Source organism: Amblyomma mixtum, chromosome 2 (assembly GCF_055824585.1).
Source record: "Amblyomma mixtum isolate Tamu chromosome 2, ASM5582458v1, whole genome shotgun sequence".
In the NCBI taxonomy this organism is placed as follows: Eukaryota; Metazoa; Arthropoda; class Arachnida; order Ixodida; family Ixodidae; genus Amblyomma; species Amblyomma mixtum.
Genome location: NC_143013.1, coordinates 211,908,095 through 211,980,183, shown reverse-complemented (window position 1 = coordinate 211,980,183; position 72,089 = coordinate 211,908,095). Strand labels below are relative to the sequence as shown.

At 46.3% G+C, this 72,089-nt stretch overlaps 1 protein-coding gene and 1 long non-coding RNA gene across 2 annotated transcripts in view; one reads left to right on the top strand and one right to left on the bottom strand.

Annotated features, from left to right (window-relative positions):
- The window catches only part of LOC149362476 (uncharacterized), a 25,615-nt gene extending 10,246 nt beyond the window's left edge, over positions 1-15,369 (top strand). Inside the window, exons 4-5 of the mRNA XM_089568310.1 lie at positions 13,898-13,948; positions 15,283-15,369. Coding sequence (XP_089424436.1) covers positions 13,898-13,948; positions 15,283-15,369 — 138 coding nt within the window. The remainder of the gene's footprint in view (positions 1-13,897; positions 13,949-15,282) is intronic.
- Positions 15,370-57,810: 42,441 nt separating this feature from the next.
- Positions 57,811-67,538, bottom strand: LOC149362475 (uncharacterized). Its single transcript, XR_016288505.1, has 4 exons — positions 67,029-67,538; positions 62,071-62,135; positions 60,546-60,574; positions 57,811-58,023 (listed from the first exon to the last, which is right to left on the bottom strand). It is a non-coding gene; the product is annotated as an uncharacterized LOC149362475 (long non-coding RNA).
- Between the last annotated feature and the right edge of the window lie 4,551 nt (positions 67,539-72,089).

Below are 72,089 nucleotides of genomic sequence, written 5' to 3'. Positions count from 1 at the left end.
GGGAAAGCGAACACTCAGCCCGAACCGCGCGCACTCCGCCGGTCGCACTCTCCCCCTTCGCCGCTCGTCTTTGGGGCATCCCGTCTGTCACGCGTTGTACCGTCGAAACCAATAAATTTACACCCGACCCCCACTAGAAGCCCCAGGGGCCCGCGCATCGGCCGCGTCTTGTGGTCAGAACGCGGCCTTGCAAGGCCGGGCCTCCTCCTTGCGGTTAACCGTCGTTGCCGCCATCTGCCGCGTTTGCCTCAAAACAAACCCATTTCGGCGGCGCTGGGATGGCGGCTCCTCAAGGAGCCCCGACAAAAAGCCAACACACACAAAACCAAGAGGGCCAGGCTACCGGCTTCGGGGTGCGTGCGCGATGGCTCCCTGAGCCGCAACCCGGCAACTCAACTCATGGGAATACAACGAAGAACATGGCGGAAATTGCACACGAGGAGCCACGATGGCGCTAGGCAGTGTGGTGGCAATGGGTGGTCGGGGCGGCAGCAGGAAGGGTAATCGGAGGTCGCTGCGAGAAGTGTTTCTTGTGCGGAAAAATAAAACTGGCCGGAGAAGGTAAAAGAGACCCGACTCGTATGTAGACCCGCAAGCTGCATGAAAAATGCTGCAATATTGGGCCTTTAACCATTGCATGTGTTTCGAGCTGCGGCTAACTGGCCTGTATTTGTAGCTGCTGATTATCGTGCACATAACATTGTTCAGGGGGAGCGAGCCATATAACCATACAATCCTACCTCAAAGCCATTAGAACTGTACGGCTTACTTCTGTTCGCCCTTTTCTCATATTCACCATACCACAGGGTTCGGGCACTTTCAATGAGGAACTGATGGAGTGCTACGAGAAGTGTATACGTACGTGGCTGTCCCTGTATCCAGTAAGTGTGTGCGGGCAGAGCTTTGCTTTTTGAGAAATAATATAGCGCGCATAAGGCAGCCTAACTATTCCACATTGTACTTACTGTGAGCTTAAAATTGTTTTCTGTTGCTTGCTTTTACCTGTGAAGAATTTATTGCTTGTAAAATTGCCCGAGGTTTGTACAGTCGGCAGCAAATGTTCACGGGACGTATGTTCTCGGGAAAAAACTTTGGAGCGTTGCCTTGCTATCACTCGGGTGGCATTTAATAATAGTGGATCAGGCAGGCGAGTCTCGTCGCACCTGCAGGCATTTTGCATTTGGCTTGCGCCATGTCGGCATGGAAACAATTTTTATCTTTCATCAGCACCCCGAAAAACTTTTCTGGCGATTGTGCGAGTTTAACAGTACATTGTTCTGGGCTCTTTGTTGGAGTATTGTCTAACGAAACGTAAAAACAGGCTCATTTTGCACAAACCACACAAAGAGACGGACAGAGCGGGCCAATGTTCTATGTACTCAGATACCACAACTCATAACGAAGGTGTCTTTTTGAAACGGCTTCCCGGAGTGTCGAGCATTAAGCCCTTTCTAGGTTCTCGCATTTACGCCCTCTCGGGTGTACTGCACACGATGTCCAGTTGCTAAGTCTCTGAATGCCTATTTACGCGGTGGCACTGTTTCTGAGGTTGCGAGCTGGACACCGCGCATGCCCGTTACATCAGAGCTTTCTTGGTAAATACACAACAGAGTTCCCGCCAAAGTAAGGATCGCCAGGCACACTAACCGCATATTTACAGCTTAAACATCAATGGTGTCTGGTGTAGTGAAATAGGCAGTTCTTTTGAAATGGGTAATACATTTTGTCTTGATCACCTCTGTCACGCCGAAATGTATTGCAAATGGATATCGGAAGCAGAAACAGATTCCTGCCCAACTGTAAAAAAGCCTGCTTGTACGCTGGACATGTGAAAACAGCACCACACTGTGCAGATTGCAGTCACAGGCATTAGCAAGGCTTTCTAAAATTCAGAAGCAAAAACGTTTCCTTTTTCCTTCCAAAAACCGAAAGAATAATTGTATTATTTCCGGAAAGAATGTTTCCATAACTTCGCTAATATGTTCTGGTTTTTAGACAGCACGTGTTATGTAGCTTCTTGCTACTCCTGGTGCCCGAGTGGTTGATGGCGCGTGCAAAATGCGTCAACAATTTACAATATCTTGTATACATAGGAGTACGAACTGAACATTCTAGTGGAGGTGGTCTGTGGTGTTTTCGATGTACACCATTCCGATTAAGCGCGCTTCAACGTCCCAGGAGAGGCTGATGTTATGTTCCTTCGCGCCATAGATGCCACGGCAAAAGCGTATGCGAAAGCCTATCGTATTGTTCAAGGCGAAAGATAAGGGCACGTTGGTTGTCTTGCCCTGGAATCCCGTGGAGTGCTCGTGCCACAGAGGACTCCATTATAAACAAACACCGGGCTAAAATTGAACAACACTTGCTGTTGGGCTAGCTGGCCTTCCATGATCTTTGATTAGCCGGATCAAAAAGAAAATGGATAGATTCGAAGGAGGACAACACGGACGGGATCACTCAATTGTCAACTTTTATCTCAGAAGAAACGGGGACAGCATATTTATAGTTTCCCGTCAGGACTAGAGACGTATAATGCTTGGAAAGAACCATGTTCGTACGAAAGCGTATCAGAAGATACAAAAAAAAACATAAAAACCGCGTGGCATGTAGAAAAAAACTTTTTTCAGCCGATGAAAGGGAGGCACTAGCCAGCAGATTATGCATAGCTGTTTTTTGACATACCAAGGCAAAGAAAATGCGATTAAGAATAGCAAACAAGAGACACGGCAAAAACTCACAGTGATAAAAATCAAGGAACTACTCATAAAAGCTAAAAACGTCAGAAGATATAAAACGTGAAAGGTCAACAAATGATAGAACATAAAGCAAAAAAAGTAAAAGATACTATGAAGTTAGCAGCCGAGTGTAGTGTGGTGACCAACTGATGAGTGGCATTAATAGTGAAGAAAATAAGGCAAACAATATTAAATGCAATAAAAATTCGAAAACCAAAACGCATGGTGAAAGCAAGGTTCCAGGACTAAAATCTGGAATTGTGTGACATATAGGAAAGTTAGTTCGTTTCCTGATAATAAAACTGAAAATTTGCTTACGCTCTGGTCATTCAACACTAGTTGAACATGCAAACCTTCAGTTTTATTATCAAAAAAGTACTTGCCGATCTCCCCATTATCTTAGTGCTTCTCCAACCCGGCACATTTCTATTTTGCTTTTGACATGAGGCATGCATTACGTTCGAGGCTTGGAATCCATGCGCCTCTCTTTCTATGTATTGCGCTACAAAGCACAAGATTTAGTGAACGCTTACCTCGCAAAGTCATGGGTCGCTCGTGGGAGCAGATCTGTCCCTTTTATATTATGCAGTCAAATTTCTCATTTTTGCTGTAACTCTTCCGCTTGGAATGGCAAAAAGACTTTCCTGCATTCCTAGCGGTTGCGCCCCACAGAGACGAAGCTTTTTTCAAAACGCTTAGCGCGGCAGGACACACTCTGCAACACGCGGCGCATGCAGTCTTCCAGCTTCAGCACCGACGACCGGGTAACCGCGCGAATAATTATAACGACGCTTGGCCACGGGACAGCGGCAAGCGAATCAGAGACGCGGCGGCGCAGAGAAAAAATGAGTGCGGTATTCTCAGTACCAGTGACCTTATTCCTACCTTGCAGGAGCCCGATGCGCCATAGAGTAAAATTCACCCCCTACTGAACAAATCAAATGTTCTTAAAGTTGCATTGAAATAAATGCGCGCCAATCTTTTGCCACCACTTTGAACTACATTGAACAAAACAAGCGCATTTCGCATGCTCGTTTAAGAGGTCTGCAATAATAACTCGGTAAAATGAAGGTTCTCTCTAGTGCACTGTGCGAAGTCAGTGCACGTTAAAGAACCCCAGGTGGTCGAAATTTTCGGAGCCCTTCAATACGGCGTCCCTCATAGCCTGAGTTGCTTTGGGACGTTAAACCCCAATAAAGCAGTAAAGCGATGTTCTCTTTAGTGCTAGAGCCTAGCCTCTCTTCCCATACTTACTACGTGCATTGCGACTCGCACAAAACCAATGTTAGGGAGGCTCTTTCGGCGCCTACGAGAGCGCTGGGCGAAAGAAGCTGAGGGACTAAAAGGTTGCTGATTACAATATTACAGTAGCCTGCCGCGCTAACTTGAGCTACCATTTAGAAGTTTTTGTTTATTATTCCACAATGATGTTAAAGGTTGCCCTTTAGAGTTTGTTGTGATCACATATTGAGAATCGGATACAAAGCGTTCAGAGCAGGGAAGGAATCAGATGCTACCATTGTTGCTTCAAATATCTGTCACGCTAGCAGCAGCAATGGTTCTTATTTTTTACTTTAACAGCATCTCACTACCTTCTGGAATAGTGTATGGATGGTGGAAATCGTTGTAGATTTTCATTCAGCGTGTTCGCCACAACATTGGCTTCGAAGCATTACTCGCGGGCGCTTTTGTCGCTGTCTGCTATATCGGAAACGCAAGGCAGGCATCACGCGCAGTTGAGGATAACAAAAGGGACCTGTCGGATCTTCTTCCAAGCGCAGAGTCGGAAGACGGCAATGCAATATAAAAAAGGCGATATGCTTGTAATGAGGCCGCGTGGAAGCCGGGCATTGGAACAGAAGTCCGTGTTAAGCGTATCGCCCTTAATCCTAATAGGTCGGTCCTCGTAGCTGCGACGCGGGACGCAAGACTATCGAACAGTTTAAATTATTTCCGGTTGTTGTTGCAATAGAAATAATAAGGATTCCTAAATCATATGCGCAGCGATGGTGAAGCCAGGAAGGCCAATCGGAACCTGTTTCCAGTAGGCGCCACTCGCTTCCGTTTGGCATTTACAGACTGTGCACGGGGCGTATAGCTATGCCTGATGCTGGTGGCAGAAAACAAGTGGGGTTTCCGTCATTGGCAAAACAAAGTCGAAATTATCAGCGACGTATACTAGTTGTAGCCCGCGAGAACCGCGGTTCCTGTTACCCCAGAATGTGGGCTAGTTCTTAGGGCATAATTTGAGGAGCTAGGCACAAAGTGGTTGTAGAAACCCGTCCCACACCACCTTCTTCCGCCTAGAGACGTCCATGGATGCAACACGAAAACTTTGAGAGCCTAGAAATTTCCGCACATCTACTACTTCAGTGACATCTGAGCAATAATCGGTGGCATAATCGGTATATGTTGAAGGACTTGCCTTCCACGGAACGAGGTCCGCGAGCCGTGGTCTCGCCTGACGACTGGCCCACCCACAGTCGGCATAAAAGATACCACGTTATCAGGACCAAACGAACGCTTCCAAAGGGGCAAATCACAGAACATAGTGGCAGAGCAAGATATACAATCGAGGCTCTCGACGGCGCAATGCTAAGGATACAAGAAAACGGGAGCTAACACCTGAGGGCGGCATAACAAATGTACACTGAGACGCGAATGGGGCAAAGCGGCAACGATAAGGCTCGAAGCAGCACATAAAACCTGGCTGCTCGCGCAATAGCTACTCACGCCAGACAGATATTCAGTCTTTGCCACTTCCATGTTCTCTCTTCATCATTGTACGGTGCCGGCCAGACACTAAATTGGACAAACTCCCCATGGCCCACCTGGTTCTTCGTTACCTTACACCATTATCTTATATGGGCCCCTGCTCATCAGGGATGGGCAGGAAACGAGGCAGCAGACACAGCGCTCTCTCAGCTGGCTGTTTTCTCCACCGTGCCCGATCAGCAACCCGATTTTAATCCTGTCTATACCTTCAAAGATATTAGAACCTACTCTCAAGATAGATATCGCCTTTACCCTCGCCCGTCTAAATGTCTTAAGAAGGCGGATTAGCGGCTCCTTCTCCGCCTTCTCACGAACGCATTCGTGTGCCCGGCAGCACTAAAACATTTTGACCCTTCCTTTAATGACAGTTATCACCTGCCAAGACTTACAGGCCCAACAAAAAGTGAATAAGTGCTTGAAGAATTGATTTGAAGAAGTGTTGCTTCGCTGCCTGGCGGCTTACATTCTTTGGCCACGTCGTCTCCGAAGAAGGCGTCCTTCCCTCCACCCACTTCACTGAAAGTGCTGCGTAGCTTCATCGGGCTGTGCTCTTATTTTCGCCGCTTCGTGCGCAATTTCGCTTCCATCCTGTCTCCTCTGACTAACCTACTTGCCGGCGACCCCGACCTCTCGTCTCGTACACCAGACTGAAATTCGGCGTTCTCCACGCTTCGGCGCCTGCTTGTGGCCCCTATGATCCTCCGCCATTAACCGCAGAAAACTCAGAAATTCACACTGATGCCAGTGGCCTGGGCCTCTGCGCCATTATGACACAATGGAAACCCGGCTTCGCTGAACATGTTGCATATTGCAACCGCACTGTGACATAGGCCGAGCGAAATTATTCCGTAACGGAGAAGGTATGCTTGCCAATCAATTGGGCTATTGGAAAGTTCCGACCTTACATATATGGTCCCCCATTCTCTGTCGTTATCGATCACCATGCCCTCTGCTGGTTGTCGTCGCTCAAAGCCCCCCTGGCCGTCTTGCTCGTTGGGTGTTGCGCTTACAAGAATACGACATTGAAGTAGCCTGTCGACCTGGTCGTAAGCATTCTGATGCCGACGCACTATCCAGGTCACCTCTCCCACTTGACTTCGACTCCACATCTCTCGTACCCACTGTTTCCTCTTCCTTTGATATTGCCGACATGCCTTCTGAACAACACAACACGAGGGCCCCTGGATCGCTTCCTTCCTCGCTCTCCTGTCTATACAATCTACGCGTCCTGCGTCCCGGACTGTCCTTTGTCAAGCCCAGCACTTTGCAATACAGGACGGCGTACTTTACCGCCGCAACTACCTTCAGGACAGGCGCAAATTGCTCCTCGCCATTCCTCGGCGCCTACGTTCCGACATATGCGCCTCTTTCCAGGCCGACCCCCAGTGTGCTCACGCTTGTGTGGTGAAGACTTACAAGCGCCATCAACTCTGCTTTCACTGGCGGGGAATGTACCGCTTTATCCTAGAGTACGTTCTCTCCTGCCTGGAATGCCAACTCCACAGAACCCCTCCTCGCCGTTCCATTGCTCCAATGCAGCCCTTGCCTTGACCCACGCGCCCATTCATCGCGCTTTTGAATCGATCTCTACGGGCCCCTTCCCATCACTGCTGCTCGACACCGCTGGGTCATAGTGGCAGTCGATCACCTCCCCAGCTACGTCGAAACCTCATCCTTGCCATCAGCGTCTGCACAAGACGTTGCGTGTTTCATCCTGCATCACCTCGTTCTGCGCCATGGTTCCCCTAAGGCAATTCTGAGCGACCGCGGCCGTGTCTTCCTCTCAGACACCGTCGAAGCCCTACTTCGCCAATGCCGCATTGTTCACCGCTCTACAACGGCCTACCACCCTCAAACTGATGGCATGACTGAACTTTTCAATCGCACATTGAGCGACATGGTGGCCACTTAAATTGGGACCCCATTCTCCCAATTGTAAAGTATGCTTATAACATTGCCACGCAGATGCACAACTGGCTTATCTGCCTTCTTTTTTCTTTACGGCCGCGAGCCTACCTGTATCATGGATCCCATGCTTCCGCATCGCCCTGATGTGTCCGAGTGTCTGACCCTCGAACACATCAAAAAAATGCCGCCAGCTTACCCGCTCTCCTACAACGCAGGACCAGTATCGCCAGAAGCATCTTCGCGCCCCTACCAGACCTCTTCCGTCGTATACCTCAGACTCGCTCGTGTGGCTTTGGGTTCCCTCAACCGGTTTCGGCCTCTCCACGAAACTCATTTTCATGTACCAAGACCCGTACCGTACTATCTGCCAGAACTCTCCCGTGAACTACATTACTGAACCGCTTTCGCTGCCCCAAGATGCGGGCCGTCGCGACCTGAAATCAGTGCACGTCGACCGCCTCAAGCCTTACTACGATCCGCCTATCGCGCGTGCTTCCTAAGTCGACAGGATGCCTCCTTTTTCACCCGGAGGTAATTGTAGTGTAGCAGCCGCGCTCGTTCACTGTTGTGAAATGTGTAGGTGACAGACGACGACGATCCAGAAGTGTTAAACTCGCTCGCAGCCCGAACGCTTCGTCTGAACCTTTGCTGGACGTTGCAGAGTGATCTAGGTTTTTCTGAGCCACAACCTCCGTTTACATACGAAATAGATTTTCTCCTAGGACCACGTATTCGTCCAATTCATTCGCCCAGCTGGAAGGGAATGAAGGAGCACCAGTAAAAAGTACTCACGAAACCATCACGTACGCGCCTCATCTCTGGGTCGAGGGTTTTAGGATGAGAAAGATGCAGCGGCACCATACGAAACAATGTATCTGCTTTATGAGGGCAACATTAAGACAGTTGTGTTTGCAGCGTCTGGACTGGCTGTTATCTGCGTTTCCCTCAGTTTCACTTTTCGTGAATTAAAATCGCCAGATTTTCCTTTTTAAGGACCTCCTTTCAAATGCTGAACTTGGCTCTGGTACTACGAAGCCTCCCCAACCACGCCAGTAGATTCCAGCCATGGTCCCACTTCTCAAACGCCGCCGGTACCCTGGGCCCGAGCGTTGCGCCAACGGGAACCCATTCTTTTTAATGGTGGGTGATACCACAGTGTTGAGGACTGGTCGGGTTCATATAACAAGGGTGAGCATCGAAAAAATGGCATGGCGGTGCCTAATTAAACAAAGTCATCTGTTATATAACGGCCGTTACGAGCTTCTCTTCGGAACGCACGACGCCGACATCACCACGTGGTCGGCTTTCAAGACGAGTCTGGCCGATATTTTCAGTTGCATTGCAATACACGAAGCAACGGCTACGGAGCCAGGACGCACGCTTCGGTGTATAGTTATATATATATATATCCCCGCCGCTTAGCGTTTTTCCGCGCTCATCAGATTTATCAACTCTATGCAAGTTCAAAAATTAATATAGGTTTAAAGCTATGCATGCAGGTAGAAAGAAGTAACAGGGAAATCGCTGTTTCGCACACTGTCCTCTCCGAGCAAGGTGTTAATGGTAGGCACATATTGATAGTAAGATCGCTTTGCTAAAATTGTTTTCGTCCAAATCTATTCGCTTCTGCCCATTCCATACCCTGTAAAAAGAATCATCAGAATGAAATAAAATTCAACGTAAAATATTATATCGCCGGAATCCCCCTCTTTTCGCACTACAAAACTCCATATCAACACACACGCCGTCGTAAAGCATGAAATTCAAGGGACAGCCAGGCAGAAAATCCTTCGTATGTTAAATGAGCCAATGTGTGACGAGTGCTCAACGATATTTCTTCACAAACGTCTCGTGTTTACGTAGGACTTTTTAGTCCAGGCGAATCATGTTTTTAGAAACGCATGCTTGGTGCCCGATAAAAGCTCCGCGGCTGTTGTAAGCAAGCGTTGTAATACAGCATAGAACCATTGCGTTCCCATTCTCTCTTTGTGTGTTAGCGCCAGGTAATTCACGCAGTCACACATAGCGGCTCTTCTGTTTCATCAGCGTGAAAACAGCCATTTAACTGCTCTAAGGCATATTTTTACAGCAATACTCTGAAAACAACGTCCGAATGTGCCGCGAATCTCTTAGGAAGCTGAGCAAAAGACGCGGTCTGTCACACGCCAGTCCTTCATGTACTAGACCGCAGCGCCGCCGCATCTTGGTGCCAGTTTGCTGAAAATATTCAGTACCCGCAAGGGAGCCATATTCAGTTCAAGATGAGGTTTAAGAAGAAAGCTAGAGAAACGGCACCATAAGCCGTGGTACGCGGATCCTGTAGAGAACTTCGTACTAGCAACTTTTCCTGATGAGCAGTTAGGCAGCAACCTTATCCAAAGAAAGGTCAGGGTTCGGGCTAGTGGGTAGTCAACATGAGGATTCGTAGCCCACAGTATTCAAGGCACACAACACGAGCGCTCAGTAGAAGTTTAGGCTCAGTGGAAGTTTAGCGCTCGTGTTGTGTCCCTTGAATATTGTGCTCTATCGATCCTCATCTCATCCAAAGTGCGGTGAGATACACTGGCTGAGGGATTCTGCTACTGAGCATGATGTAGCACGAAAAAAATCCTAGGCTCTACTTATGCATTTCAAATGGGACGAAATACCGCGACCGGCGGCCATCCTTTTCTTTCTCCGAAGTATCGCGAAAGCTCGTCTGGCGAGGAAATAACAATATTATAAAAACCACACACTCGCTAGAAGGAAGGAAAATGGAGTAAAACAAATGACGTTCCGGGACGCCTACGTGTCCCTTGTTCGCATACGGAAACAAACAGCCGAACGGCCGTGTTTATACGCGTGAAGGTGGTTGTAATGAGCATGCGTATGCTGCAGGCATGGGCCCGCTTGTCCAATTAAGTGCGTCCGGAGTTGATTGATTTTGAAATGACACAGGAATAGAAGGGAAGATAATGACTTCTCGGTAGCAATGACGCTAGCTGAAGCCCAGGCGATAGTGTGATCGGTGTGCTTTCGGTGATGTATCTAGGAGTTTGATACGGCGTGTCCCTTGGCAACGTCGTGTTTGTGGTCTCTTAATCCGCCTCCTGTTATCGCCTTATTCACCGATATGGGCTGCGTCGCAATCCTGACAAGAAATTTTGTAAATGACCCCGGAGTATCTAGCACGTTCTAGCGTGTTTTTTACTCTCAGAAGTTGCTGTCTGAGCTTGCTTGTAGGCACGTGCACATTTGACATCGTAGTCACTGAAGATCCTTCACATGGTTAAACTGGGATTGCGGTTCGCTTCCGTTCTTTCTTTGGGCCTGTGGGGAAAAGGGGGGGGGGGGGCGGTTCGAGGATCTCCATTGCTGAGTGTTTAAAACGTGATTTGTTTCACTCTATTTTTCTTCCTTTTAGAGAGCATGTCATTTTTATAATGCTATCTTTTCCTTCCGTGCTGTTTTTCTTCCCCCTCAGTAAATAACCACGGCACAAAATGTGTGCCCTACCCCACCGCCGTGAGTTGATGCCAGCAGGAAAATTCCCGGGGCAAAAGTAATGATGTGTTCCACTCGGCGTCCTGTAGCTGTTCTACAAATCCGCGAAGGAGCAAGACGTGCACGTAGCCTAGAGAACACGCCGTGGCTGGCCAATCACAACTCGGGATTTTAGTCCAAGCAGTTCATTGAAACGTGCCGTCCGGTTTCGGAGAACAAAAAGACTTGCTCTGAATAGACGATATGCGAAATTGCTTGGCGGTCTGGCAACACCGGGCCCACAACTTCCGGTTTCCATCTTGGTTCGGTCGAGCTCGTCGAGCTGGTGCATCGTTTGCCATGCGTACTTTCTTCTTGCGAGTAGAATTTCAACAGGCAAGCTTCAGCTGCTGCGTTGTTTTCACAGCTGATCTTTGACCAAATGCAGGTGCTTTCAATAAGCGCCAGCTTACTCCTACCGCGTCCTCAGCTTCGCTTGAAGTCTGGCGCTGATGATCGCAATAATCGGCACTCGAAAGTGGGTTGGAAAGTCGAACCGTGACCGTGTGCTGTTGTCGTTTTAATGCTCGCACTAAAGCACCAGTTCAGGCATCAAGCATTATCATGGCTATTTTATTCCCAGGTGGACGCGAATTCATCTGGTAGGGTAGCGAGCGGTTATTTTGCGCTGAGTGCGCACGTGTGTTGAGAAACTTCTGTGACAGCGCGAACTTTCGTTCGCGCCGACGCCAGGAGCTTCGTGCATTGCAGTATAATCACACAAGACCCTCAACCAGCTGCGTAATTCGATTCCTTTACTGTAATGTGCAATGCGCATCCGCGGTTTTCAACGTCACCGTTTCAGAGCCCGGCGTCGGTTGATTTTCGCCACAATTCGTTGAAACCGCGTCCTGCTTAAGACGCAGTCAGTCAGTCGACATTAACAAGAGGAAAGTAGGCATGCACATATAATTTAAAATATTGTAAGCAAAGAAGCAGCTTTTTTTTCAGATAAGCACTGAGCCACCGCGGCGGCTTGATTAGAGAAAGATGCTACAGCTGTAGGTGCATGCACGGACTCGATGCGCTAGTCAAGCTGTGTGTGCAGGGGCGAAATTACCATGTTCGGTTGCTTCCGAAATTTAATTAGCTTACTCCCAAACTTGGACAAATGGCTTTGTTGCGAAGCAAGCTGTTGGAGCTTGCCACAACGATAATAAAATCTGATGGCCTGAAACGTTTTCAGAACACTGTTGCACGTACTTTCTAGCTTAGAAATGCGTCCCTCCTTCATAATAAAGTAGCTATATTATTGGCTTCTTTTTTTTAGATTTTCATCGCCGCAGATATCGAAGGCATAGGAATCCTCAAGAAATAAAGCATTCGCACCTCAGTTTTTATACGTAGGGTGTATTGCTTCACAAAGACTCCTTAACGTGCATAACATATGCGTATGGTCCAGAGAGTTTGCTCGCCCTTCTAAAACTGATTGAACACGGGAAGAACTTAACTGAACACGTAGCAAACTAAGCAGTAATCGGCATATGGTTCTTCGAGTGAACTTATTTCGCCACGGCACGAGCGATTGGCCCGCTGAAAAAAATTACCTTCTCTATTACGTTGTTCAAGTATGCGTCTATACAGGGTGTTTCACCTAAGACTTTCTGCAATTTTTAAAAATAAGCTATTTGAATTAGATGCGCGCTTTTTCTGGCATAGCATTGCCAGTGGTGTAGTACATCATAATTCAACTAAGCCGTGCTAACTAGCAGGCTTGTTAACCAATATTTAATAGTTAACTTTTAAACTATTACCGTTGGGCTCCTTAATTATTGAGAGGCATGTAGCCCACCGTAAGTAATGTCCATATCCGGTTTTAGAATTTCGAGAACGCGATTATCCTCGGCGCTGTGGCCCAACAAATTTTGGCTATTTCGACGAGTTAGGTTCACTGGAGAGGTTGCTTTGCCTGCAAGCTTCTCAAACCGCATGTATTTTGGCGCGATGTAGGCGAGATTTGTTGGGCCACAGCGCCGAGGATAATCGCGTTCTCGAAATTCTAAAATCGGATATGGACATTACTTACGGTGGGCTGCATGCCTCTCAATAATTAAGGAGACCAATGGTAATAGTTTAAAAGGTAACTATTAAATATTGGTTAACAAGCCTGCTAGTTAGCACGTCTTAGTTGAATTATGATGTACTACACCACTGACAATGCTATGCCAGAAAAAGCGCGCATCTAATTCAAATAGCTTATTTTTAAAAATTGCAGAAAGTCTTAGGTGAAACACCCAGTATATGTTCACGCCCGACCGAGAGTTGATAAATGCACGAAATCGGCTTCTAATTTTGATCAGAGACAACAAAGGCTGTGGTCCCTATCTTAATTTAAACGCAAATCACCTCGACAGCTTTGTCAAAAATCAGCGCAGAAAGCGAAAGCTGCGCACTGATCCGCGTGCTGACACATGATACCTCGCATGGCGTTTTGTGTTACTAAAACGTTGGGACGGAGTTAAAAAATAGAAAAGCGAAAAGCTGGAACGCACCTAGTTCTGGCACGCATCGTAGTGTCTTTTCACAGTGGAGAGGGTAGCGCAACACTGCATCGGCATTTTACTTTTCAAACGAGCGCAGCCGTTTTGACCCAACGCTGGGCAGCGGTTTCGTTGTCTGTACCAAACCAACAAGGAGGACTTAGTTCTCGGAGCGCCGAGAGATGGCGTTCCGCATTTCGCATATCGTCTATTGCCGCCTGGAATACTACATAAGGCACTGTTAGACGGATAACGGATGCCGTTTCGTCGGCAACCCTTGCGGCTGCGTAGCGCTGCCGTCTCTACATCGTCACATAGTGTCTACATCGGCAGCCAACCTACTAAGCTTTACTGCTGCTTAGGGGCACGTTTTCGCATTCCCACTAAAAATCAACCATTTTGTCATTTACGAGCTGCAGATTGGGATTAATGCGCTTGATCTATTTTTGCAAACTCTATTTTGTTCTGTCATTGCAGTCGCGTAAGCAGACCTACAACATGGATTATAAGATTATAGACTCGCTCAGGGTAAGTACTGGCCTTCTATTTGCCATTTTCTGCGTTTAAGTTTGATTTCACTACGCAGAGAAGATGTGCTGCTTTTTGAAAAGCTTTTATCCATAAGATTTTGTAACGCTCCCCTGGCGGTACATTGCTCCACAACATTCTGCACTGTGCATGTTGTCACGTGATGGCATGAACGGCATATAGCATAGATGATCAGAGTGTCGTGACAATGAAACTAATATCTTTCCGGGCTGACTTGCGCCCAAAAACCAAAGGAATTCCAACTCGCCGGGTTGGCGATACCAGGGAGCCTGCTCGGTGCTCATGGAAAAACAGGAGCACCGTCGCTTTCAGCAGCGCTCGGTTTAAAGCTGACAAAGACCTTCGAGAGCATTCTAGAAGGCGCTGAAAGAACCCGCAATAATCTTGAGCAACGTTCAAATAGCTGGGCAGGACTATACACAATTCAGCAACGTCTGGCGGCATCTATCTTCGCAAAGTGACAAAGCCGCCTGGCGGAATCATTGAGCACCAGCAAACAAACACAAATTTTTCTGCTAATATCGCACGTGACTTCACATTCCCATTTAATGGTGCACATTCATTTTTCGTACTGCAAGTGTTTAACAGCAATATATGAATTTTGCTTGGGGCACATTTCTGTTTTTCGGTAAGTCTATCCGTCCGCAACATTAGAAATCTTAGAATTAGAATCTCGCGAGCAACATTAGAATCTCGCGAGCGCTCGCGGCGTTATCTTCACACTGGACGACAAAAAGCGAACAGGAAAACTGAAGCGCACACAGGGCGCAATTTTCAACATGAACGATTTGCACCAACTATCTTATCACAAAAAACTCCTAGGAAGATGTAAATATAAAAGAATTCAAACCCATGCTTCATGGATGTTAGGCTGACTTTAAGCAATCGGTAGCTGGCGACTACTGGCAGTGTTTCTCGCTCGTAGTGTTTCTCGCTGTTTGTCGCCTACCTAAGCGAAATGTCTTGCAGATGTCCACGTGTCATAATAGAAGAAGAGGCGAAGCACTGGCAAGAAAATAGGCACAGGAAAAACGGCAATTATCGACCACTGAAAACGTTGATGGACGATTTAGCATGGTTGGACCAAGTGCGAATTACCTGCGCTAGCACTTCGGTTCTCACTTCTGTTTCAGATTCGAGGCTCCGTTTTCAAAGCCGAGCACCTTGAGAAAATGCTTAGGGAAATCAGACTTCCGCACCTGCTTAATGGTACGAGGCGATAGCATTAATGGGTTAATATCAATTTATGTGGAATTGTTCATTAACTACTTTACTTTCATAGCCCGCTATGAGTCCGCATAAAATTCCTGCAGTGGCGCAGCGTTTATGCTAGGCGCCACTGCCCTGCGATGGCATGGCTGCCACCTGTGGAGCTTGTCAGACCAAGGTTGCGCTTCTGAGCAATCTCAATGAAGAGAGGCTTCGGACAAGCAGTGGAAAAACCTGAGATTGAGGGTTTTAGTGCTAGGCCACTAAACTAAGTAAAGTACGCGGGAGAAGAGGGCGAAGCAGTGGGTACAACATCGCAACCGTTTTAGGAGGCGGAGGGGGTACACACCGAACGAAACGGGGACGGCGATCATGCACGCGCGGAAGGTGTAAACTGGAGTTGGAAGGTGTAAACTGGAGTTGAGGCAACACTGCCCGGTTGGAAAGAAGCTTTGCCGGCTTTACACTGGTACAGCTAACTTCTGCTCCAGGAGCAACGTGTAGCGTCCGCGTCTGTTGTCTTACTGTTAGCCATTTTGTTTGTTTCTTTGGCGGGGGGTAGGTGGGGGGGGGGGGGGGGGTGCAACAACTCCGGAAGAAGAAAATGGCAACAACTCCGGAAGAAGAACAATCGAAACATTGAGTAAACATAATGTAGACCATATGTAACCGTTTTTAACAAGCTAGCACTTAATACTTACGTAATGAAAGGTGTGCATATAAACTTGTTTAGTCTAAAAACGCGCTGTTTATGCATTACAGCAGAATACGGCGCCGCACGCATGCATACCTTCAGCGGGGTAATCAACACGCAGCACGCATTAGATCGCAATGCTTATTTTTACACTTACGTCAATGGAGTCGTTGGTGCCTGGCACAGTGCCGACTACTCCCACGCAATACACCATAGAACTCACATATAGAACAAAAGCTATATGTCATAGAGAGAACACAGTGTGGACATCAGAATGATAACATTTATGAGCGAGCGCAATCACAGCTCTTGCATGCGTGTTATCTAAGGACATAATCCGCCTTAGAGCATGCTGCTTTCTGAAGCATTACGAGGTGGCCAACGCTTTGTAAAAAGAAGATGAAATGGCTGGTAAAATTAACATTGATAGCAAATGCTTTCGCATGTGCTATCGCTTCGAATATCAGCGGCGTGTCTAATTTTGTTTTCTTTCTCATTACAGCGTTGCGCACTTCCTGTGTTTTCCAAAGATGTGCGCTATGCCCTGAGGGGAATCACTTACTTTAGGGACTTCGTAGTGGGTTGAAAATGTTCAACATGTCTTCTAAGTTAACCCATTTAGAATAAAAAAACGTTCACCAAGCACTGCTGAGAGACATGTCGTATTCGGAATTTTCCGTTTCCGTTGAGTATCGCACATTTGCGGCTCAGCTGCAGTTTTAAATTATTTATTGATTCTTCTGCTCAAATGCCCCTTATAGTGGTGAAAAATCGCACGAAATAAATTACAATTCACCAAAGTATACATAAAGGAACGGTCTAAGTAAATGCATAGCTTTTTATGGTCGTTTAAAATTTTAAGTTTCAAATAATTCAACTCTAAACGGTTCATCTCGCGAGCATCTTCCATCTCCAATGCACACTACTTCATAAGGATTAATAACAGGTTAAAGAGCAAAATAAAATAAAAAATTGGCTGGGGCTTAGCTCTGGTTAGTCCTGTGTGATTGCGAAAGCAATCGAAAGCAATTGCGAAAGCAAAGCTTTCTTCTGTGGTAATTATATCGCTCTGCACTACTCATAGACGATTCTTCGGCTTTCAGAGAGTCCATGAAACTACTCTCGCTCACTGAACTTGTAGAACGCCGCCGGGCTCGCCATTCTGCGGCATAGGCGCGTTGCTTAGCCAACCGCTCTTGCCTTTCTTCATCTGTCTTCTCGGCACGGCGCCGGCGTTTGCGCGCAGCACGTCGCCCCAGCGACGCCTTGTACAACTCCTCAGACATGGATAAACGGAGCGCGCCTGCGGCGCCCCGTTTATCCTCTAATAGCGAGCGCCCTCACGCGGCGGGCCGAGGAGGCCGTCACGTGGTAGCCGCCGCGCCGAGCGAAGGAACAACTACGGCCGAAGAGACGAGTTGAGGCCCCGCTCTCCTCTGGTCGTGACGTCATGCTGTCACGTGGTCGTCCGCCGCAGCTGCGCCGGAGCGAAGGAACGCCCTCCACCGACGGCAGAAAAGTGCTAGTAGTATTGCTTTCGAAATAATATTTAACTAGTTCAATGTTTCATATCCTAGCAAGGGAGTAATTACTCACTAGCATCCACCCAAGAGCAGCCATACGGCTACAAAGCCCTTGCGTGGATCCTAATTAGTCATTACTCATATGCTGAAAATCAACTCCAGGTTGGGGATTCCCCTGGTCATCGGAAAGACACTGTTAGCATTTTGAGTTATTGATCTATTCGTTGTCGCCCTAGCCTATCATAGCCGTCAAAGCTAGCTCAATTTGCAGAGCGACTGGCTCGGTTGGTCCTAAATTCGAACCCAAGCCACGACGAATTATTTTTGCTCCTTCGAGTAGTTACGTGCACTAGAAGGGTTGCTTCTCGTGCATGATTTGAAAAGCGCATATGTTTTCGCATGATGCAGCCAAAGTTTGTGGAGCCACAGTGGCGAGGGTAATTGCGTTTTCTAAGTTCTAAGAACTAATATGGCTATTACTAACTACCGGCTACAAATCTATAATTAAACTAGTCGCTTGACCCTACTAGCTAAAACGATAATTATTAAAAATTAGTTAGCCAGCTTACTACCTAAGGCGATTCACCAGTTTTCTCACCTGCCATCCACAGGGGCAGCGGGTTTGCAGCTCTGCGATTAGGTACAACACTCAAATTTTAAACCCATTTTGACGACGCCCAAGAGAAAGCACCAGAAAACGCTTATGTTCAATCATCTTTCTGTCTTCAAGTCAGCTATTTTTAATACGGCAAGATTCAGTCCCCCGCACGCGCTGGAGACCCGTCGTCGGACTAAATATTCAGCATCAACTAAAATACCGCCGAGACTTACGATCCCCTCTAATGTATATTTCAAATTCGTATCATACATGAGCCGTATGCATCTTAAGAACCGTAAAGGGAGTCATAACTCAAAATAATCCAACGTTAAGAAGGAAAGGATAGAACGTCGTGTGAATAACTAAACTTCAATGTATTGTTTGAGAAGTCACTTCCCTTTTTAATCATATTCACTTCTTGTTAGGACAACAGCAGTTTATTGTAAACCACTTACTCATTGCTTCTACAGGTTTGTTGAAAAGTGTGTCTTTAATTTTCGCATTAAAATAAGTATTTCATTGTCGAAAGTCTGGAAAGTCAATCCGCTTTCCATTAGGCATCATGTGCAATTTTAGCATTGCTTTCGTTAGAAATACTCATGGTCATTATCGGCAATCGCGTGCAGCAAGTCTGGTCGCCGCACTTTGCACAATGACCTGAAATGCAAGAGCCTAGTTGGCATGCTTTGGAGTCGTAGTGCCTCATAGCAGTCGCTTGTTCTACTGTCATGTCCTGAAAAAGACAATCCCAATAACGAACACATGATGCGAACGCCGCTTTAAAAGTAATTCTGCCTGCTTCTGCAGGCTTACTATAGGTACAAAAATTATTCTAGAGTGGCAACAGGCTGGAATTCAACAGATTTAGCTGGAACTGATGAGAACGGTTCAAGAGAGAGCGCTATATACCCACGAGCTGTTCCTGTGCAGATCGTATTTAGTGTCCTAAAAATGTATCGTAAACCCAAGCCATCTGGCCCTCTTTGAAGATGCGCGCTAAAGAAGAGCGCTGCGTCAAAATGACTGAATCTCCAAAAATAATTTTCAACGTTACCAGATGGATGACAAGTAACTCGCCTGTTAAATGATGAATAGCCTAGCTCTTAAATTATGCAAAGATAAAAGTACGACACCCTGCCTAAAAGTTGAAACGACGTCACGTACATACATAGAGACATACGTACAGCCTTTGTCAAAAGTTTGGAGCCCAGGGGGTTTTCTTTTGAGTCACACTGTGTCGTTCTTAATGGATCTCTAGCGCTCCAAGTTTCCTGGACATGAGGAGATTTCAGGTACTGTCTCCTGCAATATGTACGACTTCCACGAATGCTCCTGGAGTCCCAAAATAAAGCTTGGAAGTGAACCCCCTGGACTCTAAACTTTTGACAAAGACTGTACATACGTACATACATACGAGGTGTGTTAGAAAAGTAATGAGACTATTTTTTTTTGTAACCATGAATTTTCTTCTTTTTACACATCAAGGTTATCCCCTTCAAAATAGCACCCTTCTGCATTTACACAGCGACGGAGACATTGTTTCCAATCTTCGTAACAATTCTGCAAGGCTTCTGCTGGAATACGTTTCAGCTCGTCTGTTACACTCTTCTGGATATTATCCAGAGTACCAAAGTGACGCCCTTTCAAGTGGGTTTTGAGCCGTGAAAATAAAAAAAAGTCACAGGGACTGAGATCCGGTGAATAGGGGGGCTGAGGAACCACAGGGATACTGTTTCTTTCCAAAAAATTATTAATGGACATTGCCGTGTGACAGGGTGCATTGTCGTGGTGAAGCATGCATGTCCGTGCAACGCCTGGTCGCACAAGTGCAATCCGTTTCTTGAGTTTTTCAAGAACTTCACGACAAAAAGTTTGATTGAGAGTTTGTCCTTGAGGCACAAATTCCTTGTGGACGATCCCCCGACTGTCATAAAAAAACAAATGAGCATCGATTTAATTTTCGATTTGCTCATTCTCGCTTTCCTTGGACCGGGAGAGTCTGTGGTGGGCCACTTCTGACTTTGGCGTTTTGTCTCGGGATCATATTAAAAAATCCACTATTCGTCACCTGTTATAACGCGATTGAAGAATTATGGCTCCCTCTCTAGGCACTACAAAAGATCAAGACGCACATCTTTTGTGCTGTTCTTCTGCTCAGTGGTGAGATTCTTGGGAACCATCTTCGCGCACACTTTCCGCATACCCAAATCCTGTGTTAAGATTTGACAGACGGTAAAAACGTTCAAATTAAACTCCTGACTCTTCATTGTCACCGTGAGTCGACGATCTGTCTTTACAGGAGACTTCAATCTTTTCACATTGTCATCCGTTCTTGAGGTTGATGGTCGTCCCGCACGAGCTTCGTCATCCACTTCTTCTCGGCCCGCTAAAAAGCACTTGTGCTATCTGAACACTTGTGTCCTGGATAGTGAATGTTCTCCATAAGCCTTTTTCAACTTTCGTAGGTCACAGTAGTGGTTTTGCCAAGTTTCACACAAAATTTAATAGCGCAGCGTTGCCCATACTTTTGGCGGTCCATATTCATAGTGCACATGACAGACGCAACTTCTCTTCAGACGCTCTGAACAATCGTGTAGCAACTGCAGCAAGTTCAAACTGGTACTGAGTCAAGGGCACGATTCAGCCTAACTGCCGTACGAAGAGGGCGACAGCAGCGCTGTCGGATCCCGCACAGTGTTGCCAGTCTCATTACTTTTCTAACACACCTCGTACGTACGGTTGGTTGGTTGGTTTGGTTTATGGGGTTTAACATCCCAAAGCGACTAAGGCTATGAGAGACGCCGTAGTGGAGGGCTCCGGAAATTTCGACCACCTGGGGTTCTTTAACATACACTGACATCGCACAGTGCACGGGCCTTTAGAATTTCTCCTCCAAAGAAATTCAACCGCCGCGGCCGGGATCGAGCCCGCGTCTTTCGGGTCAGCAGCCGAGCACCATAACCACTAAGCCACCGCAGCGGCTCACACCTCGTACATACATACATACATACATGCATGCATACATACATACATGCATGCATGCATACATACATACATACATACATACATACACACACACATACATACATACATACATACATACATACATACATACATACATACATACATACATACATACATACATACATACATACATACATACATACATACATACATACATACATACATACATACATACATACATACATACATACATACATACATACATACATACATACATACAGCCGCCGCGGTGCCTCAGCGGTTATGGTGCTCAGCTGCTGACCCGCAAGACGCGGGTTCGATCCCGGCCGCGGCGGCTGGAATTTCTTTGGAGGAGAAATTCTAGAGACCCGTGTACTGTGCGATGTGAGTGCACGTTAAAAAACCCCAGGTGGTCGAAATTTCCGGAGCCCTTCACTACGGCGTCTCTCATAGCCTTAGTCGCTTTGGGACGTTAAACCCCATAAACTAAACTAAACTAAACCATACATACATACATACATACATACATACATACATACATACATACATACATACATACATACATACATACATACATACATACATACATACATACATACATACATACATACATACATACATACATACATACATACATACATACATACATACATACATGCATGCATGCATGCATGCATGCATGCATGCATACATACATACATACATACATACATACATACATACATACATACATACATACATACATACATACATACATACATACATACATGCATGCATGCATGCATGCATGCATACATACATACATACATACATACATACATACATACATACATACATACATACATACAGGCCGCCGCGGTGGCTCAGTGGTTATGGTGCTCGGCTGCTGACCCAAAAGACGCGGGTTCGATCCCGGCCGCGGCGGCTTGAATTTCTTTGCAGGAGAAATTCTAGAGGGCCGTGTACTGTGCGATGTCAGTGCACGTTAAAGAACCCCAGGTGGTCGAAATTTCCGGAGCCCTTCACTACGGCGTCTCTCATAGCCTTAGTCGCTTTGGGACGTTAAACCCCATAAACCAAACCATACATACATACATACATACATACATACATACATACATACATACATACATACATACATACATACATACATACATACATACATACATACATACATACATACAAAGACATACAAAGATACATACAGTCTTTATCAAAAGTAACCAGGCTGCATGGTTTGCTTCTAGCTTGTATAGTGGAGCCCTTGTGACTTTCCTAAACATCAAAAGTTGTTCGAAGGTAAGAAGACCCGCAGTCCTTACCTCTTACAACCATTTCAGTTCAGGGAAGCTGTGGGGCTCCACTGTACGAGTAGATGCAAACCGGGCAGCCTGGCTACTTTTGACAAAGACTGTACATACATGCATACATACATACATACATACATACATACATACATACATACATACATACATACATACATACATACATACATACATACATACATACATACATACATACATACATACATACATACATACATACATACATACATACATAATGATTTATAGGCTTCATATGCATAGACGTACTACAGTTCTGTGCCCGCAGAAGTGGGCGGGCCTTGGCTGCCGATAGGCGCGCACTCAGCAACAGCAAACAAGGAGTAAGGCGCTAAAGATTCACGAGAATACAATACAATATTCGGCAAAAACACATTAGAGAACCCCCGTGTATACCGATAGTGTGGTGGTCGCTAAGACTTAAGCAACGAAACGTTTCCGGCTAAGGGAGCACCAGAGAAAAGTTAGAGGCGGGGTTTGCAGTAACATAACGGATCATTGTCGGCCCTATAAGTGCACACTCCGCTTCCAAGACGGCATTGCGACCAACAAGACGGATCAAAAGACAAGTGAGATCATAGTCTTCTAAAATAACAACGATTGGAATGGAATATTCTGTTAGCGTCCCATCCATGTCATTGTCCAAAAAAAGTTATTGTCTATACTTGGATGCGATACGGCTTCCGACCACCTGAAAAATATTTCCTTTTTATGTGTTCTTTCTTTTGCGCGGTTCCTGGTTTCAGTTTCGCTATTGAGGTGCTAGCATCAGTAGCACGTTCCTTTTCCCCATTTATCCTTTTGAAAACCTTGTGTGAACAAAATAAAGCGTTCATTAGAAATCACCGCTCGTATATTGATGTATTCTCTTCTACGTCTCCGTGTGTGTGTTGTGTTCTGAATGCATACACTGCCTACCCGCAAGCCCGAATCATCAGACTGATAATTAAAATGAGAAAGCCTTTCGAAAAATAGTAAACCGCGTCTCTGTGCAACGCTCCCCCAAAGTCCTGCAATGCTGCGAACACCCGAACAATCGTCACTGTCTTCGGTGCAGTCCAGAGTATTCTTCACGTTGGGAAAAATCCTTAGTCCATATAATATGGCTAATGCAGGCCGCGTTTAGCTAAGGAGTTTTTCTAAAGGGAAAGTACATGTGTGGCATATCATACTATTTCCCGCTGGTGAAAGTTACATTCGGTACACGTACGTGTATATAAGATGAGGCTAACGGGGCATACAGCTTATGCACACAGCCTAAAACGACATAACTGAGGTTAGACTGATGTCAGTGAACACGCTATCCCTTTTTCGTGAAAGTCTTTTTTTTTCAAGAAGTGAACTGAAAATATTGCGGAACATCAGAGAAGGCATTTGATGACAAGGGCTAACACAATGGTTGACAAATAAGTTGGCACCTTTCAAGGCAGGGCACGAAAGCACTTCCTCCCCAGATATGACGTGAACGTTATGAAGCCCGGTGAGTCAACGTTTTTTTTTCTGTGTCTGAGCTTTTTTTTATGCGAGGTATTTTTTTGACACGAGACGTTTTAAGCTAGACGCCCACACATCTTCCAGTGTCGTATATCAGCTTTCATCAGCTTTGAATCAAACCAGTTCGTTTTCTGCTAACCTATCTTCACAATTTATTTACATCCGCTATAAAATATTTCTCTTGCGTAGCACGACATTATTCTTCCATACTTTCCCCTACCAAATGGGCTTTCATGTGTTCTTGAGAACAACTGAATCAAAAGCAAAAAATAAAATATTCAGCGAGTATTAAATAATGGAATTTAATTTAAATAGCGGTGACATCCATACATAAGAGCTTATTACAGAGATATGTGTAGAGTCTGGCTTACATCACATACTACGAAATTTGCACCATGTATTATCTTGGTGCTGTTATATATCCAGCATCTTTGGCCTAAATTCAAGAGTGCTATCATTCCTAAGGACAGGAATGTCCTTTTATAGCTTTTAAGAACCGAACTTAATATATTTCGAACGCCCAGCCTATGCGTACAAACCCCGTTGATGAAAATAGAGCACTTACTATACATTTGCTGCCATCTGGCAAGCTCTTGTTTCCTTCTCTAATGCATGCCACGTAGCAGCCAACGGGGAGCTACAAAGAGCAAAAAGAAGCGAGGGGGACGCTAGTATACTACGGCAAATAAGACAGTGTAAGTTGCCAAGCGCCTCCTTGATTTTGGTCGACGTCTCTAACATTAACTTTATTGAACGAGATGCGCGTTGCGCATATCTTGCCACCAATTTATCTGGATTACTATAATTGGTCTTAGTTAGATAATATTCAAGTTTTCGATCTTGCTATTGCTGCAGGGCACGCGCAAGAAAGCGCAACACGAATCGAAATCTGAGTGCCGTGTTTTTAAGGGTAGTAATGAATCTCAGAATTTGACTGACCGGTCCATTACTAGTGTTGAGCCCCGGAATCGTACAGATGTCTTGAGTTTCTGAAAGATACAACAGGTAATTACGGTAAACATCATCCGTTCGACGTTTGCTGCGGTAAAAACTAAGCGACAAAAACTTTTCGCACCTCTGGGATACCCTGTGCGTTAGTGATTGCCGCGACCGATAAAGTGCTACAAATCGTGTACTTTTCGACTCGTTAGTGCTACATGTACAAGAAACAAAAGATGACAGAGTCGCTTCGGCGACCGAGATAAGCCTGTCTGTGCAAGAAACACAAAATGAACAGCACAAAATTAATGCTCAAAACTCAGGGGATCTTCTTTCACGCCTTAGGCGTCATCTGTTTTTAATGTAGGTCACGGGTGACCGGACTTCCCTTGATATCTTCTCACCTCCAAGAAGGATCCTGCTTGCATTTTTCATCCTATGACGTCGCTGAGTAGTGTCATAGGATGACACCACTCACGGAGCTGTATAGTAATGACTTTATTATATTGTACAGTTGCTATGTAGAGCTGCACAAGGTAAAGAAAGTTCCGCCAAATCAAATAATTGTAAGAGTAGCCTGTGGGAAGCCTGCGAGTGTAATGGAAGAAAAGGAGGTTCGCCCAGGACATCGCTCGAAGCGGCTTGGTTGGGCACTCGCGGAACCACTGAAAGGTAAATTGACAGCGTAAATGAAAAACAGACACAAGGAGAAACAACGGTGAGCACGGGTGTTATCCCATTTATTGGGCCAACATTTGTTGTTTTAAACTGTCTTCAGATCACATGAACCAACTAACCGAGCTCCTTCTTACTTTTAACTACATCCCTGTGCCGTTTTTAGCCCATTCATCAGCTTGATATCGAAGCGACTAAATTAGAAGTTTGAAGGAGTCAGTAGCAGTGCAGAGACTACTGCTCCTCTAGATGGCATTACGGAAGAGCCACTGCCCGAAGTTGAGCTTGCTAAACACTTCAACATGTTTAGTGTTGGCAGTGATTATAAGGCGCGTCTTTGTTAAAAGCTGAGGAATACGTGAAGAATCTCAAACGGTTTGCCTGTCGAAGATTTGTTCCTTATAATCTGATGTACAACAGAGCCGAAAGCCGTCTTTAAAATCGGCTTCAAAGCCGTCTTTAAAGCCGTCTTTAAATCGGCTTTTAGGGTAGTACAGACAAGCCTAGTTGTGCGACGTGGTACTGTATAGGAGAGAGGACACTGTGTGCCATGACACCTCGAAGTTGATGCTTTAAGCCTGTAATCATAATGCCGCTATTATTTGCATGAATATAAATTCGCACCAAAATGCGGCAAGCGCCACAATGGAAGTACCGAAAATTGGGGGCGCCACCATATTCCTAGAGTCGCTTCTTGTGCTTGTAGTCGTGTTTATAAGGCGCATTAAAGGAATACGAGGTCTGTTAGAAAAGTATCCGACTTTATTTTTTTTTTTTGCGAACACCTGATGGATATGAAACAAGCGCGCTTACAGCAGCTGACCTTGAACCCTCGTGCGCATGCACGGATTTTTTCCTGCCTGCCGATAGCGTCAGTCGCTGGGAAGCAGCGTTTGAGTGAGGCAGTGCGCAGTGCTCTCGTCGGTTTTTTGTTGCAAGGAAAATGGCGGAGCGAGAGGAGCAGCGCTACTACCTCAAATTTTGCCAGAAACTTGGCGATAGCCAAGTGGAAACCATTCGAAATGTTCAGACGGCTTTCGGTGATGATGCTATGAGCAGCATACAGATTAAGCAGTGGTGCAACTGGTTTAAAGACGGCCGCACATCTGTGGAGAGAGAGCCACGCTACGGTCGGCCATCAACATGCCTAAATTACCAGGTAATTGCCGAAGTGAACGCTGTGGTGATGCGGGACTGTTGTGTGAATATCCGAGAAATTGCGGAAGAGGTGGACATCAGCAATTTTTCTGCACATTCCATTATCACCGAAGATTTGGCCATGGAGAGAGTTGCGGCGAAATTTGTGCCGAAGCTGCTGACGGTGGAGAAAAAGCAGCTTCGTGTTGAAGTCTCACAGGAGATGCTGGATTCCACAAACAGTTACCCTGACTTCACCGACGCCGTAATCACTAGTGAAGAGTCTTTGGAGTACGGGTACGACCCGGAAACCTAATCCCAGTCGTCACAGAGGACGCATTCCACGTCACCAAGACCAAAGAAGGCCCGCCAAGTGCGCAGCAATGTCAAAGTGATGCTGACTGCTTTTTTGATTCCCTCTGTGTGGCACACCACGAGTACGCACCCCACAGGATCAAAGAATGACTAAAGAGTACTACAGGGATGTCCTCCATTGCCTAGTTGGTGCTGTGCGGCGCAAGAGACCGAAATTGAGGTCAACAAGAAATTGGCGCATCCCTCGCGGCATTGCTCCTGCACATTCCTCGCATTTGATGCAGACTTTTCTGGCGAAAAACCAGACTCCTGTAGTTCAACAGGCTCCTTACTTTCCTGATATGTCCCCCTACGACTTCTGGCTGTTTCCTAAAATCAAGAGGCCATTGAAAGGAGCGCGGTTTCAGAAAAGAAAGGACATTATGGCTGCAACGACAGCAGAGCTAAATTCCATTCCGAAAAGGGCCTTTTCGGAATACTTCTAACAATGGCAGCACCGCTGGGAGATGTATATGGAGCCCCAAGGAGACTACTTTGAAGGTTATAAGGTTTCCAACGCTCCAGTTATGCCAGTTTTTTTTTTCTTCGGCCAAAGGTCGGATACTTTTCTAACAGACCTCGTATACTTGCGCAAAAAAGGAGGACGAAAAGAGGTGTCCTGATAGAACAGGCTTTAAAAAAGTACTTTTAGTTCGCTGAGTTTGTCCATTTTTCTTCAAAGGGAGGAGGAAAAGAGACTTAACGACCGAACAGAGTGCCATAAGTGCGTTCGTTTGGGCAAGTTGGCTCATTTTGCACTAAATGAATATATTTGCGTAGAAAACGGAGGACTAAAAGGTGCCAATGGGCGTTGCGGTCACAGAGGAGGTTTTGAAGAAACCTAATAAGGCGGCGTGTGCATGCGTACAGAATATCTGGGCTCAGAATAAAGTCCTGAGCCACTGACATATCTAGTAATTGATAGAGGTGACAAGTTTTCTTTTGTTATGCTATTTGTGGGTGAAAAAATGTACGACACTGTATTCGCGCTCGAACGAGGATGGAAACCGACCAGGCAAGATGGCAGGTACTGTATGAATTCTATAGCCACCAGTAGAGCCTAGTGCATGTGTTCCTCTCAATTCATTTGCTTGGAAGTGCAAGAGGTGAGCGACGCTGCCCTGTTGAAGGTAACACCTGCAGCAGTCCAAGCAAGGCTGTTAACTAGACTGATGGAATATCTTCCGTCTCAGTGATCCGGTTGAAGGCGTTTAGCAGGCTTGGTAGCCTAGCGTAAGGAAGGTTTCGAAGCATTTCGTCCTATACAAAATTAAGGCCACCAGGCATTGTCGCCATAGCCTCCTTAGGGCAGTCCGCAATTCTCGCTTCTTGAACATAATACTCGTAGCACACTCAGATAAGCTGACGCGTAATTGAGCGGACAGGTTTGGTCTTCCTTGTGCATAAGCATCAGCTAAGTCTTTCCAGAGGCAAGCAATGCTCCTCTATATGTAAAGCGAAGACGTGAAAAGCTTCTCTTCATTATATTCCCATGAAATTCTTCACATCGAACCATATATCTTCAAATCTTGAAAACTCAGAATTGGAAATCTTTCATTACTAACCGCCTGCAATTTTTAAGCATTCAAGGAAATGGGTCAAGCATATCCCACTTTTACTCGGGATTGCCGTAAGGATCCCTTCTGTGTTTCTTGCTATTTATGGTTTAAATAAATTATCCTGTCACACAACTGGGAATAAAACTACAGCTATTTTCAGCTGATTGTGTAATTTACACTGCCGTTAAATGCCATGAAGATTAGTTGAGGATTAATAACTTCTTGGTTGAGAATGAAGGCTTGTGTGACAGATGGAAATTGTCGATAAACACAGGGAATTCTGTATGCATGACAATATCACATAAACACAAGTCATTGGTCTTTACGTACACACTACAAGGTAACATACTTAGCCAATTAACAGAATACAAGTATGTGGGAGTTATTATTTCTTCAAACTTGAGCTGGAAATCGCACATTGTAAAAGTAATCAGTGACGCCAATTGAACATTAGGGCACATAAAACGAGCACTTATGTTTTCTTGAACTGAGACAAAGCTAATCGCTTATAAGATGTTGCGCCCAATGTTGGAGTGCGCCTGCGAGCTGTGTGATTCGCAAGTTCACTACCTGATGTCGGAGATCGAACTAGTGCAAAAACTTGCGCTCCAATTTATCTTCTTGGTTCATCGAAAACCGGATTCCTCTTCTTCCCTTTATAGTACAGCAAGCTTTTCCACTCTTCAGTTAAGCCTTAACGCTTTCCTATTCCATCAAGAATATAGTCCTGATTAATAAAAAGAATGTATAAAGAAGTCCGTTTCCCGAATAATGCGCACTAAGAATTCCAAGCATGTAGAAGAAAAAATATTTTCAAAAGACTGCATGAAGTTATACCTTTTTTGCCATAACAGCGCGAGACTGATATAAACTCTCCAGTAATATTGCATGCGTAGAGAGCCGTAAGAAATTCTCCTCTCCCTTAATTGAATTGCTGTATTAGAACTTGTACATGCGTTGTTTATGAACTTTTTGTGTTTTCATGGCGATCATGGCTTTTTCATGTGCATTTTTTAAGTTTAATATCATGAGTGTACTGTCCATGTAACCACTCCACCCCTATCTTAGTCCTCAATAGGACTGATAGTATTGTAAATAAATAAATAAATAATGAATCCGCTGTTCTCTTCTGAACTTTTGGGTATAACGCCGAATAACCGCGTTAGGCCGAATGTCAATCTTCAAAACCTGGATCGCCCTTCCCCCTGAGAAGTTGCCGCTCAGCTGTTCGCATCGCTGCACAAAGGTTTTTCGCCTTCAGATAAGCCACCAATCAAGACGCTGGCAGCTTAAGATACCGGGTGAATTTTGATTGGCAGTCTTCCTGACTTCGTTATGACTCATTGGCTTGAATCCTCCATCATACACTTCGTCGATAGCAAAGATATTGTCACGTGATTCCAGAGTCTGAGACGAACATGCGCTCAGAATCATGCGCACCTGCGGAGGCCGGCTCTGCAGGAAGACTTCCCGCAGGAGTGCGCTGCTGTGTGATGTAGCCAGATCTCCAACAAGGGCGTCCATGCGACACAGCCACATGGTAGACTTGCGATCGCCAAGCTCTTCCGAGGTAAGAAGCTGTTGCAGACGACGTGCCTCCGTTTCCGAAGTGCGCTGGATGAGCGTTGCCTTAAGATGACCATAAGGGCGATCGGCAGGCGGAGGACGCAGGACGTCGCCAACAACCGCAGCAGTTGTAGGCGGAAGCGCACCAATAATGTGGTCGAACATGATCATCAGCGAAATGACACGGTGCCTGCTAAACAAGGCCTCGATGGTCAGGAACCAAAGTTCCGAGTCTGATGACCAGAATTCGCGGAGCTTGAGGACGCAGGCCGCGAGCTCACGAGGTTGTGATGTAAGAGGCGACGGAGTCGGTACATGAAGGAAGGAATCCATGGCCACGGCTTACAGGGAGGAAGACAGGCAAGCGAAGGCAGCCAGGGCTCCGAGCTCCAGGTGGCAGTTGGCCTCGCGAAGCGCCTCAGGCAAGCGCAAGTCAGGAGCTGAGAGCGAAGTCCGGAGCGACCAGTTGTGGAGAAGAGCCTGCAAAAGTCGTTGTCAGTCCCACGGGAACATGGCAACGCGCCGCGGAATTCTACTGTGCAGCCACAAAAAGTTGAATCTGCTCGTGCTTGGCAGGCGTGCTGCGGCGTATCGTTGTCTTCTGCGGCCGGGCCACTATGGCGCGCTGCAATCTCAAAGAAAATAGAGGCGTCCAAGATCTACTGCCGACCTGCGAACTTCTTTTTTTTATTATTTGATACCTCAAAGGCCCCTGGTATGGAGTATTACATGAAGGATGGGCATGGCAGTTAAACAACAATGGTCTTCTTCAAATGGATAGCATTCTTAAAATATAGCAATAGTATTCTTAAAATGGATGGCGTTGATGTGATCCTTGGCGTGCTGTGGTAGATCATTCCAGTCCCGGGAAGACGTGACGAAAAAAGATCGAGAATGAGCGGCAGTTCTTGCGGTGGGGCGTAGACGGCCCTATGGTGATTAATAAGGCTTGAGAGGCGATAATCAGGTGATATTGTAACGTGGCGGCCAGCCGAAGAATGAGGCGTGGTGTACGATGGAGAACAGATGATTTAATGGCTGCTGGCCTAGCGCGAGCGCTCCGACCCGCGCCACTGCCAGCTTCGTCTTCGTCACACTACCCGGGGCCACCGAGCGATCGTCCCGATCGGTGACGAACAGACGCGCGAAATGGCGATGGACTTGAGTGGAGGGTTGAACAGTATGTAGAAAATGGTGCAGTGCTGGCCGCCACGATGAGAAAGATGAGAGAATGAGTCCCGGTCCATGAAGCATCCGGGCCGGGCCATAGGGTGCCAGGAGCTGACGGCCGAGGCCCTTCGACGCACCGAACGGCAGGGGCAGGCAGGCGGTGTCTTCATGTGTGGGCAGGGTCTTGTGGGTCTTGGGTCGTGGGTCGGTCGGGTCTTGGATCGGTTGGGTCTTGGGTCGTCGTGTCTTGTGGTCCGGGCGGGGGACGGGACAGGGGTGAGCGTCGACGGTGGTTCAGGTCGGGCAGGCTGGGGCACGGCCGTGCGGTGCGGACCAGGTACTCACGGCCGACGTCCACGGCAGGCGCAGGACGCCGAAGCTCCGTGACCAGGATAGCGATGAAAGGACCCCAGCACCTCACACCAAATGTAACGTGGCGGCCAGCCGAAGAATGAGGCATGGTGTACGATGGAGAAGAGATGATTTAATGGCTGCTGGCCTAGCGCGAGCGCTCCGTCCCGCACCACTGCCAGCTCGTCTTCGTCACAATATGACTTATTCTCCTAAAGATGAATGATAAAACATATGCTTGCCGTGTGCCGGAGCAGGTATTCCATTGGTAAGCTTCGATGCGAACGTTAGCCACCGTTTTGAAGAAAGCTGGTCCTAGGTAAACTGCTTTCCCGTCGTACAGCCTTGTCATCCCATTCAGGCCAGCAGTGCCCGCTTCTAACTCCTGCCGTCATTGAGCGCGGCAAGGTCAAAGCGATCGTAGAATACTGGTGACCGCATATTGGAGGACACCTACTGTAGCTACCCCCCAGGTCCACTGTGCCGCTGACAAGAAGGCGGTGGGAGGCAGAAACCTTTGTTGTCGCTTGTCCTGGAGCGAAAGATGAGTTTTTTTGCTAAGGGATTTGGAGTCGAATTTGAAAAACTTTTTCCCGCCGCACTGATTTAAAATCGGCACTCTCTGATGAAGAAATAGCCAAGAGTGCCGTAAACTAACATAAACGTCCACAGGCCTCATTGGCTTTGGCTGGCCTATTATAACCCTCTGTAATTGCAGTTTTGTGAATAAGGACGTCAATGCTAATATTAATTTCTCTTTTGAGTTACTCACCCTTAAAGACGTATTCTTCGCTGGAGTCTTTAGTCGACTCTGAAATCACGAGTGGAGAAAAAATGTTCAAGAAAAATGGAGGGAAATTAATTAAGAAAAAGCGAAAAAAGAAATCAAGGGAAGTTTTTAAGACAAATGAGCTGTGTCCATGAAATCAGTGTTATTTAGCAATTAAAGCATCCATAAAAGTACAAAGTCTTCTGAAATCTGTCAGAGGTCCTAGCTATTCCACCAATCCTGGGGATGTTTGTATGAAAGTGCGGTTCTAAACTTCTTCGGTGCCACTATAAAGGCGTATACACCCTATGTACTTCGTGAATACAGTGATATTTTAAATCTCACTTTCTGTTTGGACAGGAAAGAAAAGAGTCGCAAAGTCTTATCTGGTCTGTAGAGATATATCTCATTTATTAGAGTAGCTGATGTTTATTTGTAGTCACAACTTCACTAAAAGCCTGTGACATTGTGATCGCGTTGCAATAGGCAACTGAGCATGGCAAACGCCACTTGAAGAAACAGCATGTATTAATGGAGTATGGACACCTAACTTCCAGGTGCGTGTTGCTGACAATGCTGCTAAAGACACTACTATGCATGAATAAGCCCGTGCTATTCTTCTACGCCCGCAAAATAATTTATAATCAAATATCTTTCTCGTACTGTCTGTTTTTAAACAGCCGAACGATGACCGTGACGAAAAGTGTAGTTAATCTACAATATAATCGTTGCCTCTACATTCATTTAAGTAAAACTCTTGTTTGGGCGAGTTGGTTCATCTTTGAACGGGTACGTACTTGCGCGAAGAAGACGGGACACAACAAAACGCACGCGACACATTGTACGGAAAGCAAATCGGCAACCACGTGCGTCAACTTCATCGCCAGCACCGTCTGCCAAGCTTCATTTCTAACTTACTCCGTACTCCGTACATTACTCGGTACATTACTCGGTACATTACTGCGTACATATCGCTCGAGCGCTCCGTACATGTCGCGTGTGTTCCTTTGTTGCGTCCTGTCTTCTTCGCGCAAGTGCGTACACGTTCTACATTCATTGTGATTCCGGCGCTTGAGGAAGGCTAGATTCAGCGCTGTGGCGAATTAAAGCAATAAAGCAGCGATGATATCGCAGTTTTTCTATGCACCAAATAACATATAAGCACACCTTGACGTCAAAGCCATCGTTCGGCTGTTGAAACCGCAACCGAAACAAAATGACGAAGTTTCGATTGTTTATTATTGAACGGTCGTAGGCAAATACTATATGGTGATTCGTGCATAGCAGTGTCTTGTGCATCATTGTAGAGAAGAACAAATGCACCAATATTAGGTGCCTACACTCCTTTAACGGCTCAATGAATTGTAACGTGCAGAGGTAACATTTTGAGCACACAAGGCACGCAATGCTTTGGTGGTAAGCTCCAGATTACTCTTGACCACAAAGTGCCCCCACAAACTAGGAATATGGTAACTGCTCGCTAGCACGTTTGTCAAAAATATGTATATACGAATCAGATACTAATACATCGTCTGTGTGAAGATAGTTAAATTCACGCCTGCTCCGCACTCGTAGGCACAAGGATCGATGAAATTTCAGTAACATATTGAGTCCAACGGACATGAAGCTCTGCTTGCCACCTTCACTTTTGCTTGCTTTCAACTTTGCGCCTAGGAAAATATGTTTCGGCGCTGTCTACCCATCCTTGCTACTCAAGCTCACGAAGCAATTTCTCACTGCAAAGAATTTTCGACTCTCTTTCAGAAGGGTTACGTGCAGTGGCTTGCTGAGCGTAAAAAGCACTTAGGTAACCAAAATATTCAAACAAAACTTACACACTACTCCTCCCTACTCATCTGCAAAGCTTACCGTATATGTACTGCAACGCTTCGTCGGGATCGCCGAAGATATCTACACTAGATTCTGTGGTATGAGAAAGAGAAACACAAAATATGATACCATCATCACATTGACTGCTACATGTCAAATGACATAAGGTGTAACGATTTATTCGTTGTAAAAAAGGGAAGTTCGTAATTGAACTGTTTAGCACTGAGAAAAACACGGGAGTATCATGACTCAATATGCTGATACAAAACCTAATAGCAAATCTCTGTTACCATTTGTATACGCCTATCAGCGAGTAAACCTGGCTTGCTTATATTCAAAGGATGAAAAGAATTTCGCATCGACTTTCCAGTGCTACCGTGTTTGTCCGTTTGCCAAAAAACAACCGGTTATCAGCTCAGAGTTAAAAGGAGAATATGTAAGTAAAAAAGAGCCGCAGCAACAGGGCACTCGGCTAAAATACAGTGGCTGGGGGAAAATGGTCAACAGAAAGGCGCAGTAAATTTGAAGAAGTTTTGTGGCGTCATTGTGGTTTAGAGCTATGGAGAGTAGGAGAAGGTGATTAGTGTAAGCAAGGAGGGTTAGCTAAAATCATCTGCTTCCTACACATCAAGTTATCTCATACGGAATTGATCGCTGACTAGCATCCACCCAAGCGCGGCCGTACAATTACAAAATGGAAGCTATATACAGCTGAATAGCTACACAGCTCTATAGCTTTCCTTTGTAGCCAGTGGCTGCGCTTGGGTGGGTGCCAACAAGTAACTACTCCTTCATTAGAAATCTATTCCACCTTGGGGCAGCAGCTAAAATATTTGACCATGAACTTTTCTACCCCCTTGTATAATAATGAAGCGACCCACGCGGCCTGAGCTATTGACATGCTGAGATGAAATAGCGCCATCACGAGCACTTCATAACGCTCGGGACCTTCGTCTCAGCAGGATGCTGCCGTCGCCGCTCCGACGATAGCTACGTCGGCGAGACTTCAGTGAATGTGGTCGCGGTCGTCTGCTTGACAACCTATACATTCTAGTCACCTGTCTGGCCACGCCATCCCTCCGGCAGCGTTCCAGCATGGCCGGCTGGCGAGAAACAACCTCCGATATGCCGCTCCCGGCGTTCTGGCCTAAAGGCTTGTGGGCGTGGCTCACTCAGCTTGTAGATGAACTCTGCCTGAATGGCGTCGGCGCCCAGCCGCTCAAACACGCAGTCCTCTGCGGCCACCTCCCGCCCGGCCCGTCGCGGCAACTCCTCACCCTGCCTCGGCTTCCAGGCCGAAAGGGAGCGCCATCCTGGCAGTCTTCGGCGATGAATATCAACCACTGCCACTTCACAACGTGGCGGACCTACTCTCGACATTGTCAGTGATTGCTCATGCGCTAGCCAAGGTCTCAAACCCGCCGCCTTCCGCGGCTCGCAGCACGCCACAGCAGCCCCTGGCTGTCTCTCTGCTCCTCCTCAGCGTTTCCAGCCAGGCCGTGCCATTCCAAGCCGCAGAGGGTGCGCTCGAAACACTCGTTGCAAGAACCCCTGCTCCAACAGTTCTCCGCTCCAAGCCTTCGGACCCAGCTGCGTCCCTTTGTTTACCGGACACCCTGGTGTTCGAAGAACCTCTTCGGGTCGAAAATGATTGCTCCCCACCTCCTAGGCTATCCCTTATCATGAAGAACCAAAGAACGTGACACTTGCGCGTCGGCGAAGTGTCGCAGCCTCCACGAGAGTCCTTCCTGCCTCCTCCTGCCTTCTCCTTCCTGCCGGCTGCCACATCGCACGACTTTGACTGTTGTCGGTACTTTAGTGGAGCGGGCGAGGTTACTTTCAACCTCAATCTACTTTCTGTTGTCGGATCATCCCTGGTGGTAACTCATGTTCGACGGACCTCGCACAGCCCCGCCGCGGTGGCTCAGTGGTTATGGCGCTCGGCTACTGGCCCGAAGGACACGGCTTCGATCCCGGCCGCGGCGGCTGAATTTCGATGGAGGCGAAATTATAGAGGCCCGTGTGCTGTGCGATGTCCGTGCACGTTAAAGAACCCCAGGTGGTCGAAATTTCCGGAGCCCTTCACTACGGCGTCCCTCACAGTCTTAGTCGCTATGGGACGTTAAACCCCAATAAACGAAACTAAACGAACGAGGACCTCGCACACTCATCTGCTGACGCGTCAATCGACACCCACTTAATGAAGCAGCGACACCATTTGGCATCGTGTTGCTCCTGTTCCCCGACACCCTCCCTTGCTCCCGCAGTGCGACACTGAACACAGTGTCAGTCACCACTTCAGTGGTCACTCTCCTTCCTTTTTCCTGTGTGTATAGACCCTTAAACCACCACTAGAACGCATGGTGCTTAGCTCTACCCAGCATGCGGCCATTATCGACGATTTCTTCCAAATCCCTCTGCGACCACCACAAGCTAGACCCTCGCTTAATAGCTAGTGCTCCTTCACCGATCCTCTCGTTCGGCGACCGTAAGATTTTCCTGGGACTTTCGAAAACTTGGTCTTCGCCACGTGTACTGTCCTTTCCAAAACATTGCCCTCTCTCGTATTCCGCACTCCTTTTCATATACGGGCTTACTGTCTAGGGGACAGACCTGCGGCGACCGGCACGGACTCTGCCGACGACATGAAGACCAAGGAGGTTTTTGAAGACGAGGCACCGCTAACATGAGCGCTTCAGAAATCTCAGAAACTTCGCCCCAGTCGGACGCTGCCTACGGCGCTACGCCGATTGCAACGGCGGCAAACCTTCATTAAATGCTGCCGCGGTTAGCTGGCTACTTGGCGAACTCCGCAATAAAAAATAAACGTGGCATACCTCATATTTGGTAAGCATCTTTTTTTGTCTCAGATGACATGGTGTTCTGTTCTGCCTTCTGATGCCTTCTGATATTTTTGCTCGTATAGATAAATATCCCTTGCCATAAAAAGAAATGCGTACCTTGTATAAGTGGTTGAAGATTCAATCGTAACTACATATTAGAGAGAAAATAAATATACAGAACAGGGAATAGAAATACATGCCAAGCAACATCACAAACCACACGGTTATCGATAATAACGCCGCACAGTATCAGTCAGAAATCACCCTGAACGTTCCCCTCTTCTAGATAACCCAACTTGCTACATGTTAAACCGATGGACGGCTCGCTCACATATTCGTCACCTTGTCGTAACATGTGTCTAGCCTGGATAATCTGGTTAAACTGCTCAGAATTTACCGCCAAAATCCTCTTTGCCGAAAGTAACGGGTAGCAGCCTTCCCATCTCTAGCAATGTACAGCCCAGTTATTGCCCCTTCCAATATCCAAAGACCTCTCGGGCTCCCGGAATCTGACATGGATACACCTTCCATTTTGACCCACGTAACCCCGACGGCAAGATAACATTATTCAATAGTCCACATTCATTTCACAAGGCACATATAACTTCTCTTGTTTATGTTAACTCGCGTGCGTTTGGCGAACAATATTTACTGAATTATTCTTAACAATGTTAAGGAATCCCACTGATTAGGAGTCGAGAACACCACTTTTACGTCATAACTTCATGTCACATTTTTTTTTAAATTGTGCGACAATCTATGCACGTTTAGAAACACAACTGCGGTTTTGGCATCTCGCTGGCTGGCCCCGGCCTGACCCCATTGGTCTCCGCAAAACGGTTTCAGCTTCTTTAACAATTTGTCGTACGTTAGGAGAAGGTAAGTGACGCCAACCAAGTAAACCACCAATTGACTTCGACAGCACCATTGTATTAGAAACGGAAGCTAACCCACGCAGGAGGCTTCTACTCGAGTCGTGGCACATACAGCAAGCACGAGAGAATGTTAATCGTTCCCTGGGGACTCTCCCCTCATCCTACGTCCATGGGCTGCGGCCATTGACCCGCAGGTCCTCCACACAGGGGCTTAAAAAGCCAAGCTGCGCTCGCCCGTAGTCACACCGTGAAGAAGGGGCCGAGCCGTTCCCGAAACGTCGTGTTTTTCCTGTATTTTACTTGGTTGGCGTCACTTACCTTCTCCTAACATTAAATTTCCCAACCAGACAGACTTCTGTCGAATGTTTTCTTTTGAATTTGTCGTACGATCTTGCAATAACATGATTGGGAAACCCTCCGATCGTTAGCCTTAAAATCTGTTCTTGGAAACTTGTCGTCACGCTTTGAAAGCATGACTTCATAAATACTGAGCCCAGATAGGACAATACAATGCTATCTTTCACAAGCTTCCAATCGCTCGACCCATAGTCAAGTAGCGGTTTACCACTCCTAGGTGAATATCGCCAGAACACATGGCCCATGTGGAAAATAAAGGTACGGTCCAGAAACCACAGCTCTTTTTGTTGGGACATTTGCTCCAACGCAAACCAAAGTAAAGAATCTGTACAGCCTTTGTAAAAGACCAGAAAATCATCGACGCAGCGGAAGATTGTCTAGCGGCTTGTATCGACGTAGAAGAACTTTTTTATTCTATCCCGCTTGAAGACGTCATGAATACCATGCGAATGTCTATTTCTGAGCACTGCGACAAGCTTGCGTTCACGAGCTGTTGTGGAACCCCAGCAGTTTTTTTTTTTTGGTAACTTACCTCCTTTTATTTTAAGAGCATGTTTGTGGGATATGGTAGTGCGGTATAAGTTCAAAAATATGGCGCCTGTATTTTGTTAGAAATTTGCTCATGTGCTAAGCGATATTTTCTTAAACAGGGTGGACAGAACGATTGCCTAGAATTTTCATAGCGGGGGGGGGGGGGGGATATTTCGATACGTCGTTGATTTTCTCGTCTTTCACAGAGGTTTTGATAGTCCAGTACCTCTGCATATTCTGTGTTTGTTTAACGAGCGATGGCTTGGCGCAAATGTGCCAACAAAAAGAGCTACGGCTCCTGAACCTTACCTTGATGTTCCGCATTGGTAATGTGAGCTGGCGATATTAACCTACGAGTGTCAAGCCGCTACATGACTCCGGGTCCAACGATTCGAAGCTTGTGAAAACATTACACTGTCCAGACTACGCTCAGTATTGCTGAGTCATGCTTTCACAGCATCACGACTACTTTACGAGGACAGATTTTAAGGCTAATGAACGCGGTATTTCCCAACCATATTCTTGCAAGAGCGTGCGATAAATTGCTAAAGAAGCTGAAACCGTTAAGCTGTGACCGACGGGATCAGGGCGGGGCCAGCCAGCGAGATATCAGAAGACCGGTTGTGTTACCATACGTACGTAGATTGCCGCATAATTTGAAAAATGCGGCCAGAAAGTATGACGTAACAGTGGCGTTCTCAGTCCTTGAGATCTGGTCAAAAATATACCATTCTTAAGAATACATCAGTGAATGTGGTTTGGGAAAACCACACTTGTCGAGTGAAAGGTGGCAATCTATATGTGCTCTGTGAAATAAATGTCGGCTATAGAATACCGTTACCTTGCGGTCGGGTTTATGTGGTTCAGACTAGAAGATGTATCAATGCAAGATTACGGGAGCACGAGAAGTCTTTTTGATATTGATAGAGGTTCTAACTTCGCTGTACATTGCAAGAGACGTGAAAGCTGCGACCCCTTCCATACGGCAACGTGCATTTTGGCTTTACGTTCAGAGCAGATTAACCAGAAGAGCATCCAGGCTAGACACATCTTACGACTAGGGGACGAATGTGTGAGCGTACCGTCAATCGCATCAACATGCAGCGGACTGGGCTATCTAGATAAGGGTAATGTTTGGGGCGACTTTTGACTCATGTTGTGCTTTATGCTTATTATTGTGTGGTGTGTGGTGTGGCTTGACATGTCTATATATCCCTGAACCGTTCAATAAACTTCAGGTGCGAGTCAGCGCTTGTTTTGCCTGCTTCCATGTCCCTGGCTGTCACTCGGCTAGATTCACCATGACGCCATACCAACTTGCCCGAATTTCTATCCTTGTATCGCCAGTGACATTCCTGGAGGAGGCAGCTGGATATACTGGGTGCAGCTCAAAACTAGAAGGAAGTGTGGTTTTGGACGCTATTGATGGCTTTACGCGAAGCAGCAAGGTGTTTGGCGAGGAGAATGTCCGTAATGGATCGAAAGATGTAGTCGCCGTTGGGGACAGGCAGGGCAGACGAGGACACGTAAGTCGCGGCTTATAGTGCCCGACGGAAAAAGCAGATAGTGGGCAGGCAGAGGACGACGAGGTCAAGGGGTTGTCGTCAAATTAGGAGGGATAGCTAGATGACACTTGCAGCGCGATTGATGAATGCCGAACGCTAAGAGAGACAGTCAATCCCTAGGACGACTGCATGGGGGCATGGGCGAAATCGTTATAGATAACGGAAGTATGTTGGCCGGCAGTGGACACACGAGCAGTCACACGGACAACGATTCAGGGGCAGGCGTGATCACGGCACAAGCAACAACGTGGGGCGGAAGACACCCTTGCTTCGATGTCAATCAAAGTGGTCACACGTACACGGTCCGCGTGCACGTGGATCAAGTTGTGTCATGTGCGGAGCGTCAAAGGCTGATTTTCTGGCCGGGCCATCAAAGCAGTATCGTTTCCAGAGGCTGTATGCTATAATTTTTTTTATTGAGACGGGTATCCATTCGGGGCGAGAAAAAGAGTTCCGGTGTTGAAGCTGTTGTGTGCTTAAAGCAGCGGGGTACCACGCATGTGTTCACAACTGTGGACAGAAGTCTGAGTGTAGGCGCGTTAAAACCTCTGTGTACCGTGTGGCATGGCTTCTAAACCTTGTACTGAGCTCCCAGTTGTGTAATAAACGAGGTCTAGACACAAGAAATGGCGATGAGGATCGGATCAAGAATGCCCCATGTGCGCCCTTAAGATAGCGACATCAAGCGACAGTAGCCGGCAACGGTAAGAAGAGCATCGACAAACGCGAAGTGCCAGGCCCACCTCCGCGCACCCTAAGCTTGGGTGCCCGGAACAATGGCAGCTCAAGCAGCTCTAATCGGTAAGCTCGAAAGTTCTGACGACACAGTTGAAGACTGGTCGTCGTCTATTGAAAAGGTGGACGAATACTTCGCGCTCAATGGATTGCCGGATGCGAAGAAAGTTGCGGCTATAATTACAAGCATGGGCGCAAAACGTATGCGATCCTTCCGCAAATTGACCGCGCCAAGCAAACCCTCGAAAAAACGTACGCAGACATCAAAAAGTGCTCTGGGGATTACTTTCACCTGCACCGCTTGAAATGTCTGAGCAACTTCGGTTCTACAAGAGGCTACAAAGAGAATGCGAGTCTGCTAACGGGTATATAGCAGAAGTGCGCCGCTTCTCATAAAACTGCACTTTCGGCTCGTTTCTTTGACCAGACACTCCGGGGCAGATTTGTGCGCTGTCTCTGCTACCTGCAAGTACTGCAGCCGCTGCTAACAGCGAAAAAGGCTACGCTAAAGTAAGCCCTCAAAAGCTGTAACACACGAACTCGCCATGAAGGACATTGCTGAATTCAAAATCAAGGAAGAAGCCCCTGCTTCTGTTGCGCACGTCGAGAAGGAAGGTCGTAGATGTTACCGATGTGATCACAAGGGGCATCCTCCGGTGAAATGCAAGTTTTTAGAGGATGTTTGTCATAACTGCAAGAAGGTTGCCCATATTAGTAAAGCGTGTAAAAATAAATCAAGCGACGGCAGTAAGGCACAACGCAGAGCAAGCTCTACATGCAATAAGAATAGGCAGCCTTAAAAAAGTCAAGTGCACGCCATCGAACAAGATAGTGGAGTATCTGAACTTCTGGCACATGCTTACGAATGAAACAAAAGCAGTCTGAACTAGCTAAAGACAGATGTTGAGGGGCGAACATTAAAAATGGAGATGGACACTGGGCCCAATTATTCTCTGGTGCCAAAATCCTACACGAAAGATATCTCTCTCATGTTCGTTTGGAGAGAACTTCAATGCTGCTCAAGGACATTACTGGTCTAACCTTCGGCCCTAATGGAGTTGCAAAATACAATGGCACATTAGGAAGTCAACGAAACTTGTGCAGCTGCATGAGGTAGACATGTAGCAGGTGCTTACGCAGTACGAGCAGCACCTGCCATGGAAGATAATGACGACGCCCAACCCACTGGGCCTACATGTATAGTTTCTGTGCCCCAACCGGCCGGCTGCCCTCCTCCGCCATCTTTTCCTGCTACTCCCCAGCAGCGGAAGGTATCGTTCCGGCTCCCAGCTTCACCGGACTCCTTCACTAGGTGTGGGCGGGGGGGGGGGGGGGGGGGGGGCTACTGTAGCAGCACCGGCGGCCTTACGCAGTAGGAGGAGCACCTGCCTTCGACGACGATGACGCCGAAGTTCCGCCGAATGGAGCTCGTTTCTTGCGCCGCCGTTACGCGCCTCTCTGCTGCACGCCATCTTACATTCTAGCACTCAGGCCAGTAAATCAATCACTTCTTTCATCGGGCCAGCCTCATACTTTTCGGGTACGACAGACACTCCAGGAGCTGCTCATCTTCAGAAGAGACTGTATCTATTGTTCCAACCTTTTCGACTTGAGCAGTGCATTGAGCGCTGACAACCAACTGGGGCAACGAGCAGGCGAACTGAACAAGATCCTCACAAACTACAAGGACGTCTTCATTTACCACGTTGGAAAGCTATAGCACATGAAATTGAAAACACATCTCCAAAATGGAGCTCGACCCAACTTCTGAAGACCACGGCAAGGGCCATATGCCTTGAAGACGAAAGTGAACACTGAGCTTGAACGTTTGGAAGCAGTCGACATCCTAATAAAAGTGAACCACAGTGATTGGGTCATGCCCATTCTACCAGTGGCGAAAGCAAATGGGTCTGTCTGTATATGCAGATACAACAGAATCACAATCAACCCTCCTTTAGTTGTGGATCACTATTTCTTACCCTGCACTGAAGTCATCTTTGCGAAGTTATCTGGAGGAAAAATTTTTCAAAAATATATCAGAGAAGCTTACCTACAAATAAAAGTCCACGATGAGTCGAAGCCGCTTTTGACCATCAGTACAGAGGAAGGCTTGTATTAGTACGACAGCATGATTTCTGGCATCCCTGCTGCGCCAGCTGTGTGGAAGAGGACAACTGACCAAGGAATCTAATATGCCATCCTGCTGAAGATGACATTCTGCTCCCTGCTGAGGCAGAAAACTCGCACAAGTGCTTATAAGAACTCGCACAAGTGCTTAGAAGACTGCGAGAGTATGGGCTCCGAGCTTAACTTCAGAAATTTCCATTCTTTTTGGACTTATTAATTGGCTGTGGTTACAGTCTTGATGGACGCCCCTATATCCAAGTCCACGTCAGAGCTGAGATCGTTACTCGGTGTCGTCAATTTTCATGGGAAATTTATTCCTGACAGTGCCAATCATCTGATACCACTGCATGCACTTCTGGAGAAATCATCACCATGGAAGTGGACAAAAGAGTGAGAGGTGGCATTTCAGCAAGCGAAGAAAAATATAGCACCAGAAACCGTACTTGTGTGCTGTACCCCGAACTTAGAGGTACGTCCAAAATGCGACACTGGCCGCCATGGACTCGGAGCTCTCCTTTCGCACAAAATGCCTCATGGGAATGAGAGACGTATTGCATTTGCATCTGGAACCTTAAAGGCTTCTAAAAACCAGTACTCTCAGACAATGAAGCACTAATCATTTCCTGCGGTATGCAAAAGTTTTACGTATACCTTTATGAAAGGCACTTTATGGTTTGGTTTATTGGGGTTTAACGTCCCAAAGCGACTGAGGTTATTAGGGACGCCGTAGTGAAGGGCTCCGGAAATTTCGACCACCTGGGGTTCTTCAACGTGAGCTGACATCCCACAGTACACGGGCCTCTAGAATAACACCTCCACCGAAATTTAACCTCCGCGTCCGGGATCGCACCCCCGTCTTTCGGAACAGCAGCCAAGCGCCGTATCCACTGAGCCACCGCGGCGGGTTAAAAGGCACTTTATGGAAGAAGAACTGGTTTATAAGTGGTTACAAACTAGGACCCATGGAGACAGAAACGACGGAAGTCGGTGGCGATAGGCATGCCGTGGTAGGAATATCTCCAAGAGCTCTGGGAGAATCGCAAGACATGACCAACGGCGCAGCATTCGAAATAGATTGGCCTCTCATCAGGTGTCCGCCATTCATCTAGGATGTGATTGTAGGCGGAATGTAATACGCGTGGAGTATGATGAACATCACGAGGAGTCAGGGAGTAACACACTGAACCCCACATAAGCGAATTCCTCACTGAATTTCTGACGATGGTACAGCCGGAGTGGTCTCGGGTGCCAGCGGTTACAGCAAAGCTGTTGCCATGGCCTCGAGTTCGCGATGTACCCTGCGCGTTAAACAATCAAGTGGCCAGCTGGAGCTGGATGGTGCTGCGTCCTCGTACTGCGAGAGGCGTATTTGGAAACCGCGTATAACTGCTCCATAATGCGGTAGCTCCTCGACTGTTTGAAGCATCGGCATTCCTTGATAGCATCAACCATCGAGAAAATCTTTTAAAAGAGGGGGCAGAATGCGTACTCTACGATGTTTCAGGACGTATCCAACTTTTATGCTTTTGGACCTGCTGCCGTCATCTTTAATGCACAGACTCAGGACGTCTTGAAAGTGAGTAACATAGGACGGGGAGCTCTTTCTTCGCAGCCAGTTGGTGACCGACTGGTTTCCCGAACAAGTCGCGAACCTTCTGTCTGCGGACATCCCAGCTTGCAATTTCCCCTTTGTGGGTATCATACTACACGCGAGCTGTGCCCTTAAGGTAGAATATAACTTCAATGAGCAGTCAAGTGGATCCTAATTGTTGTGTCTGCTCACACGCTAATATATGTTTACTCAGTCCTTGACATCAGCGATGTCTGTACCAGAAAACGTACCGGGTTCTCGCAGGTGTGAAATGAAGACCGTAGAGGTCGCAGTTGTCAATTCAGCGTCCCCGTCGTCCGAAATGCCAGGAGGGCTTGGTAAATGAAGGCTGTGGAGGATTTCGGTTTTGGAACTAAGGGGAGGCCACACCTCCACCAAATAATGTAATGTATTTGCACGACGGAAATATATACAGTAAAGAGAGTGGGAGATGCGCCGCCAAACAGTTAGGGCAAGCAGCGTCTTGCCCGAGCAGAGAATTCCTCCTCTTTTTTCTCCAAATCTACGGCCGTGACATAATTACCTTCTGTGCGCTCTATAATCAACCTATCGTCCTCATTGCTAATACTATATGACTTTCCTTGTAATAGTTTGCTCTACTGCTTTCAATTGACTTGTAATCCTTCTTGCTAGCATTGCTGCCCCAAAGTTTAATACCTGAAAAATACATGTTTCATAACCTTTCTTCTGCAGAGGTATTGGTAAGCTACCCTTCTTAACCTTCGAGGGTCTCCCATAAGGGCTGTGACGCATGCTAGCCATCTTAGTTGCTTTGATCCCATGTCCTTCTTTTCAGGCGGCAACTGTAAAACAACTGTTCTCTTCGAATTTTCAATCTGCCAGCACGTGTTATAAACTGCTCTTCTATTCACAGACTTGAACATCCCTTTTGTATTTCTGTGTATCGTTGTAAGCTGAATGTATACATCATCAGTCGTGTGCTTTCAATTTCTACGGATCCTATTTCGCACTGTAATGTCATCAGAAAATTTGTTTCATGAGGTTTTCTGCCTGAACTTTTACACCTAGCTGTCTTACGGCTGCAGGTCTCTGTCTCTCCCCAATTGCTCTATTTTCTGTCTGTCTTCTCAATATACCATCTGAAAACCTCTTGCAAAGGACCGGCGAATGAGGCACTGAGGTTCTGCTGCCTCGCCTTACATTGCGTAGAAAGGTATTCGTGATATCGTATCTGCATACTGTTTCGCACAATCACAGAAAGATAGAAAAAAAAGGCAGGCATTGATGCAGTTTTCTTCTCCTAGATCTGCTCGTAACCTTCATTCAACTTAAATCACTTGGTTAGCAAGGAAAAAAAACGTGTTTTGGATTTTGTGATATCAAGGAAGATTATATTTGTTTCCTACCTGTAATAAAAGCATCCAGCAACTGGAGTCCTGCGAGAGGGATCATAGTTATTAGGTGGGCTGTTGTAGTCAAGGCCTGGGAGCCAATACTGTGCAATTCCGAAATGAAAAACTCTGCACGACGTTTCATATATCTGCCTCCGTGAGAGTAAGAATTTGTGCGTTATTCAGCTTAATCTCAAAGCCACGCCACTGGACTTGACACTTCTTTCTTTGCAGTACACGTCATCTTTGTCATGCCCTTTCAGTCTCTGAGCAGAGTTTTTGATCCTTTTTAGTCAGAACGCTTTGCTGCTGGTACAGACAGCGTTACTGCAAGGATGCGAAGACGCCGCTTTTGCTTATCGCGATTATGCACCTGCTTGATTTACGTCCACCACCATTTGGTTCTTTCTAGTCCTGCGGTTCCAGATGCCAAGTATCTGATGCTGGAGCAGACGTACAAGTTTTGCGTCATATTATAAGTGTTAGATATTAGATATCAGATATTAATGATTGATGCAATCTTTCTAGATTTTAGCAAGGCGTTTGACATAGTCCCCCACAGCAGCCTAATATTAAAACTACATTCCATTCGCCTCCCGCGTATTCTTATTTCTTGGATAAGTGATTATTTGAATAACCGAAAACAATACGTTGCTCTTGGTGAACAACAATCCGGCTCTCTTCCTGTCACATCTGGTGTGCCCCAAGGAAGCGTCCTGGGGCCTTTACTGCTTTTACTGTACATTAACGATATTGTCAATGAAGTTTTGCCCCGTGTTCAGATTAGACTATATGCTGATGACTGTGTGTTATTTCGCGAAATCTCCAGTGTTCGTCATCAAATAGACCTGAATAATAGCCTCACTAATATAGTGAACTGGTGCAGTCGTTGGGGAATGGCTTTAAATCCGGAGAAGACTGTTTCTCTCTGCATTACTCGTAAAAGAAATCCGATAAAACAATTCTTGGTTCATCCCCGCTTAAGGAAGTCACTTCGATGAAGTACTTGGGTGTGACAATCACTCATGATCTGTCATGGAACGCCCACATTAACAACATCTGTTCATCTGCGTTCAGAAAACTATGTTTCCTGAGACATAAACTTCGGAATTCCCCTCCCAATGTAAAGATTCTTAGTTATCTATCTTTGATCAGGCCAAAACTCGAATACGCGTGTGTAGTCTGGGATCCGCATATGGCATCCAACATAAAGAAGATTGAAAAAATACAAAGGAAGGCAGTTAGGTTTGTGTTCTCTAAATTTTCCAAATCTGATTCACCCTCCGAAATAATGCAATTTCATGGTATTCCCCGCCTTGAGTGTCGTCGACAAGGTACTCGTTTAGATTTTCTTTCCCTCTTGCTCAACCGTAAGTTGGGACTTGACTCGTCATTATATCTTTTCCTTCAGCCCGCAAGAAGCACACGCCACTATCACACCAGCCTGTTAGCACCATATTTCGCACGCACAAATCTGTTCAAATTTTCTTTTTTTCCGCGCACAATAGCGGACTGGAACTCTGTGCCCCACACGGACCAACACTGACATACTTGACATCAGCCATGCTTTGTAATTGTATGCATGTTTCTTTTTCTTTTCTTTTTTTTCGCCATGTGACTTTTTGTTGCCATGTGATTTTTCTGATTTACTCAGTCTGTACAGTGCCCGTCCTGCTTGGACCTAGCCATGGTCTGCAGTATGTACATAAATAAATAAATATCTGTTTGAAAAAGCTTGGGAAGAAATTTGTATAAATCGGACTTCTGCTGCTGGGAACTTCAGAAATATTTCTGCGCGATAGCGTTAAGACTTACGTTCTGCAGAAAATCTGACGCCGGCTTGTAGGCGTTGTGAGAGGAAAAGCTGGATGCGCCGAGCTAATCACATAAAGGGAACTAAAAAACGAACCCCGCCACAGATTACAGTGACTCACCGCACAGTAGAACAATCAGGTTATGGTAGTCGTGAAGCTTCATCGCACTTCAATAAGCTGTGCGTCCTGGCGGAACCCTACGTCGAGAAAATCCTCAGATGCGCTCTGCTCAGAGGCAAAGCAGCACAAAAAAGCTCGCGCGTTGAGCTGACAAAAATAGTAGACCTTCGGAACATGCTTTCCAAAGGGCATGAAGGGAACATGGATAACAAAATGTGTCGCCAGTTTACATTCCCGCATAATATCAGATCAGTTGAGTACAAAGGTCAACTGATGTCAGTTTGCCTTCTTAGCATAAAAATGAAAATGCCAAGTTGCATTCCACTTAAAACGACATCCTGAGAAAAATGGAGAACAATCTCGGGGCAGTCAATGTCCATGACATTTGCGCTATTTCTACGTCCAGAAAATCACGTGCAAAGCACGCATACGGCTGTTGGTAAGCGTTTCGCTTACAGCTGCCTTCAGTCACATGAAACGTCGCCGCTACGCGTCCTTTGACGACAATATCTGCACACTGATTATTATCTCAATGAATTTCTCACACGAAAAAGTACATTTGTGAAATCCTCGCCAAGACGTCGTTGTATGCAATGAAAATGAGCTTCTGTTCAGCTGATGAGAGCACAACAAAACTCCTAGATATGGAAGCGATTTATGAAGCACTTAAGTATAGCTTGCGTGCTAGAGCACATCATTACGGTAGAGAAGTAGAAATTTTCGCTCGCAAAGTCCGACTCCTCGGAGCTTTTCGTAGGCACTGCAGATGAGAGGTACAACATGAGTATGAGCTGCGGGTATCAGGGTGTTTTCTCAAGAATTTGGCGCATGTCATTTTGACGTTGTTACAGGTGCAAGACATAACAATCTCTAAGAGATAACAGCCTCAGGCTGAGGCAGAAGAAAAAAACCTCTTTAAAAAAATTACAAACATTTCTCCAAGACATACTATAGTGGTTAAGCCCCTACCGTCCAGTAGGCATCTATACAAGAAAAAATTCGGGAAAACACACAAAATAACCCCATTTCCAACTATGGCAATACTGAATGTCGAACTTCAGTTGAACAACACCGCTCTCTTTTCAGAAGGGCTGAGTGGAGTATCCAGAATTATAACTGAGCTGCCTGTAAGGCTCTCCTGAACGCTTGATCATTCCTTCTAGAAATAAGCCTAGTGTGTTTATTTCGTTTCAGGCAGCCTTCATTAAAATTAACATTTCGTGACCATCCGCTGAACTTCGCTAGCGGCAGCGCGGCATTCGGCACAGCATTCCCTAACAGAAAACTTTGAAGTTCACCTACTGTTTCTAAAGCACATTGTGTAGTAGTACTGGCTATACCCGCTCTGGGCTCTAAATCTCGGTTCTGCATAAACTTTTTTAGTTCCATATAAGTTCCATTTAAAGCCTCCGTTCAGCTTATTTTGTCTGAAACGAGCTTCATTTCAGCGTTTTTTAAATTGAACACGCCTTTTTCAGCCCCTTTTTCTCCTTTATAAGTGCAACTTGTATGGAACACCTCGACATTACTGGAATAGCCAGCTTATCATTTTTCCTCGAGTTGTGTGGAACACAGGTTCCAGCTACTTCATGACGCGTTTCAGATAGAACTACGTCATCTCTCGCGAGATAAAAAGGCGGCGAGCGCTTATGAAGGAAAACTGCTTTTCTCTTCCGCCGTTGGGCACGTAGCCAGTGCGCGCATCATATCTGGGAGCCAGTGGACTGAAAGTTCCCGCCGAAGCGTGTCAGCCGTTCCTCCAGCTTCCAACGAAATTTACGTTTGCTCCGCATGAGCTAAATGTTATAAGTAATTCTGAGTGTTTTAACATTTGCAATCGAGTGCGCACCTCATTCTGCTTATCAGTGCCTTTTGCTCTGGTATTACTTGTTTTCACTAGGTTCTGGTCAACCTGCAATGGTAGAATTCAGGTAATAAAGTGAAGCAACACTATATGATTTTGCTGAGATCTTAGCGTTGTTTTATCGTTTTCTAGGACAGGTGTTGAAAATACGCACTGGTTGAAGCCCGTGAAAAATGAAAATAAAAAAACATCGTGTCCTACGTTCCTACTACCAGAGTGAAGTGTTGCTTCAAATTTCGCGCTTTGGGACCAGCTAGGAACGCTGAATGCAACTGGCGCCAGCTGTTGTGCCTTTTTTTTTGCGTGAAGAGATGCCCGGGAGGTAGTACGGGTGATTGCCATCTGAAAACTTACGATGACACGCAAGCGGAATATCACGCTTCAACTTCTCATGATGATAACCCGGCAGAGAACGAGTTGCAGGCGTTGATTCTAGCACTGTTCGCCACGTGACTGAAGAATAATGATGTGGATTAAGAGACACAAACTATCATAATTCGATGTAGAAATGCAATACCAGCCGCGCAGCACATCCGTCCCCGAACTCTTCCCGCTCCACAGCCGCTGCCCATCGCTCCGGCGACTATCTAACTGCGATAAACGTGTAGAATCTTATGCCACTGCCTTTTTTCAACCCTGCAGGTCAACTACCCGCTCCACCGTTCAAAAGCTCGCAAGCGTAGCATACCTAAGGCGCACGATACCGCCTTTTTGCCTACACTACGAAAGTGACTGCTGACGCGAGCGCCACCGCATCTCCATGACGTCATGGCCTGACACCTGCCTATAAAGTCCCTATCGTGTGGGACGTAAGCTTCGCACGATGCGATCAATATTTTCAGACCTTTCTGTTTACGTCAATGCGCTTCACCGCAGGACACACTGAGCAGAACAATTAGGAATATTTTGGGGGTTTACACGAGCATGGAATTATGCAGGCGACTGTCATCCCGTGAGCCAAGAATAAGAAGAAAAGCCGCGTGTAACTGACTCCAACAGGAGTCCTCCACTGCTTCGTCTCCTTCGAAGAATACGGTGGGAGAAATGTCAATTAAGAACCCTTGTATTGAAACCCGCTGATCTTATAGACAAGCACACAGCGCCCTTTTAGTCATTGTTCAGTGCGCATAATATTCTTCGAAATTGACCTGCATGCCGGATTTCACTACGATGAAGAAAAAAAGACGCAACGCCTCAAATACCTACTGCATGCAGCCTTATTATGTGCAATCAGATGCCAGCCAATGTTTTTCTCTTGAGTGCATTGCTCCTTTTATACCACCAGTGTACCCTAGAATTAAAAAGCCAATTTATGAGGGTATAGTAGGAGAAACGTATACGCCAGGGATGATTTCTGCCCAGAAACATTCTATAAGACCGATATAATCCCAGGCCTCTCTTTTGAAGCATTTTAGCTCGTTGTGGCGCACGGCATATGAAACATTTCTATGCAGTACACACAAAGACTCTAGGACTAGTTCCATTTTCAAATAGCAAGAACAAATCGAGATAATATTCTTATACATTATTCGGTTCATCATCATCAGCCTTACTACAACCACTGTACTACAACCTCTCCCATGTCTCTCCTATTGACCCTCTCGTTTGCCCGCTACGCCCATCGCGTCTCCGAAAACTTCTTAATCTCAACCGCTCCCTTAGCTTTCTGCCATCCCCTGCTACGTTTGTCTTCCCTTGGAATCCACTCCGTTACCTTTAAACACCAGCGGTTATCTTCCCTTCGCATTAAGTGCCCTGCCCAAGGCCATTTCTTCCTCTTGATTTCGACTAGGATGTCATTAACCCGCTAAAAAATGTTTTGCATTTTAAGTGAGCCCTGTGTCAGTGCTCGGTTACAAGTAACCAGCTTTATTGGCCAACATATTATTAGCAATAATGCACTGGATATGCGGAGCAGTTTTTTTTTTCAATAAGTGCTTACTCTTATGCTGCAAAAAGTATCGTGACGCTTGTTTCGGCTGCAGGAATGAATGATAAAGTTCGAAATTCGGAAAAAGTAAGGCCCTGATAAGCATTCACCCCTCAACATAATATCTACATGTTTGTGAGCTATGGGAACAAGTGTTCCACACTAAATATTAGATATCCTTCTCAATTCCTAAATTTTAGAGCGCAGCTCTTTGGCGTCCGTTCCTGGGTTTCGCGTCGTCGTCGGCGTCGGCGTTGTCGTCGGCCTCGTAACCAGCTCCGCCCCCCTTTCATCCCCCCAGCGCTATCGGCGTCAGCGGCATCAGTCAGTCGCTGCTATCTCTTCCCTCCTCCCTTTATCGTGTTGTCCGCTTGCTGCGCGCGCTTCTGCCCCCATCGTTTGCCGCTGGGTGTACACGCCGCCCCCCTCCCCCCTCTTCCTGCGAGTCTCCGGTTGTCAAAGCGCCGGCTCGAACTTAATTCCTTTCTTCGCTCCTCCTCCAATGCAACCCCTGTGCGGTGGCAATCAGAGAGCCAGATCGGTGGCGGCGGATCTGTATATGTGCACCGCCCGAGCCGAAATTGCGAATACGTGTGAAAAATAAAAAAAAAATTCTGTGATAGCGCATACATGTGTTGCTCGATTTCTTTGCCTCAATCTATCGAAAAGGTGAAACAGCTTATTTGCTGCGCTCAAATTTCGCATTAGGAAGTAACGTAATCGTCGGTAATTTTTGTTGCGCGTTTGATCTGCGTTTTAACAAATAGATGCTCGCTCTTAATCGCACTCCCGTTAGAAACAACAGATCCAAATATATCTCGCGATGTTAGACTGCGTACTTCTATTCCAAGAAGAAACCCAAAGCATTTTTAAAGCGGCTGTTTGAGCATATCTAAAAAGGACACGTGTTGACTGTCGTGCCTCCTAAAATAATGTATTGCACCTATGGGCGACCTTTTGCACCCTTCAAGCTCTCAACACTGCCCTTTCTACGAGCTGTCCATTCATTTTCCTACATACGGAGTGCGCCGTGCGCGCCATCATGCTCATTAAAAAACAATTTTTTAGTTTTGTGCAGTTCATACAGTTAATATACTTCCACTACATTGAAAGCGATGGCCTGGCACGTATACACAACCACCTATTGAATGAAAATTTCAGTGGCAGCGATTTCAGTGACGCCTGCTTATATCCCACTGCTCAAGTAAGCATCAAAATTATAGAGTACCTATTTGGAAAAAACGAACTTCCTATATATATAACATGATTCTCACCGGTCCTATGATGGCGGCTACTGCCGGAAAACTAAAGCTCAGAGACAGCTATCCTGCAACGTATTGAAGGACAAGGTACCTAGGAATACAAAACAAATTGCCTTTAAAGAAACTTGAACTCTAGTTCAAGCAGCCATTCGTTAATCTTGGATCTTTTTTTGTACTAGTCATCTTGGCACTAATGGCACCGTAGGGGGTTAGCGCCGCCCTCTCTTTATGCGTTACCATCTGTTCCAGCTTCTTGAAGTAATTTAAGAACCCCCTGTGGTGGCTGAGTGGCTAGGCCACTGGGCTGCTGAGGCGGAGTATACCCGGGTACTCCCTGTGTTCAAACTCGGCCACTGCGGCAGCGTTTCGATGGAGGGGAAACGCAAAAGGCGCCCGTGTGGTGTTGGATGTCATCGCACGTCGTAGATCCCAAGGTTATTCCAAAAATTTTCTGGAGCCCTCCACTACGGCAGCTTTTTCTAAATACGTTTACGCCGACTTTCCTTCCTTCCCTCGTGGCATAGTGGAGGGGTCCGCCGAAATCCGATATAATCAATGCGCCTTTTGTTTTCTCAAAACAACTTTTCAAGTAAATTAAGTAAGCTGAGAACATTGGTCCCTAATATCCGTGACAATTAAAGTCTGCAATGTGAGCAGATGATGGGTAAGTTCGCTAAGCGACAGTGTATGTCACGAATTATGAAGCACCGTGATGCTGCGGCGTAAAACTCTGTTCGCTCGCATTATACGGAAAAATTGTAGCAGATCAGCTAAGAAAATTCTTTCATACTAACCAGCATGGCTTTTTGAAAGGACGTTCATGTGACTCCCAATTGCCTCTCTTTATTAATGACGTAAGCTCCAACCTTGACCTAAACGTTCCTACTGACACTCTCTTCCTTGATTTCGAAAAAGCTTTCGATAAAGTACCGCATAAAAGATTACTACTAAAGTTATTGCGTCTAAATCTCAATTCGTTAGTATTAGAATGGCTTTGTAACTGCTTGACTAACAGAGAGCCATTTGTCTATGCTAACAATCATTTTTCTCCACTTAGCCCGGTCATTTCAGCTGTTCCCCAAGGTACTGTCCTAGGACCTTTGCTTTTCCTCATATATATTAACGATCTTCCTTGCAGTATTTCCTATACCATCCGTTTATTTGCTGACGATTGTGTAATTTACAGCCCAATCACTAACAGTACTGACGCTGGCATTCTTCAACAAGATCCTAACCGAATCCAAACTTGTTGTGAACGTTGGTTAATGTCTCATTATTTCCAAAACATGTTCGATCTCATTCCATCGTCGGCAGATGCATACTCCTTCTAAATACATTCTTTCCGGTTCAGAAGTGTCGTCCGTCTCTTCCTGTAATTACTTGGGTATTACTGTAACGCAAAACCTAATATGGTCATCTCATATCACGAACATCGCTAACGAAGCTAATCGTACCCTTGGTTTCATACGGCGCAATCTACGATTTGCCACCCCATTTATCAAATCATTAGCATACATAACTTTTGTCCTTCCTAAACTAGAATATGCTTCGGCAATATGGGATCCTCACCAGTCCAACCTCTCTTTAACCTTAGAAAAAATACAAAATCGAGCTATCCGCTTCATTTGTTCTGACTATTCGTACTACACAAGTGTGTCTACTTTAAAATCTAGAGCTAACTTACCCAGCCTTGAAACGCGACGAAAAATTTCTCGATTGTGCCTCTTTCATATGTTTTATCATTCATCTTTAGGAGAATCAGTCATATCACCTGCTTATCACCTCTCAAGCCGTATTAACCACCATAAAACCGTCTACGCCCTCACCGCAAGAACTACCGCTCATTCCCGATCTTTTTTCGTCACGTCGTCCCGGGAATGGAATGATCTACCACAGGACGCCGTGCATCACATCAACGCCATCCATTTTAAGAACGCTATCAAGACCATAGTTGTTTAACTGTCATGCCCATCCCTCATGTAATGCCCCATACCAGGGGCCTTTGAGGTATAAAATAAAAAAAAACTTAGATCATTATTGTGCATTTTGCTAAGAAAGTTGAAAGCATTGCGCTATCTCTTTTTGACACAAATACTTTAATTTCTTGCTTATGTGGAAGGCAGTAACATTCAAATACAAAAATAACACCTTATACTTCAAGGGCTTAAAGAATTACAGACCGATCAGCTTACTGCCCGTTGCCTACAAGGTATTTACTAAGGTAATCGCTAATAGATGCAGCACAACCTTAGACTTCAATCAACCAAATGGCCAAGCAGGCTTTCGTAAAGGATACTCGAAAATAGACCATATTTACGCCATCAGTCAGGTGATAGAAAAATGTGCAGCATATAATCAATCCCTATTGATAGCCATCATTGACTGCGAGAAAGCGTTTAACACACTGGAAACCTCAGCTGTCATGCAAGCATTGCGAAATCAGGGTGCAGAAGAGTATTCTGTGAAAATATTGCAAAATATCCATAACTACTTCACAGCTACCATAGTAGTTCATGAAGTCAGCAATAAAATTCCAATAAGGAAAGGTGTCAAGCAAGGAGACACGATCTCGCCTATGCTATTCACCGCCAGTTTACAAGAGGCATTCCGAGGCCTGCGAGCAGTCGGGAAAAAGTGTTAATGGATAATACCTAAGTAATTTGGGATTCGCTGATGCCACTGCCTTGTTAAGTCACTCAGGACATGAAATGATCAATGAGTTATACAGACAGATCAGAACTGTGAGGCTAAAAATTAATACGCAGAAAACCAAATCAATGTTCAACAGTCTAGCAAGGGAACAGCAGTTCGCAATTTATAGCGAGGTGCTGTAAGTAGTAAGAGAATATGTCTACTTAGGGAAGGTAGTGACCGCTGATCCGGATCATGAGAGGGAAATAACCAGAAGAATAAGAATGTGGTGGAGCGCATCTAGCAGGTTCTCTCATATCATGAATGGCAGTTTACCAACATCCCTCAAGAAAAAAGTATACAACAGCTGTATCTTACCAGTACTCCACAATGGGCCAAAAATGTCGAGGATAACAAAGAGGGTTCAGTTTAAGTTAAGGGCAACGTAGCGAGCTATGGAAAGAAAAATGATAGGTGTAACGTTAAGAAATCGGAAGCGGGCGGAGTCGGTGAGGGAACAATCGCTGGTTAATGACATCGTAGTTGAAATCAAGAGGAATATATGGGCTTGGGCGGGGCATGTAATGCGAAGGCAAGATAACCGCTGGTCCTTAAGGGTTACGGAGTGGATTCCAAGAGAAGGCAAGCATAGCTGGGGGCGCATAAAATTAGGTAGCCGGATGATATTAAGAAGTTTACAGGGATACGGTGGCCTCAACTGACAAAGGACAGGGTTAATTGGAGAGTCATGAGGGAGTCCTACACCAACTAGCCCAACGTTCTGCTCTACTAAGAGTCCTTTGCCCTGCAGTGGGCGTAGACAGGCTGATGATGATGATGATGCATTTCTCCCAGAGGCGTACAAACGATGAATGACCATTTATCCAAAATGGTTTAGGCCGAAAATTTTAGGCATATTACTCTTTATTTTAAAGCGCCAAGAGTTTGTGCCTCAACTACACTCGCGGTACCTTTTCTTGGCAATGCAGGGAAGGCTGCGAGGTCGAAGCGTCATTTTGTCATTCCGCCAAACAGTTCTGCCGCACAACGATCCGCACGGTCGTTTGGTGCGTTACTCCCCCCGCAGTAACTGCACTACCTTGCTGGAGCAGCTGGGGCCATTTTTTGAAACTTCTTTTAACTAGACGTGCCGAGCAAAATTGTTGTAATTAAGAAGACTGTTTTTCCTTGACTTTCAGCGATGAGTGGTCGAAGTTGTGTTAAAAATATGCTATCAATAATGAATACTCACAATATTCTATGTTTTAATAGAAATTAATAACTATAAGCGACAAACTTGTTTTGCTGCTTAAAAAGAGAACGTGTGGTTCAGCTTAGTCGTCTCTGCTCCATTGCCAGAAAAAGTCGCGAAGTACAATAAGGTACAGTAGGTGAAGGAAGTACAGGAAGTACATTACGTGAAGTAGAAGGAAAGGAAAGGCGAGCAATTGGAACAGGGTGCAAATAGCAAGGAGCGGAAGCTCTGCCCTTTCGCCAGCGCCAGGAGTGAGAGAGCGCGAGTCTTTTCATCTTTTTCTTCGCCACTTATATGTGTAACGCGCTACGCTGTGTGCCAGACCTGTCCGCTAGTCTTTATTATACCCCGCTGCTAAACAACGCGCCCAAGACCGGGAACGAAAGCGGCAAGCCCGTCAAGGCCTCCCAGATCGCAAAGCACATCAAAACCCCGCAGTGCATTGCAAAGAATTTGCGGCAAATAGGATGCGGCATTAACATCGGGTCGTACATGCTGCATAAGTTGTCGCTGGATGGCTTCAGCGTCAAGGCAGCACAGAGCATGCGTACCGTAGTAACCAGATTAGGAGGCGTAAGAGACAGGCGGAATCAGAAGGGTCCATAAAGGCCATTGACAGGCAGCTCAGGGACAATACGTTCAGTTACAGCAACTATGTGTGTCATCGTCTTTAGATACGCAAGAACCTTACGACATTACTGTCGGATTGGCAGTCTACGGAGCAAGATGCCTTTTCTAATGCCTTCCACAGAATACATTCAGTGCAATCATAGCCGCTTCTACAATTCCACTAAAGATGAATTGTATCTTTATTGTCAATTTGCAAGGGCGTGCTTCTGACACATGAGTTCTAGTGCCAGATCCCCGAATCCTTTCGGCTACGGCGGACCGGATGTGCCTTCATGCTTCCAGTGGCTTCTTGAAGGGGTCGGTACTCCTGGACAACCGCGTCTTGAGGGCTAGCAACCACGTCGAACTTCTGGCCCTGCGAAAATATCCATAACGTGGCTATGCAAGCCTTTCTTACTTTCACTTTATTTTAAAGACAACAGTATAGTTGTAGCTAGCACGTATTTTATAAATATCAAAATTGTGATCTTTCAAGAATGCATTTTTAGGGCTTAGCTGGCTGACGAGTTAACACCACGGAAATATCTGTTTTTTTTTTCTGGCCCAGAAAATAATAACAAATAGTCGGAAAGATAAATCGAATTATATTTACGCATTTACACATCATGTTAAAAGGACTCCATTTGATTAGTCATTGTGATAACAACTGCTTCATGAAGCCGTCGTAAGGGCATAGAGCAGGATCATTTTTTGGAAAGATAGCAGTTGCGTTCTTAAAAGATATATTTTTTATGTCAGTCATGGACCTCTGCATAAAAATCGTCTTTATAGAGGGCCTCGCAAAGAATCTGTCCATCTCGCTTTCTTTGGCTGATGTAAAATCGTACATTTCCTGCCGGATTCTCTTTTGACAAGAACGCAGGTGCTTTGTCGAGAAGCTCGCCTGGCAGATATGCCGCACCACAATACCGCAACGAAAAATTTACCTCGGGGGAAGTGGTTTCTCATAACTCGTAAAAGACGCATGACGTGAAAGCCGCATGTGTGAAATAAAAAAATGTGTTTTTACCAAGTTCGAGCTCGTCTAACCGTCTTTAGCGCTTTAAATACCTAGCGTGTTTTGGACATCATCCTTCTAAATTTGATGTACAGTCTCGAATTTAACTGCATAGTTTTCAGGACAGTTAATAACTTTAAGCATACCCGCCCTCAGCCAAACTCGGATATCTTTTATTTCAGACGTAGCCTGGTTGAAAGAACTAGCTCGCTAGGTTTCTTTTTTTCTTCCGGCACTCCAGATTAGGGCACTTACGGGTAATACAGGTCATCACTCTGCGGCCTACTCGATGCTCGCCGAGATGATTACCGCTTCAGCCAGTTGCCGAAGGTGCGCAGAAACTTCACAGAGCAGCAAAGAGCTCGCCTGAAATTGTCCCTTCTCTCCCTATTGCTTTATAATTTAATAACGCCTCTGACCATTTTTCACAGTGTGATTCGCAAGAAATGTCTCCTTTCAAGTGCGAATACATTAGTCGCACCATAGCGCATGCCTTGATTATAATTATTCTGCCGCGTTTAACTAAAAGGACAAAACATATTCATTATTTCAAGTGCCTTCAAAATGTACCCGCTAATATCAGCAAACATTTCCCTCAAAATTAGGTATCTCTGATGTCCAGTACTGTTTTCATCTATTTAACGCTACGGGCAGCGTCGTCCACACCGCGGTGCAGGCCAAAACAGACCAAAGTCGCAGCGTTTCGCACAACTAACCACGGATCCCAGTCCCACTGCCGTAGACCACCCAAGTTACTTATCAGATTAGCTTCAGTGTTCGCCATCGGCATCACTTCACAAAAAATAAAGCAAGGAAGCTCCAATAAATGCCCTTTTTTGCGGGCTAGAAAAAACAACAAAAATATCAGAGACGAGCACCACTCATTATTGCTAGTTCCACCCTTACCCCAACTTTGTATAATTGCCGGCTATTCACTATTACTATCAATTGCACTGACTGCCTTCCCCGCGGCCTTAATTTTTTTGCTGCTGCGTTCCAGGCAGGAGTAGCACATGACAGTGGGCAGAGGCATGCGTACCCAATTGAGGTACCAGTATTAGGCGCTGCAGTTTCTTCGCATATCTTTTCCCTGAACACTCCTACCCAATACGCCTCAGATATCAGCAAACCATAATGCCATCGAGCACTGCTATATGCGCCTGGTAAATAGGAATCCGCGGCAGATACTGAAAGGAGAGGTGCCATTTTAACATCGAGATCCGGAGAACATATGTAAAAAGTACCAGCTCAAGAAAGCACTTTGTGAGGAATGCGGTCATTCAGTATCAGAAAGAAAAGTGCGTGACATAAATAAGGACCCGAAAAATACAAAACAAGCGCTGGTCTAGCAATCACGTCCTTGTTTATGTTGCAGTTTACTCTCCGACTATGAAAGACGGGCTCGGCCAACAATGTGCAAAGCTTGTTGTGCATCTTTGATGTCGTTGTTTACCTTGAGCAATTTCCTTTTTAATAAAGACAATACTCTAGCGGTTAACCAAACCTATCGGCAAACCATTACTGCTTTTAGAGAGTGTAGCATTTGGAGTGCGTGTAGCATATATCAAGGCTGTAACAATTGGCGGTCACAAGAATGAATAATTTTATGACGTATGACGGCAGGAGTTCTAAAACTGCTCTCGCAAAAGAAAATATCGCAAACCGCGAACTTCTCTTTTGGTCTTTTGCAGCTGACGTCACTTCCACAAAGCCTCGGTTTGGTATACTACTAGTAGGCCTGCTCTCTGAAATCCACGTTCGCGCCCTCGAAAGCTATTCGCTTTTAAAGGAACATTGTGCGTTTAATTGCGTTCTTCGTCGAAGTGTCTGCGGTGAGCTGGTTTACCACACCTACTGACAACTCTCTATGCTCCACGCACCTGTTCACCTTCATCTGCAGCCATAGCACCTAGAAAAGAAGAAACAACGCAAAAAAAATGAATTTTCATTTTCCTACGGCCATGTCGGACGCAAAATTTCATTTGCGCTTCAAAAGTTACCTTCTACAGCGGACTTTAGAATGCTATCTCAGAATATAAAGGGCCTGTTCGCGCAACGTAGACAACGATGCAGTCACTCCTCAGCAATTTGCTATTTTACGCTTTCTCCTTTCTCCGTTGGCCTGCTGATGCATCGTGATGAATCTTATGCAACTACGGCACACATCTGAACAAAATACTGAACGTTCTGAATCATATGCACTAATTATAGTCGCACCAGTGCTTCACCTGAAAACAATTAAAAGGACTGTTTTTTTTCTTACTGCACCGTCATTTAGTGCCCATACATTCAGGATATATATGCGTAGTTATGGAAGAAATAATAAAGAGCGTAAGCTGCCCTAATGTGCAGGCGTATTTTTTTTCTCTCGCTTGATGTCTGTGCGAGGGCAGTTTTCAAGTCTTGACGACACTGCCTTTGTAGCGTATCGTCAACAAAACTTCGGGACAGGGCGAGGTCACACAACTTCCCTCTGAGGAGTACTCCATACTATACTACTATAAACTACTTCAGTTCGTACAACTCCGGAAGCTGCACATTTGCGACAGGGAAGAAAGCTCTACATACCCTTTCCGACACAATAAAAGACGCATGCCAAAAACTAGAACCAATTACGATAAACAAACAGTTCCTTATCAAATCGCTTCAATTCTTAATAAACTTGAAGGTAACTTGAATTTCGCATCTAATATTAGCACATTCAAAAAGCACATTAAAAATGTCCTAATAATATCAGGTGTTTTGTACGGGGAGTGACGAGTGCCTATGACATGGATACACAGGATGTATCCTTCTCTTGTACCATGGTTTTTCACTTTATTTTTGTTATAAGTGTCCTTCAATGTATTGTATACTGAACAAAATCTCTGTATAATATCCTTGCATATTTTTGGACTTATCATACTGTGTTAATGTTGTGATTATAATGGCATATTTTACCCATATTTGTTTTAATTATGTGACTTACTTTCTTGTTATGCTGAAATTTGTATTGCGCTTCCGTCGACTGCAGAGGGACAGAGGCCTCGTCAGGCGCCACAGCCTTTAGCCTCTGCCCCTGCAGCAGATGCTGTAACTGCTCTGCTCAAATAATTTTTTTCAATTTTTCAATTTTTCAATAATTAGTTTCCGTCACGCCCATGTAATTAGTCTCCGTCGCCGTAGGAATTTAACGGAGTTGTCTGGCCGTCATTATGAAGAGGTGTACGTAGGAATCTATCTGCACGCACTTATTAGCAGAGATTAACAGCCACAAGAATGTTTGATCGGAGGATATATATGAATCACATCATGACGAACGTGTTAAAGCTATCGCTGTACATTTTACATATACCGCGATGAAAAGCCGCCGTGTTAACGTACTCACATATGCTGGACGCCACATAAAATTCAGCTTATACTTACCAAGCAGTAAGGCCACCAGGATAAACAAACGGACTTGAGACAGTGCTCTGTCCATCACGTATCGTCTGAAAAGCATTGCACAAAACTAAATAAGCCGTAGCTGCTGTTTACGATTGTCTTGGATAGACATATTTCCAGGAAATAATACTAACTTCCTCCCAGGTGGGACGTTTTCTGTACAACTATACATAGCTGTAAAACCTGGCTGTCTGAATTTTGCCAGCAATGCATAACACAAAACCAGTAGGCAGTTAGCAATCGCATAGTGCTCCGAAACAGCGTTTTCTCTTCCTCAACACCGATGTAAGACCTGGAATTATCCTTCGTGAAAGCCTCTATACTCGAAGTCTGAGAGCTGTGAATGTTGTTTTCATGTAGACTGACAGAGTGACAAAGCAGAAAAAACGGGCACCATAATTAGGAACAATTTAATTTTAAATGCAAGCACTTTGAAGGAAAAACAATCTGTACTTTTATGTTTAAATAATATAAAATAAAAGGAAATGCACAGTGGAAAACCTATACTGCATCATGAAATAAAATGAAGAGGTGTTGAATCAAAGTGCGCAAACTTCAGGAGCAACCGAAAAGTTGATTCAAACATGAGGAATCGTTTGAACTAGATTTCATCGAGCTGAAACATCAAAATGAAACAATCTATTACTTAAAACCAATACATCGCTTTAGTTAAGTTTCCTTCATCCATTTTCTAAAGATCTTTTAGAACAGACATAGCTATCTTCTATTCTTTATTATATAGACTGAGTGGTAGAGAAAGAATAGAAAATAATGGAAGTGGCACTTTGTAATATCCTAGTTATGTTTAACCGAAAGAAATGCTCACTCTTTATTGCGCGGGGCTGACAACCATTGGTGCTTTAGAGGAATAAAGGTATTAAACAGAAATAAAGTTTAGTACAGCTACGAAATGCATCATAACGGTGATAGAGCTATTGCTCTTCGTGCGCCATCCCAGAGAGACCGGTAACTGGCGGAAATTTGCTCATTTTTTATGAATTTTAAGACCTTGCACATGCTACCTAATATGTAATGCTCTTCTCAGCCTTCGCTTATTGCCGAGTTTATTTAATCCTTGTTCAGGGAACCAAGACAACCGCAGGCAGCTTACGCTATTTCTTGCACTGTACTGCAGCCCTTAATTGTAACCAAGCCCACCTGCTGCACAATAGTAGTTTACGGCCTTACAAACAAGGGTACATATAACATAAATACCTTAAAAAGAAGACGAGATAGCCGCCGCTACAGCTAAATCGGCAGAGCGCGGCATGCTGCATACGAATGTCGGGGGTTCGGAACCCACCGACATTGATTGCCTTTTATTCTCCTTTCTTCCACTTTGCCTCGTATTAAATTTGAATACTCAGTTCACTTCTTATTTATGAACAAGTGCCGTTATCACCATAAAAATAAATGTGAAATTCCCAGCTATACCTGCCGTAGTTTCGAAAACTGATGGCTTTATAGCGCCCGGCGCCGCTATAAAGCGCAGGCGCTGAGATCGGCGGTACCAGCGCGCGCTAAAGGAAAATAAAGATGGACAGCGCGTGCTGGGGGCGCACGCCCGGCACGGGCAGTTCGGAACTAGAAGCCTGCCACGCTGGTCGTCTCTCTCTGGTTCTCCGCTGCGACCCCGCAAATCCTCAACAGTGGTGACCCGGCGAACCGTGCCTTCTATCCCTGCGGCGTCCTAGCATGGCGTACTCGCAGCACCCAAGTTTCGACCCGCCGTTCCCGGCGTTCCGGCCTGCAGGCGTCGGCGGGTGGTTCGCCCAACTGGAGGCTGCGATGTACCTGAAAGGCATCACCATTCAGCCGTTTAAACACGCAGTCCTTTGCGACATCCTCCCGTCCGACCTCCTGCGTCGGCTCACCTACTCTGCCTTCGGCTGCCGGCCATACGATGAGCTGCGTGCGGCCGTCTTGGCGGACTTCGGCGCCTACTACGTTCCGCCGCCGCTCTACGACGCAGCGGACCCGTTTTCGCCGCCGCCAGCCTCTGGCCCTGCACCGGCCTCGCTCGCGCCCACGCAGCCTTCATCAGAACCCGGCCCGCCTCAGCAGTCCCTCGCCGCCTCGCCGCCACTCCTGTCCAGCGTCTCCGGCCCAGCTTCTTTATCACCGACCGCACCAGACGCTGCCGCATCGTTTCCGGCAGCACATCCTGCTACCCCGGTTACGCTAGCCGCACTGTGCGACGACTCCACGGTCCCAAGTCCGCACTCATTCCCTCAGCAGCTCGGTGAGGTGCCTGGCCCACCGCGGTTTTGCCACGTCAGTGAACTCAGCGACAGATGCGCCTCGCGCCACCCTGTTCAGCGCCTCCGGCCATACCGCCTCAAATAAGGACGATACAGCATGTACGGCACAGCCCGGTGAGCAACTTCTCTTATCTGCAATAGTGCCGCCGTCAGTCGAGCTCTTCCTCGACGAGTGCCCCACTCCACCAACTTCGGTACCCTACTGCGTGGCATCGCTGCCAGCCGAACGCTCACCTGCCGCCTCATCGCTCACTCCGCTAAAGTCGTCAGTCACTGACCTGAGCGATCGTGCTAAAGGTGAAGTGAGTTTGCCGCCACCGCAGCATATGCCACATACCAGCCCCACTACCCCAGCGGCCACATCACCTGCCCAAGAGGACCCACCCCAAGCCCTCAGTACTGTCAACCGCTTCTCGGAGTCTGACCCTGGCAGCTCGACACTGTCGCAGCAAGCGTCTGTTTTGGTGCCTGACTTGAGCCACCTTCAGCAGCGAATTGTCGAGCTACCCACACCGAGCAGTGCGGCAGTTGTCCATCCAAAAGCTGTGTCTTTTGCTCCCAGCCAGCCATCTGATATAGCCGTCTCAGCTGCATGGCCTGTCACTGCAACAACATTTTTGCAGCCACCTACCGCCGACCATGCTCACACGACATCTGCCATCCTAGCATTCGGGCCACGCAGCGCCTCGTTACCCAGCGGTACGTCTGGCCGAACATTAACACTGACGTTCGCCAGTGGGCCCGCTCGTGCCTTGCTTGCCAGTCCACCAAAGTGACACGCCATACCAAGACTCCCCCTCAGTCTTTCCTGCCGCCTGGATCACGCTTTGACCATATTCATCTCGACCTGGTTGGACCGCTTCCCCCCTCTCAGGGCTACAAGTATATTCTGACGATGGTCGACCGCTTCACCCGTTGGCCCGAAGCCGTGCCCATTCCGGACATTACTGCGGAAACAGTTGCCAGAGCCTTCGTTTCGACGTGGGTTTCCCGCTTCGGCTGCCCCGGCATTGTTACCACGGATCGCGGCCGCCAGTTCGAATGCGCCCTCTTCACTTCGCTCACCCGGCTGCTCGGCACTAAACACTGCCGCACAACATCATACCATCCCTGTGCCAACGGCATGGTCGAGCGGCTCCATCGCCAGCTCAAGGCTGCCCTTACTGCGCGCCTGGATCGCGAGCACTGGATAGACCACCTCCCTATGGTGCTCCTAGGCCTACGCGCCGTCCTGCGTCGTGACCTTGGCTGTTCGGCGGCCGAATTCGTCTTCGGTACCTCCCTGCGGCTTCCCGGAGACTTGTTCGTACCTTCGGCTCCCTCGTCCCAACCCCTGCAATACCTTCACCGCCTACAGGACTGTCTCCAGCACCTGCGCCCAGTGCCGCCTCGCTCAACTGCCCATCAAGTCTTTGTGCGCCCGGACCTTGCTTCCTCGACGCACGTTTTTATCAGGCGAGATGCTGTTAAGGCGCCTCTTACCCCCTCATACGACGGCCCGTACCGCGTCCTCAGCAGGACGACAAAGTCAGCGACAATCCTGCTCGGTGGTCGTGAAGAGGTCGTCTCCCTCGATCGACTCAAGCCCGCGTACCTCGAGACACCTCCCCAGGAGCTTCCCTCAGATGTTGCTGCCCCACCTGCAGACCTGCTTGCCGAAGTGGCTACTCCATCTCTGCTTCGTCGGCGCGTCCATTTCGCCGTTCCGTCTAGGCGGGGGGCCCTACAGCGCCCGGCGCCGCTATAAAGCGCAGGCGCTGAGATCGGCGGTACCAGCACGCGCTAAAGAAAAATAAAGATGGACAGCGCGTGCTGGGGGCGCACGCCCGGCACGGGCAGTTCGGAACTAGAAGCCTGCCACGCTGGTCGTCTCTCTCTGGTGCTCCGCTGCGACCCCGCAAATCCTCAACAGCTTCTTCCTAATCTTTCCAGTGCAGTTCTCTCAATGCCTGCTGTAAACATACGCAAAAAAATAGTGCAGAGATGCGGCCGACCTCTCTGAAACACGGTGGTGTGGGTCCATAATGTAGCGCAGGCGCTTCGGGTTATGTTTGGGGCCGTTGTCGCATCCCAAAGGGGCGACGACGCCCACTACTCGGTTCATACCGACCGGGAGTCCGTATGACCGGTCATATAGAGCTTTCGCTCCCCTGCTGTGCAGCTCCATATTCCAATAGTTGAATAAATACTCCTCCAATGATATGAGCTCAGTAAAATGAATGACAACAATTTTTTGATTCTAAGGCAGCTGAATTGAACTCGGGATATGAAATATGTAAAACTGTAATGAACAAGTTGTACCTAATCGCCACCATTTGTGAAAAGCCTCTGAAACACCGTCTCTAGCTGCGGCTTCACCCACACCAATTTATGAAGTAGATGTTCAGGTTGTTTCTCATTATCAAATGGCCATTTGTCGTATTTTTTTGTGAGTGCTTCTCGAGAACAAAGTAAAGCTTTTCTGCGTTATCGAGACACTGTCACATGGATGCCTTAACTTGCTGTCGCAACTAGCATCACCCATTTGAGACACCACGCGTTGAAAAGCCAAAGACACCAATTTAGTGCGGCCGTCTGAACAGCCGAAAACACTTTAAAACCGCTGTCACTGCAAAACTTATACCAACAAAAGCCGTACATCCCTTCGGTAAAGAAAATCAAATTTCTCCTCTGGCTTACCGGCTCGCCAATGGGTAAAGGAGAATGCTTCAGCTCGCCTTGCTGCTCGTTACTGACGCTGCAGCGTGCATGGGAACGGCATTCTCTGACGACACCGACCGCCGAGGTATCAGCGGAAGGCTCACAGAGAGAAAGCGGCACCTTCCCGGAAATTGAAATGACGGAAAGTTAAAGGAAGGACGACATCCAAGGCAGCGGCACGGCCACGGAAAAAAAACATCCATCGTCGTCTCAGTTGACACATTTCTGTTGAAACTCGTGTTCTCTATAATTAAAAAAAAAAGGTATGCAAGGACATTTGGAACCTATAAAGGCGGTGAATGCATTGACGAATATCTGTGCATCTGTCTGATTGTAATCACAGGCCCATTTTTGAGCTGCCCAAAAAGGCCATCTATTTTACAGGAGAGCAAACACGCTGTGTACCGCCTATTATTAAGCAATATTTAAGACAAAACTACTCGGGCATATTATGCAGGTGCGCAGTGATCATAATCTACAGTTACTTCAGGCAAGGCGTCGAAAAAGGCGGTGCAGCGTACCTGGGTCAAACCGATGGCATATATTTTTCGCAGTCACATGGCGCTCCTGAGAGAGTACATTAAATTCCTCTTTGTCAGTGAAATACTTGGGATTTTTCTGATATTTTTTTTTATATTCGTTTCAGAGCCAACAGCGTTTCGTTAGGTTTTAAAGGGGCTTAGAAACAGGCGAATTCAGTTGTTTGTTCCAGCGTATCTCCTTCATGGTATTTTTTTAACCATGATCTTTAAAAAATCCGGCGAAACACGAGAAAAACTTCACTTATTGCGCCCTGCTGCTGCCCTATTTCAGCGGTAGCTGCCAGAACGCGTACTGAGTAAGTGAAATGCGCGTTCGCCGTCGTCAAGGGAAGCCGCCTACGCTTATTGCGTTTGTTATTTTTATAGAGCCATCACACAGAGAAAACAAAGGTTAAGGGTTGGCCTCAAGTAAAATGGCACATACCCACTACGGGGGAGTGGCCAAAGGTTAAGGGAAAGCAGTGACGTTGGGGAGCTGAATGTAGTCTGTTTTCTTTTTTAATACGAAAGCATTACTAGGCTATGACGACAAGGTCGTGTTCGCAATGCCTGTCCGCAGCAGTTGTGAGGAACTTGGAAGTAGCGCCAAACGAATAGTTGTAATCGAAAGAGGATGATGGGATTATGTGAGGTTGATGCCGAAAAAATAATTATGTCAATCAGTTGATTAGTTAATTAATTAAAGCCAAAAATGTCCAAAAAGTGGGCGGAGCCAGGGCAACATGCGGCGCCACATTTGAAAAACCGGAAGTGTGGGCGGAGCCAACGCAAGGCGCCAAATTTGAAAACCCGAAATGGGTACTGAGATGAAACGAGGCAATAATCGGAGTTAATCGAAATCCATTGAATCAGTTAGTGATTACTCAAAATCATGAACACATTTAACACCAAATTAGTGATCAGTGATTATATTGATTAATTAGATCGGTTAATTAGGTTGATCAAGTAGTTTAGCGTTCATCACCCAATCATCGATCAATCAGTCGATCAACGATCAATAAATTAATCACGGCAAGGAGAGGCAAGGAGGGGCAAACTGTTCGATGAATGAACTGTAATCAATTAAAGAAAGGCTGATTTAGTTAGAGTAATTAGGGAAATAATCATAAGCAAAATACATTTTCTACATACCTTTTTCTACGTACCTTTTTCTACACAGCGTTGTAATGATTTTGTTACACTACTCAGCAACCAACGTCTTCTACTGGCTGTAAATGGCTCCACGGCCCAATCATGTAGCTGGCTGCAAGTTTTAGTCCTGAAGACTGTCTCTGTGGTAAATAGAGATTTGAATTGAAAAATTGAAAAAAGAAATGAAATTGTTTCGTGGTAATCGATTTTCAGCGCACCTACTACGGTGCGGCTCCGGGCTTCTACTTGGGCAGCGCACACAGAAGCGTTTGCGGGACGGCAGGCTGGAAACGCTGATTGGTCGATGGGATGCGCTTCTCCGTGACGTTTTTTGACTTCGCCCTCGTTCTCAACCAGACGTGGCGTCAGCGCGCCTCTCTCGACCTCTCCCTAGAGCGCCTGGGGAATCGCTAGGTGCACCCGCCGCGCCGCGCGTGCGTGGTGAGCGGGCATTCCGCATTCGTTTCGTGATCCTCGGCGCGCTCGTTTCGAGGCGTGTGCAGCTATGGCGTTCGTGCGTGGTGCGCTCGGCGGCGACAGCCAGCTGAAATTTCTGTGCAGTTTTTGCTTGCGGCTTTCGCCGTTTCCCCAGGAGCACGTGGCTAGTGTCGTGCTCGTATTTAAAGTTTTTGCCGCGGCACTACAAGGATCCGCATCAGGCGCGCTTTGAGGACCGCCGTTTGACAGCTACGCTGACGCGCTTGTCGGGGGTGCGCATTCTCAACCCTGAGGTAAGGACTGAACTACATTGTCGCAAGTTTTCTCGTGCATTGAGGACTCACCAAATTGCGGTGCTTGTAACGAAACTTTTTTTTTTTTTTTTGCAGCGTCGTTCCCTGGATATGCTTCTCGGAAGCCGATGTCATTGTTCGCCGCGGACGCTGGGCCTACTGCTCGCCGCCACGCCGCTGTAGGTTGACGTTGAAGAGCTGCTCCAAACGGCCCTTTTCAGGGCCGCTTCATTGCTTCCTGGAAGATTGCGGGCATCAATCTCGCGGCCGTGTTCCCTCTCTTTGTCGAAATCGGCGCCAGACATCAGAACCCGCGCTAGGCCTCGTTGCAGGGTTAAACGAGTGCAGTGTGGCTTTAGAGAAGTTATGACTTGCGCTTAGTCTATCTATATCATTCATTCAGTGCAGTGTGCCTTTGCTTCTTTAGCGACTTCTCACGCCTTGTCGAAATCGGATTTAAAGCTCACGCCACGCCTCGTTGAATGGGTTAACCGAGTGCAGCGCCTAGCTTTGTTTTTGTGTTCTAACCTGTAAGCAGTGCACCTTTCTTCGCTCCTTAATTTTGTTCTTTTCAGTCGTTTCCTGAATCCGTCGAAAGAGCCAGGCTTGCCGGATGGTTGTTCGCCGTGAATGGAACCACGAGGCGATCGCATCTGCATACACAGCACGACTTTGTTCCCTCGTGTTTTTTTTTACCAAGGATTGCTTCGACAGCTCGTGCAAAACGAGGACTGCGCACGCCGTGTCGTCGCTGCTTAGTGAAGAGGCACAAAACGGATGTCGTCCTTACTAAAGGCCCTTCTCGGGGCCACCTCAGTGTTTCCTGGCAGACCACGCGCTTTCCGCCCTGTGCACATGTTCCCCTCATTTCCAATCATTTGTAAGTTGCATATCAATGAATTAATAAATCAGTCAATGCACTTTATTTACCAGAAAAATCTGGCTGGTCACCCTGGGCTAAAAGCTGTGCACACAGCTTGACAAGGCCCAGGGGACCATTAGATGACAGTTTTGAACGTAGGAAAAACAAGTTGGTACTTTAAAAGAACATGGAAAGTACACCAAACAATATAAGAGATAAACATTACAATCGCGCATTACAGTAAAGAAAAAGAAAACACTTTGACAGCAGACATACAGTATCAATTTACACTATAATACATACAAAAATCACGACATTCAGCATTATGGCACGAAATATAAGAACAGCACATAAAGCAAAAAAGAGAATGCAAGTTACAATAGTACAGATAGATTAGCTGTTTACATTTGCATATGCATAAAATTAGTCCTCGTCTCCTTGGGCCTCCTTCAAATCCTGCAGAATAAGGTTTGAATTTGCAACTGCTAATATCAAAGAAGATTTAGAAGAACTTCAGTTTGGGATACACGGTGCATAGTACTTGAGAAAACAAACAATAGCGCCTACAATGACACACACAGAAGAATAACTATGCAGCACAAGCGCTATCCTGCGCTCTACAGTATGGAACTGTGACTGAAAAATGAACCTTCACGTCAGTGAAATATGAGCCTTTAGGCTGTCTACAAATTGTTATTACAGAAAGAAAGAAATATTAGTGAATGTTGTGTGAGAGGCTTGCATATTACTCTGTTTGTTTATTTATTTATTTACCCCTCAAGGCCAGTGGCATTACACAGATGTTAGGGTGGGCTTGTCTAAAAGGAAAGTAAAATAATAGAGCCCGGCCCGCACCGCTTAGAGCACAACGGGCTAGTGGCATTACACAGGGGGAATGGTAAATATACTAAAACTGAGAGAAAAATACAGTTGATTACATGAACATTAAACAGCGCCTGAACATACAATGTTAGCTAGTGCTACGCGGAACTGCTCGTAATTTTCAGTGCCGGCAACTTCTGCGGTAAGGTGGTTCCAGTCGCATGAGGTTCGCGGCAGGAATGACTGCGAGCAGCATTTTCTGTTGCATGACATACTTCCAACTTTGTGATCATGATCAATGCGGCGGGATACAGAAATTGTACGGGGGATGAGGTGATCACGAAGAGCGGGATGATGGTACAGCTTGTGGAACAGGGTGATACGAAACACTTTTCTACGCGATGTCAGTTATGGGAGGCAGATATTAGACTTCATAGCTGTGCGGTTGTAGTTAACAAGGATTAAACGCACAGAGTTATTTTGCACCAGCTCAAGATCATTAATGAAGTCATGAGCAGGGTGCCATACACGTGTTGCATGCTCGAGTTTTTATCGTATTAGTGTTTGATAAAGCAGTAGTTTCAAATTGGAAGGAACGTTAAAGAAGTTGCGACGTAAGTAGCAAAGCATGCGATTAGCATTTTCAATTATGTTCTCGGTATGAAGAGACCAGTTAAGATAATAAGTAATGTGGACGCCGATGCACTTATATGATGAGGCTGATTCCAACGAAATGTTATCGATGTAGTAGTGAGGTGGGACGGAAGTTTTTCTAGATACACGCATGACTTTGCATTTGTTCATATATAGCTGCATTCACCATTCTTCGCACTGAAGTCAGTGGCGGTCTCGTCAAGTAGTCCCCTGCTTTGTACGTTCACCTTGTTAGCGGCTGTCTTACTTCACACAATTCCACGTTCTACACGTTGATAGGTATTGTGTTCCTGCCTTG